The sequence below is a fragment of the Ictidomys tridecemlineatus genome, chromosome 8 (genome assembly GCF_052094955.1).
Source record: "Ictidomys tridecemlineatus isolate mIctTri1 chromosome 8, mIctTri1.hap1, whole genome shotgun sequence".
Classification (NCBI taxonomy): Eukaryota; Metazoa; Chordata; class Mammalia; order Rodentia; family Sciuridae; genus Ictidomys; species Ictidomys tridecemlineatus.
Genome location: NC_135484.1, coordinates 115,200,969 through 115,261,916, shown reverse-complemented (window position 1 = coordinate 115,261,916; position 60,948 = coordinate 115,200,969). Strand labels below are relative to the sequence as shown.

General features: G+C 53.3%; 5 protein-coding genes and 1 long non-coding RNA gene across 17 annotated transcripts; 4 read left to right on the top strand and 2 right to left on the bottom strand.

Annotated features, from left to right (window-relative positions):
• The first annotated feature begins 745 nt into the window (after nt 1-745).
• LOC110597512 (putative E3 ubiquitin-protein ligase makorin-1) lies at nt 746-4,944 on the top strand. 2 transcript variants are annotated; one of them, XM_021721995.3, is made up of 7 exons: nt 746-1,610; nt 1,761-1,990; nt 2,808-2,911; nt 3,055-3,227; nt 3,352-3,462; nt 4,177-4,321; nt 4,548-4,944. In XM_021721995.3, the coding sequence occupies exons 2-7, from the start codon at nt 1,894-1,896 to the stop codon at nt 4,845-4,847; spliced, it is 930 nt and encodes a 309-aa protein (XP_021577670.1). In that variant the 5' UTR covers nt 746-1,610; nt 1,761-1,893; the 3' UTR covers nt 4,848-4,944. The 2 variants fall into 2 exon arrangements, with proteins under 2 accessions (XP_021577670.1, XP_077876274.1); XM_078020148.1 differs by lacking the exon at nt 4,177-4,321 and having other exon boundaries at nt 4,548-4,688.
• Nucleotides 4,945-5,838: 894 nt separating this feature from the next.
• On the top strand, nt 5,839-17,955 carry Fance (FA complementation group E). 7 transcript variants are annotated; one of them, XR_005732739.2, is made up of 10 exons: nt 5,843-6,862; nt 10,244-10,862; nt 11,541-11,585; nt 11,841-11,909; nt 12,199-12,342; nt 12,725-12,848; nt 13,019-13,097; nt 14,380-14,462; nt 16,110-16,235; nt 17,397-17,955. XR_005732739.2 is itself a non-coding variant. In XM_005318898.5 (10 exons), exons 1-10 carry the CDS (start codon nt 6,630-6,632, stop codon nt 17,496-17,498), a joined length of 1,608 nt encoding a protein of 535 aa, XP_005318955.2. In that variant the 5' UTR covers nt 5,865-6,629; the 3' UTR covers nt 17,499-17,955. The 7 variants fall into 7 exon arrangements, 6 of the variants coding, with proteins under 6 accessions (XP_040138474.2, XP_077876265.1, XP_040138475.2 ...); XM_005318898.5 differs by having other exon boundaries at nt 5,865-6,862; nt 14,396-14,462; XM_021721992.3 differs by having other exon boundaries at nt 6,733-6,862; nt 10,128-10,862; nt 14,396-14,462.
• Nucleotides 17,956-19,525: 1,570 nt separating this feature from the next.
• Nucleotides 19,526-21,953, top strand: Rpl10a (ribosomal protein L10a). Of its 2 annotated transcripts, XM_078020142.1 has the most exons (6): nt 19,526-19,637; nt 19,863-19,937; nt 20,019-20,099; nt 20,443-20,591; nt 21,280-21,452; nt 21,746-21,953. In XM_078020142.1, the coding sequence occupies exons 1-6, from the start codon at nt 19,633-19,635 to the stop codon at nt 21,914-21,916; spliced, it is 654 nt and encodes a 217-aa protein (XP_077876268.1). In that variant the 5' UTR covers nt 19,526-19,632; the 3' UTR covers nt 21,917-21,953. The 2 variants fall into 2 exon arrangements, with proteins under 2 accessions (XP_077876268.1, XP_077876269.1); XM_078020143.1 differs by lacking the exons at nt 19,526-19,637; nt 19,863-19,937; nt 20,019-20,099 and adding an exon at nt 20,184-20,354.
• Nucleotides 21,954-23,465: 1,512 nt separating this feature from the next.
• Tead3 (TEA domain transcription factor 3) lies at nt 23,466-43,145 on the bottom strand. Of its 4 annotated transcripts, none has more exons than XM_078020140.1 (13): nt 43,027-43,145; nt 34,551-35,010; nt 32,783-32,847; nt 29,381-29,443; nt 28,436-28,447; nt 27,168-27,305; nt 27,030-27,079; nt 26,459-26,520; nt 25,765-25,898; nt 25,427-25,600; nt 25,081-25,221; nt 24,855-25,007; nt 23,466-24,686 (listed from the first exon to the last, which is right to left on the bottom strand). In XM_078020140.1, the coding sequence occupies exons 2-13, from the start codon at nt 34,957-34,959 to the stop codon at nt 24,573-24,575; spliced, it is 1,515 nt and encodes a 504-aa protein (XP_077876266.1). In that variant the 5' UTR covers nt 34,960-35,010; nt 43,027-43,145; the 3' UTR covers nt 23,466-24,572. The 4 variants fall into 4 exon arrangements, with proteins under 4 accessions (XP_077876266.1, XP_077876267.1, XP_021577664.2 ...); XM_078020141.1 differs by lacking the exon at nt 43,027-43,145 and having other exon boundaries at nt 34,551-34,802; nt 34,950-38,677; XM_021721989.3 differs by lacking the exons at nt 29,381-29,443; nt 43,027-43,145 and adding an exon at nt 29,159-29,221 and having other exon boundaries at nt 34,551-38,678.
• Nucleotides 24,227-28,265, top strand: LOC110597511 (uncharacterized). The gene is made up of 3 exons (XR_002483259.3): nt 24,227-24,339; nt 24,909-25,215; nt 28,026-28,265. It is a non-coding gene; the product is annotated as an uncharacterized LOC110597511 (long non-coding RNA).
• An 868-nt stretch (nt 43,146-44,013) lies between the features above and the next one.
• Tulp1 (TUB like protein 1) lies at nt 44,014-56,300 on the bottom strand. Its single transcript, XM_078020144.1, has 15 exons — nt 56,190-56,300; nt 56,042-56,093; nt 55,601-55,691; nt 55,303-55,440; nt 54,543-54,698; nt 53,366-53,458; nt 53,172-53,291; nt 52,746-52,861; nt 50,001-50,006; nt 49,737-49,907; nt 49,512-49,624; nt 48,499-48,613; nt 48,325-48,423; nt 46,076-46,247; nt 44,014-44,584 (listed from the first exon to the last, which is right to left on the bottom strand). Exons 1-15 carry the CDS (start codon nt 56,234-56,236, stop codon nt 44,451-44,453), a joined length of 1,623 nt encoding a protein of 540 aa, XP_077876270.1. The 5' UTR covers nt 56,237-56,300; the 3' UTR covers nt 44,014-44,450.
• Nucleotides 56,301-60,948: the final 4,648 nt, after the last annotated feature.

The window sequence follows — 60,948 nt, the reverse complement described above, 5'->3', positions numbered from 1 at the left end:
CACCATTGCTAGCACCTCCTTAATGGCCTCCCTGCCCCACCCCTTCCCACCAGCCACCCCCTGTCTTGCTAGTTTATTTCCTGGGAGCCCTTGCCCCCAAATGCATCCATCCGGGGTTTCTTGTCTTGTGGCTGGGCCTGGACTGGGCAGGGAAGGGGTGGGTCATGCCAAGTTGGAGCCGATCTTTATCCAAAAGTTTGATATTTTGTTCCTTGTGGATTCTTTTACAATATTGCCCTTAAGTGTTATTTCTTCTAGGGACTTAGTGTTTTTGGCATCCCCTGAAGTTTTGTGGCCCAGGCGAGTACCTCACTCCCCTGCCTCAAGTCCTGGCCCTGGGTTCTTGGTTCTCTCTCTCATCTCCCATGAGCCCCTCGGGCAGGGTCCAAGGCATACAGAAAGGGTCATCACCTTATTATAGATGGAGGCCCACAAGACTAACCATCCGACCCCTTGGTACTCATCTCTGCCTTTCCTGCCCTCTGCCAGCTTCTCTGCCAGCCCCTCGCCCTTGGGTGCACTCTGGTCAGAGGTGTGAGACGTTCCTGCCCAGCCAGCCTCTGTCCCCATGCCTGCTCCCCTGGCCACTTGATGGGTGCTCTTCCCCTCTGAGCAAGGCAGGGTGTGACAGGAGCAGAGGTCCCCTGTATCCCCAACCTGCCTCTGACCCATGCCTATGCCTGGATGCTTAGGAAGGTTCTAAGTTTGCCCTCCTCCTCCTCCTCCTCCTCCTCCTCCTCCTCCTCCTCCTCCTCCTCCTCCTCCTCCTCCTCTTCCCCTCCCAGCCTGAACCTCAAGAGCCCCTGGATAATGCTGATGCTGACGGTAGGAGTGATCCCAGAAAATATGTCCTGAGGGCTGGCTGTGTGCCAGCTGCTGTATAGATAGTCTCAATCAAACCTGACATTAGTTTCTGACATCAGTACTAGTATTGCCCTCATTTTACTAACAAGGAGACGGAGGCAGCTTGTCCAAACTTATCCAGCCAAAACATAGTGGTACCAGGCAGAACTTGCTATATCATTTGTGGGACCCAGTGCAAAATAAAAATGAGGGGGGTCCCTTATTTAAAAACAACTATTAATTTCAAGACAGCAACATCAGAGCATTAAATGTAGGGCCCCCTGTGACTATACGGGTTCACGCCCATGAAACCAGCCCTGGAACCCGAATTTGAACCCAGATTCTAACTCCAGACCCCACAGACTCTACACTTGAAGGAAATATAATCATAACCATAATCATGCTCTAGGCAGTGTGCAAAACCTTAAGCCCTTTCAGCCGCCCTGTGGGGGGTGGGTATTATTACCTCATTTTTGAAGAACCTAAGCTTTAGAGAAGTTAGGTTACTCTCCAAGCTCCCCCAGGTGTAGTTCTGAACATGGGACCAATTCCAGAGCCAAGGTTCTTCTCCCTGTGCCATGGCAGCCTCTCTAAGGATCACAAAGGCAGGAACTAAAATGGAGCTGGGCACAGCTCAGGCAATTTCTTAGAAACTTTGTCCTCAGGGCTGATCACTGGGGGTCCAGCTGCCGTGCTTATGACGGAAAGGTGCCCCAAGTCTGCAGGTACTTCCATCGGGGCTTCTGCTTCCACCAAGATCGATGCAGGTAAGTGTGAGGGGCTGGGGGCAGGGATGCTGGAAGAACTACCTTTTGTGGACTGTGTCCTCCCTGAGTCTCCTCTACTCAGCCTCCAGGCTGAGCTAGCTCTGAGCCCTAGAGGGCTATCCCTGTCTCCTCACTCTCTTCCCCATACAGCTATCAGCACCTGAGGACCCCCGTGCCCCCAGAATGGGGCTACCACCATCCAGAGTCACATGTCACTCTTCTGGAGCCCCAGCTGGGACTGACCCACAGGGGTTCGGAGCCCACCCACCTGCCCTCCATTGCTATGGCCATAGGCTGGGCCTGGCCTCATCCCCACTGGGACATGGAGCCTGATCTGCGGGAGGTTGGTGGCAGTTCCTGGAAACCTCTGTCTCCATCACGTGAGTCATTAGGGGATGCAACTTTTTAAAATTTCAAATTTTAAGCTAATATATCTTTTAATGTTTAACCCGTAGATTTGAGGTGTCCCTCAAAAGCTCATGTGTGAGAAAATGAGAGAATTTTCAGAAATGAGAAGATTATGAGAACTTTAACCTAATCAGTGGATTAATCCACTGATATGGATTAACTGAGCATTCACTCTAGACAGAGAGGGTGTGACTAGGGGAGGTAGGTCACTGGGGGGTACATGCCTTTGGGTTTATATTTTGTCCCTGGTGAACAGAGCTTTCTCTCTGCTTCCTGGCTCTAATGTTCTGAGATACTTTCCTCCCCACACCCTTCCACCATGATGTTCTGCCTCACCTTGAGCCCAGATCTATGGAGTTGGCTGATGAACCAAAAAAAGCTTTTCCTTCTCTGTATTGTTCTCATCAGGTCTTTTGGTAGCAACAATGAAAAAGCTAATTAAAACATTATCAAAGCATATATCCAGTGCTATCAATATTATTCATTATGCAATGAAATATTAAGCATTGTTAGTGCTGGGTGCGGTGGTGCACACCTGTATTTTCAACTACTGGTGAAGCTGAGCAGGAGGATCTGAAGTCCCAGGCCAGCCTAGGCAACTTAGCAAGACTCTGATCACAATAAAAAGAGCTGGGGATGTAGCTCCGTGGTAGAGTGCGCCTGGGTTTGATCCCCAGTATCTTAAAATAAGATTAGGACTGGACTCTGAACTACACGGGGCAGGGTTTGGGGCCAGCTCTGAACCCTGCGTGCTACATCAGTGGGTGAATGATGCGCTTTTCCCCACAGCTGCTGGTGGGCATCTCAGCCACTCCCAGGAGTCTTGGCCAGAGTCCCACCCTTTCCCGGAGCTGACAGCCCCACTTCGGAGCCTGGACCTTGATGAGTGGCAGGTAGCAGGGAAGGGGTGGCAGAGGCTGGCTGCTGCTTCACCTCTGGGGATGCCCCGACCTTCTGGGGGAGGGGACTGGAGAAGGCTCTGGGGCTGTTTGGGGGGTAGGAGTGGGCAAGTGTTTCACCCCCTCTGTGGTTGCAGGGAAAGCAGGACAGTCGGGATGTGGTGTGTGGCATCTGTATGGAGAAAGTGTGGGACAAGCCGGAAGCTGAGCGCGTGTTTGGCATCCTGCCCAACTGTACCCACGCTCACTGCCTGGGCTGCCTCCGTACCTGGCGGAAGAACCGTCGGAACCTTCCGCTGAATGTCATCAAGTCAGTGTCATGCAGGTGCCGGCAGGGAGGGAGGGAAGGAAATGCCCACAGAGACATGGACCAGGAGGCCAGTCTGTGGGCTTGCGCCCGCCACCCCCATTCAACCCCCACCTATCCCATGCAGGGCCTGTCCCCAGTGCCGAGTTCATTCCAGCTACATGATTCCCCACAAGTTCTGGGTGGGCGAAGGGCCCGAGAAGGAGCAGCTCATCAGGAATTTCAAGGCTTGGACCAGGTGAGGCAGGCTGGGTGGGGAGGAAGGAGGTGGCTCCCAGCCTGGGATCCTCAAACACTGGAAGATCAGAAGTGGCCCAAAAGGCTGTGACCAGTTTTTATAATTTTAGCAATTTTTTATAATTTTTATAATTTTGGCAGCAGGAGTGGGCAGGGTTAATTTTCTATCTCTTTCTATTTATCTATCCGTCTATTAATTAATTAATTTATTTATTTTGAAGTACTGGGGATTGAACCCAAGGGTATTCTACCACTAAGCTACATCCCCAGTCCTTTTTTTTGGTCAGCATCTTGCTAAGTTGCAGGCCTTGAACTTGTGATCCTCCTGTCTCTAGCTTCCTGAGTAGCTGGGATTACAGATGTGTGCCACGATGCCTAGCTATTTTCAATGTGTTTTTTTTTAAGACAGGAAAATACATTGATATGAATGCATGTTGTTTGCTTTGATCTTTGAAAATATGGGGTCCCTGACAAGGGTATTGAAGGGCAGCCCTTGAAAATGAAAATTAGGTACCCTTTAAGATACTTCACTGCCACCTGCTGGAAGAGAGTGGAAGAAGTGTAAAATCTACACTGGTACTTGGTACCGGCTTAGATGGGATGCTTTTGTGCTGGGTAAAACCTGCCCAACCTTGTGTCAGTCTAGAGAGCTCCTTGTTCCTGAAACAACAGAGCTTGGAGGTGATGGTCTTTATCTACCTCTACCTTGTCACAGCCAGATCCCCTGCCGGTTCTTCATGCGGGGGAGAGGCCGCTGCCCCTTCAAATCTGACTGCATCTACCTGCACCAGCTTCCAGCTAAGACCCGGGTCTCTGGTCCTCCTTGGCCTAACAGTGTTCAACTGGTCTCTGGGAGTAAGGTGATAACAGTAGGGACATGGGATCAGGGAGGCTCCTGGTCATGGTATATAATTAATATCCATGGCAACTGTAAATCTCTGTGTGATGTCTGTAGTGTGGATGGTGCCTGTGCTTACACCACTGTGCTGTGTCCAACCTGCCCAGCTCACACGTGAGCCTTGAGCTCCCTGTTTCCAGGACAATCTCGGTTGAAGCTGATGGGTTTTCAATAATTTTTCTCTCTAGTTCCAGGTACTAGGCCCAGCACTGTTCTTAAGGGGCCACCAAGCCAGAAGAGGATATGTTCTTCACAGACTGTGCCCTGGCTCTGACTCTCTGAGCTTCAGAACTCCTGCCAGGTCTCAACAGTTCTCTGTGGCCTGCTGCACCAGGATCGGCTGGAGGAGATGGGACGAGGGGAAGGGCTGGTGGTTCTTTCCCCTGTGGGGTTTAGTGGTAGGCAAAAGTAGCCAACCCTTTACCCCTGTGAACTACAGCAGTGACACAACTGGGGGACACAGGAATGGAGGATGGCTTCTGGGGTGAGAAAGGATTCTCACCTGCTTGCCAGTGTCTTGGCTTTTAAATTTGCTTTTTTGTAGGATTTTTAGAAGAAAACTAATAAAATGTACCTAAGCTGTCACTGTGCATCTGAAGAATGATCTGCTTATAGCCCAGCCCCACCCCCAAGGGGAATAGGGTTACTCTTTCATTCAATTTGTTATACTTTCACCTGTCACTTAGCTTCTGGAAGTCTCTGCTGTACACATATAAGAGGAAGCAAATGAGAAAGGGAAATAACATCATGAAACTGTTATGACCTTACAAAGCCTTTGAAAGGATCTCCAGATCTCCCAGAACCCTTGAACTGTTTTTAGAATTCCCCCCCCCCCCATTTTCCTTCCAGTTGGCTAGATGCAGATCTTGGTGCGGGAGCTGTAGAGTAGGGAGTGAGATTATAGTTGAGGCTGGCAGGCGTTCCTGGTTCTTCATGGCCCGACCCACATCTTGATTACCCTATTTAAAAGTACCTCACCCTGATTCCCTTCTGTGCTGTCCCTCACCCCTCTAGTACTGGGGATTGAACCTGTGGTGTTCTACCAGTGAGCTACATCTCCAGTTCTTTTATTTTTTTATTTTGAGATGGTCTTTCTAAATTATTGTGGCTGGCTTTGAACTTGCCCATCTCCTCCTGTCTCAGCCTCCCAGAGTCACCGGGATTATAGGTGCACACCACTGCATCTGGCTTCTTGAAAGTTCTATATCACAAACATTCTATTGCTTACTTATTTAGCTTTTTCTCTTCACTTGTATGTCAGTGATGAAGGCAATGACCTGTGTTTGGTCCCCTGTATTCCCAGTTCCTAGGTGCTCAGTAAACTTTTTTTTTTTTTTTTTTTTTTTTTTTTTTTAGTATTTTGTTTTAGTTGGGAAACAATGCCTATATTATGTGGTGCTGAGGATGGAACCCAGCGCCTGGCATGTTGAGCCACAACCCCAGCCCCTAGTAAACACTTACTGAATGAATGGATCTGTGTGGCACCAGAGTTGGGGGGACGGATAGTACAAGTTGGCTCCCAAAGTGGAGATTTATGGGCCACTGAGGGCTGGCTCTTCCTACTCCTAGAGTTCAGTGATCTCTTGTATCCTCTAAGTGGAAGGTGGCACCACTCCTGGCACCTATAGACAATCAGGGCAAGACTGCTACTTGGTCTTTGAAAGATTCACAAAATAATTGTAGATGACTGAAACATCAAACGGGGCAGCATTTGACTTGGTTGAAATTAAATGGCAGGGTAAATACCATAAATTTCCCCTTTTCTTTTTGCGGTACTGGGGAGTCCACCCCAGGTGCTAGCACAGCCAGGTAAGCATTCTACCCCTGAACTACAGCCCCAGCCCTCCGGGCCTTTATTCTGCCCCATCGCTTCTGCGGGTGACTGAGGAAGATGCTTAGAGTCAGTCCCGGAGGATCCGCCCCTCCACTAAGCCCCGCCCCATTAAGATCCCGCTCTGACGCGCTCCGCCCACAAGCCAACCGCCCGATCTGGCCCCGTCCCGCCCGCGGACACGCCCCGTCATTGGCGCCACACCTACTCTCCGGCCTGGCAATTTGTGGACCCGCCTCTTCCTGTCCGCACTCGCGCCCCGCCTCCCGCCCTGGTCCCGCCTCGTCTCCCCGCTGCTCAGCGCGGGAACAGCTCGGGTTTGAGACGCTGTCTGTGTAGCGTCCGGCGCTGGAGGAGGCGCTGTCACGTCTGGGCCGGCCTCGAAGCTGAGGCCTTAATTAGGGCGGGGGAGTAGAGTGGCGCAGCACCTGCGCCCGGGATGGCGACCCTTGGGACTGGGGATGAAGGATCCGCACCTTGGGCGTCCTTGGAAGCACCCGCCCGCCTCCTGCTGCAGGCACTGCAGGCTGGGCCGGAGGGGGCGCGGCGCGGCCTCGGGGTGCTGCGGACGCTGGGTCGCCGCGGTGGGGAGCCCTTCGACTGGGGCCGCTTCCTGGAGGCTCTGTGCCAAGAGGAGCCAGTCCTTTGGGGACCCGACGCCCGCCTGGAGCTGTAAGTCCTCGGCTTACTGCCCCGCTGCAGTCACCAGAGGTCCGACGGTCGCTTCCTCTCTGTTACTGAGGAGGGGACTGAGCTCAGAGGTTAAATCACTGCCCACCGTGAGGGGCGCGCTACCGCGCAGCCTGGGAGGAGTGGCACTCCTCACTGGGCACCTACTGTGTGCCGGGCAGTGCTGGACACTGTGGATACCAAGACACCTTCTGTTGGGCGTATATAAATGAGTATAAGTAGAGTTAAATAGATTTTGATTGTATACTTTCATTTCTAAGAAAAATAGAATGTACACCTTCACTATAGATAAACTTACGTATGAAGTGCACACGATTGTTAACCTATGTACCTTATACAATAAACCGAAATAGAGTTTTTTTAAAAAAATGTATTCTACTGGGGATTGAATTCACCAGCGTTTAGCCCCTGAGCTACATTCTCAGTTCTTCTTTCTTTTTTTATTTGTTTATGTTGTTTGAGACAGGGTCTCATTAAGTTGCCAGGGCAGGCCTCGAACTTGTGATCCTACTGCCTCAGCCTCCGAGTAGCTGGGATTACAGGCAGAAATAGTTATTTAAAACAGATGTGATAAGTGATGGAATAAACATCTGCTAATTTTGGTGGCTTTCTACTCTTTTTTTTCAAAGTGATATACACTTTCAGGCAAGAAAGAACATTTTCTTTGAGAATAGTAACTACAAATCTATATTTTGGTGTTCTTGATAATTTCCAGTTTTTTGAATGATTTTGGACTTTTTCATACCTTCTTTTCATGGCTGACAAGGAATTCCTACTAGGAGTTTCTAGTGTTGCATGGCCTTTTTCTTATTTGATTGTGCTTCCTTTACTGGCCTCATTCTTGGTCTTTAGTTTCTTTGCAGGCACCCTATCCTTTTAAGCCACCTGTCCATTGTGTGAAGATTCATGTTAAAAAAAAAAGATAATACAGATCTTAACTGCACTCAAGTAGCATAGTTAACTCAAACACATGGAAAATGCAGAGTGAGGTGCCAACCCATCTTCAGCTCCAGTGGTACAGGTCTTCCTCCCTTCTTGGGCCAGGTTCCCCAAAGTTGGCCTGGAAACTGGTATACGGAGAGCAAACTATATGTTAAATTTTTGTACTGTGTAATTTTTTGTGTTTTAGATAAGTAGATAGAAGTTCTATATAGCCTTCCCATACTTTTTGAACTTTTTTTTTCTTTTGTAATACTAGAGATTGGATCCAGTGGTGCTCTACCTCTGAGCTATATCCCTAACCCTTCTTGGTTTTTATTTTTTTAAATTTGAAACAAGGTCTCATTTAGTTGCTGAGTCTGGCCTAGGATTTGGAATCCTCCTGCCTCAGCCTCTGCGTTGGGATTACAGATGTGCTGAATTTCATGGAAGAGATGGGTTAGGATAACTTGTCTGAATCCCTAAATTGAAAAGTATAGTAATGTTTGTCCAGTTCTCTGCCTTTTTAATGGATACAGTAAGGGAGGGCAAGAGGCTTAACCTAGGGCCCATGGATAGAACTATATTTCAATACACTTAATTTCCTTTGTAACCCTAGGTATTTTGTTTAAAATATTTAACCCTCATTTAGAGAAGGGGCTCATGGCACTAAACAAGATGCCATGGATCCCTTGGCACCACAGACCCTTGGAGTAGGGTCTTCCATATCTCTCTACTCCCAAGAATAATCCTGGCATAAGTTAACCCCCCCCCTCTTTCTTTTTTCTGTAGTTCTCTCTTTCCCTTTTTTTGGCACCAGGGATTCAATCCAGGGGCTCTTCACCACTGACCCATATCTCCAGCCCTTTTTATTTTATTTTATTTTATTTATTTTTTTTTTTGAGAATTTTTAATATTTATTTTTAGTTATTGGCGGACACAACATCTTTGTATGTGGTGCTGAGGATCGAACCTGGGCCGCACGGATGCCAGGCAAGGGCGCTACCGCTTGAGCCACATCCCCAGCCCCCCCTTTTTATTTTTTGATGCAAGGTCTTGCTAGGTTGCTGAAGGTCTTGCTAAGTTGATGAAGGTGGCCTTGAACTTGTGATCTTCCTGCCTCAGCCTCTCAAGCTGCTGGGATTACAGGCATGTGCCCTTATGCCCTGCCACATTGAATCTTCCACAAAGAAGTGAAAGTACTTTTTTTCCCTCCTTCCTCTCATGCCAAGAACCTCTGTGTGATATGACATAAAGCCCTGCAAAGTCGCACAGAGGGAGCAGCTCAGGCATGATAGGGGGTAGGCTAGATGCAGCCATGACTTGTTTGCCACATCAAGCCTCAAGTCACACAGGGTCTGGATTTGTGCCTCTGCAAAATTACAGACCGCCGCATTGCATTATGGGCCTTTAGGGCATGGGAGGATAGTGTTTAAATCAGAGAATGCTGGGTGCTTGCAGGAAGGAGTTTTCCTTCTGCCCTTACACCAGGGTTCCAAAAGAAAAGGCTCCCACCCTGCTCTCCCCCATTGCCTCTGTGAATACTGTTTGGAAACTAAAGTTGTAATGAAGTTTATTATCTGATGGTTCCTTCTGTTTGAAGTCTCACCTCCTCTGTGAAGCCTTCTCTGTTCGAAGCAGCCCTTGCCTATCTCTGCACCCTTATTCTCAGAGAGTTAATTCATTCAATAAATGTTCACCTAAGCAATACTGGTACCCAGAGGAAGGAGACTGCCTTTGGTTTTCAGTAATTCACAGTTTTGTGGCAGGAACAAGGGAGATAGTGGGATGAGTAACCCTGACAGTTCCAGGGGATTGCCAGGTGGGGCTTCAGGACAGCTTACACAGCATCCTGGAGTGTTGTTTTGGAGTATTGTTTTGACCTAAAATATGGAAATAGACTTTTTTCTTTGTTATACAAAACAAACCTGGGGCTGGGTATGTGGCTCAGTGGTAGAGCACTTGCCTGGCATGCATGAGGCCCTGGGTTCCATCCCCAGCACCACAGAACAACAGCAGCAACAAGAAGAAGCATGAATCTTTTTTTTGTTATTGTTTTAGTTGTCAATGGACCTTTATTTTACTTATTTATATGCGGTGCTGAGAATCAAACACAGTACCTCACACATGCTAGGCAAGCACTCTTCTACTGAGCTACAACCCCAGCCCAGAAGCATAAATCTTACAGAATAAGTTCCAACATTAATTTCTTAGTTGAAATAGGGGATATCCAAGAGGTTAAGAGCAGGGCCTGGTGTATAGTAGATGCTCAGTGAATACTTGCCAATGACTCATGCTGTCCTCTCTCCATCCACACCAACTCTTGCAGGTGCTGCTATCTGTCTCCCATCTGTCCTCTGCTATTGTGCCCCCAGCCTGCCCTAATCTGCCCTGAGCTTCCTCCAGCAAGACACTCTGACTGCTTGCTCTCCCTCTGCTACCCAGGAAACCACTGTTGCTGCGATTGCCCACATTATGCCGGAGGAACCTGATGTCCCTGCTGATGGCTGTTCGGCCGTCACTGCCTGAAAGCAGGCTCCTCTCTCTGCTGCAGATTGCCCAACAGGACTCAGTCTGTGCTCCCGATGCCTGGCTCCGATCCCTGGGAACACTGCTACAAAGGGATCTGGGGATTAGAGTGTCTCATGAGGGAGCCTCTCCATTGTCCGAAGGGTGCCAGAGACGGCTCCAAGGCCTATGTAGGCAGCTGGGCCAGGGGGGCAGGAGGTTGAAATTGTCCCCGGCTGCAGACCCTGAAGGGGAACAGGAGGAGGAGGAGGACAGGAACTCACAGCATCGTGGGAAACGCAGAAAGGAGCCAGAGGAAGAGCCTGCCAGTCCTGAGGGGGAGAGGGCCCCCAAAAGATCCCGGGATTGGGAGGGGGAAGAAGATCACAAGGATGAGAGTCTTGAACACGAGTCATTGGAATCCCTGGGTGATGGAGGAGCCACATCAACTACTAAGAACCAGCTGGATGTGGGAGCTGAGACTAGTGAGGCTGGCCTGAGTCTGGAGGAAGCCAAGGGTCTTGCTACAAGCATGAAGTTGCCCAAAGCTGTCCAGGTACTGTGATGGGGAGGCAGGGTTTATCCATGCTGGTTGGGACGCTGTTTCACAACTTGGATCCATGGAGCAGGGGGATGGAGGCCTGCGAGGAAGGAGTCCCCCGTGCCCAGCCTTATGGAGAGGGTTAAGGAGGGAGTTATAGAGGTGGGAAACACTTCTAACCATCTGTAACATGGAGTTGTTAAAGGGTGCCAAGCAAGGCAAGAGACTCTGGGGCCACCCTGTTAACCGTCCTAGGGGTTAAGGGGAATCATATCTGCCCTACCAGCCAGGACCAGGTTTACTTCATTAGTGTTGGATGGAGAGAAAATAAGTCTGGACAATCTTGTTTGAATTCTTAGAACTTTGCAAGATAGAGGCTTCATGTTCTTAGCTCTCTTGACTCATCTTTGTCCACTAGCTCCCACTTAACAGGCTCCCCCCAACGCCAGTACCAGTGATTGACCCCAGGGCTGCTTTACCACTGAGTTACATTCCCAGTCCTTTTTTATTTTTTGTTTTGAGAACAGAGTCTTGCTAAGTTACTGATGGTCTCACTGAATTACTCAGGCTGATCTCAGACTTGCAATCCTGCCTCAGCCTCTTGAGTTGCTGGGATTATGGGCATACACTACAGTGCTCCGCTGACCAGGGGCAGGGAGCTGGGTTGGGTAGTGACTGAACTCTCCTCTGCAGGACCAGGTGCCCAGGCTGCAGCAGCTGCTGAAGACCTTCAGGGAGGTGACTGACCCTACCCTACTCTCCGTAGCCCTTCTTCCACCTGCCCAGACCTCAGCCATGCCCTGGGAAGCCCCAGCACATTGAGGATCAGGCTGGTGGGGGGTGGGGTTGGAGGGAAGGTCTGAGGACGGTCACTGGGTCACTGCTGAGGCTCGTCTTGGCCCGAGAATAGACAGGCCATCACCAATTGAAGGGGTGGCCTCAGTGAATTGTCATCAAGGGCTCTGCCAGCCCTGACGGGATTTACCTCCCCAGGGAATGGAGCGGTTGGAGGCTGCCCCACCAAGTGAGCTGCAACTTTTCCATGAGTGTAGTTCCAGCCAGGTGAGGCCAAAAAGACTGTTTGTCCCTGAGTTTATGGCCACTCCCCCCACCTTTTTCCTCTTTAACTTTTGTTTCCTTACCTCCTACCGGAATCTTGCCCTCTTCTGTCTCTTGGGTAGAGTCACCCTGAGTGCTTTTCTGAGCCCTCGATTCCTTCCCATAGGCCAGTTCGCCCACCCTTAATTTGTCCTGGAGCTTCCTTGCTCTGCCTCTTTGATTGCCCACTTGGCTTGTGACAGCCTAGCAGAGTTAGACTGAGCATTCCCGGGTGTCCCTTGTCCTTGGGCAGATGGAGCTGCTGTGTGTCCAGTTGCAGCTCCCCCAGCTCTCAGCAGCAGGCCTCCTGCAGCTCTGCACCTGGCTGCTGGCCCTGTCCCCAGACCTCAGCTTCAGCAGTGCCACTGTGCTGACCAGGAGCCTCTTTCTTGAACGGGTAGGTTCACTAGTAGCCCCCAGGACAATGGGGAGAATGTCTGAGCCCTTGGAAGAGGATTGCATGGGAGAGGGTGTTCCTGGCCATGCAGGCGCCTGGTCTTGCTGGGCAGCTTGGGGCCCTGCTCAACAGGCTGGGTGTGGGTCTCCTGGCATCTAACTTCCTTCTAGGGCCTCAGAATTCTTTCAGAAGCTGATTGAGGGGATTTGGGGGTTGGGGAGGGAAGCTATGTGTCTTTCCACTGAATAGGTCCCCTGAGCCCTAGATAAAAGATCTTGTAATTTTTCCCTGTACAACATGTATCACTATCTGAAATATATCTCAGATAAACATTTACTGAAGGAAGAGAAATGAATTACTGTTTCCTCCCTGTTGGCTGCAGATCCTCTCCCTGACTTCCTCTGCTTCCCAGCTGCTCAGGACGGCCCTGACTTCATTCTGTGCCAAGTACACCTACCCCGTCTGCAGCGCCCTCCTTGTTCCCCTTCTCCAGGCCCCAGGCATAGGTAATTCTAGAACCAGTCCCAGACCTGGTACCTCTGCCTTCTGTGCCCAGCACCCTTTGCTGGTAGGAGTTGAGTGTTCAGTGGGTCAAAACACCTGTTGCTTCCCTGGCGGTGACAGGCATCCTGTTCCCCCCAGGCCCACCTCCTCCCCTTTGCTCTCCCTGGCCCAGGTCCAGCTCAAACAGAGTTACTGTGTGGCCTAATGAAGGACGAGTCCCTGGAGCCGGACACACAGGGCCTAATGCTGGGGTAAGTGTGCAGGACTCCATGTTGCCTCCATTCCCATCTTTCCCCCAGGCCAGGCCTGTTCCAGGTGGCAGCCGGCTGGACACCAGACCCTGGTCCTCAAAGACAGGATGTGGTGTAGCTGGTGCCCCTGTCACTCCAGCTTGAACCTGCCTCATGCTTTCCAACAATGGGCCCGTGCACATTGCCATTCCATTCACTTTCCCATGCACTTCCCGAGCCCAGGGTTGCTGTTCTTCTCCCCACAGTAGCCTCTGTGGGGTGTGGGGCTAGCTCCATACTATGAAGCTACTATGAAGTCTCATAGACTTCATTCAGTCCTGTGAGGCAGGAGTGCTGCCACCTGAGAGCTGGAAAAAATGCTTAGAGAGGTTAAGGCATTTGGCTAAAAGGTCGCCCAGCCAACAAGTGGGATGAACCAAGCCTGCCCACTCAGGAAGCCACAAGTCTCCACTGTGACGTGCTGCATTTTGAAATGAGGGGAGGGCCGCACAGTGGAACAGGAAGCGCAGCTAAAGTGGCCATGGCGTGGGTGGAGCTTTGCAGGGAAGGCCACCTGCTCCAGGAGGCCTATTGTGTCATCCCACAGCGTCACCTTCCTCCTCTTTGAGTTTCCTTCACCTTTGGTTCTCAAAATGCACTCTTGACTCCTGGTTACTTTTTAGTAGGAAACTATATTATATTAATCAGATTTTTGTTGCTGTGGCCAAAATACTCAACAAGTCCAACTTGGAGGAGGAAAAAGTTTTTTTGGCTCATGGTTTCAGAGGTTTACTCAGTCGACTCCCTTGCTCAGTGCCCAAGGTGAAGCAGAGCATCATGATGGAGAAGAGCTGTTCAGCTTATGGCTACTGGGAAGCAGAGAGTAAGAGAGATGGAGGCACCACAGACGAATAACCCCAAAGGCACACCCCACCTGCCTAGAGTTACTACCCACTTCGTCCATTCAAATTAGGATGGATTGATTAGGTCACAACTCTGATAATCCAATCATTTACCTCCTGCATTAACCGGAGCTTTGGGGGACACCTCAGATGCAAACCATAACTCCTCTCACCATCACACTACAGTATCCTTCACTGTCAACTCCTGGGGGTCTTGAGTTGTGACCTTCCTCGTGCATGTACGGGCTCTGCAGCAGAGGCTGCTGGGGCTGTTGCCCATGTCACAGGGCTCTGACTACTCTGTTGGCAGGGATCTTGGCTGGCCCCAGAACCTTGCCCTGCCAAAATAACAAGAGCAGTAAAAACCCAGGTTTGATGGGCAGTTGGGCCTTTCTCACCAGGGCCACTTCTCCGCAGGCAGATCTTAGAGCTGTCCTGGAGGGAGGAGACTTTCCTGGTGCTGCAGTCACTCTTGGAGCGGCAGGTGAGCAGGCCGCCTTGGAGGCAAGTGGGCAGAGAAATGCTGCAGTGCTGTGGGGCACGGAGGGATCCTGGGTTTCTGGGTCTTTTCAGTGATGAGAGGCAAGCAGGACGATCACCCTACAGCATGGTGCCCCATGACGGGGAGAACCCTGCAGCTCGAAAGGTTGGGAGCAGAGCTGACCATGTGGTCCATCTAGCTCTACCTCTAGTAAGCTTGGGGCTCTAGGACAGGATTTTTTTAAATATTTTTTTTATGTATTTATTTATTTTTATGTGGTGCTGAGGATCGAACCCAGCACCTTGCACGTGCCAGGTGAGAACTCTACATCTGAGCCACAACCCCAGCCCCAGGATTTTTTGATATGTATGTGTAAACTTAAGTTTTGAATAGGTAATAGATTCTAATGTTCATAAATTTTCTTTCTTTCTTTCTTATTTCTGGTACTGGGGATTTAACTTAGGAGTACTTAACCACTGAGCCAAATCCCCAGCCTTTTTTATTTTTGAGGCAGGGTCTCATTAAGTTGCAAAGGGCCTCACTAAGTTGAGGTTAGCTTCACTAAGTTAGTTAACCTCACTAAGGTTAACTAAGGTTAGTTAACCTCACTAAGCTGAGGTTAGCTTCAAACTTGCAATCCTTCTGCCTCAACCTCCTAAGTCACTGGTTATTACAGGCATATGCCACTGTGCTTGGAAAGCTGACATTTCTTTATGCTTCAGTTTCCTCTTTTAAGAAAGGAGAGTTATTTATTTATTTATTTGGTGCTGAGGATCGAACCCAGGGCCTCAAATGCCCTAGGTGAGCCACAACCCCAGACCCAAAAAAGGAGAGTTATGAGACTGGAATAAAGTTTCAATGGGGTAATTGGTATAAAGTGCTCAGAACCGTTCTTGATGCATAGTATTGATTAAATTATTATGAATCGCTGCAGTGTCCCTTGGGATCTTTCACTCCTTTATATCTTCAGCCACAAGGCAGACTGTGTATCCTTGGTTTCACCTTGGTATTTTGCAACAATGGCTACCGTTTTCTGAGACCTGTCTCAGATCCTGTGTGCATTATTTCATTTATCTTTCTCACAATCTTCAGAGTTAGATATTTTGAGCCTCATGTTACAGATGTGGAAACTGAAGCTTAGTTCTCAGTTTCCACATCTGTGACAAAATGTCTGAGATAAGCGGCTTACAAGGAGGAAAGGTTTATTTTGGCTCATGGTTTCTGAAGCTTCAGTCCATAGTTGGCCCAGTTGCTTTTGAGTATATAGTGAGGCAATAGATCTTGGCTGCAGGAGCATGTGGCAGAGGAGGTTGCTCACCTGACGGTGACCAGGAAACAGAAAGAGACAGAGAGGAGGGGCAGGGGTCCCAGTGTTCCTTTCCATGGCCCACCACAAGTGTCCAAGCTTCCTTTTGCTAGGATTCACCTCCTAAAGGCTCTACCACCTTCCAGTAGTGCCACCCTGGGGACCAAGCCTTCAGCACGTGGGCCTTTAAGGGACATTCCAGACCCAAACTATAGCATTTGGTTAAGCTACTTGCCCAGGGTCACCTCGTGAGGAAATAGTGGAGTTAGGAATTGAGTCCAGGAGAGGCTGAGTGAAGAGCGCAGGCCTTTCTTGTGATTTGCTCCATCTCTCAATGTGTGCAGGTAGAGATGACCCCAGAGAAGTTCAGTGTCTTGATGGAGAAGCTCTGTAAAGAGGGGCTGACAGCCACCAGCTCCCTGGCCTATGCCAAGCTCGTGCTGACAGTGATGACCAAGTACCAGGCTCATGTGAGTGTTGATAGGGCCACAGGGGCTGGTCCTACTGGCCAGGCTGCTCTGGGTCTGCCATGAGGGTATACAGATTTCGAAGGAAGGAATAAAACACTTGCCAGGGAAACACAAGTTCAAGTCCAAAACTGAGAAATGGGACTGCTTAGGGATTTATTCATCCAGCTAACACCTCTTTGAGCCAGATACTACAGTTAACTATTTATCATGTCTTTCCTGTTCATTAGCCTGAGATTGGAGGACAGGGTCATCTCAAGGGGAGGGACTGCATTGTGGTTACTATAGTTTATCAACACAAGTGGCAAATCTAGCTACAGGCACATGCCATGGTGCCTGAGCTCCATTTTATAGATGAGGAAATGGAGATTCAGAAAGATTAAAGTCATTTACGCAAGGTCACATTGCCAGGACTGGCAGCATTTTATAGGGGGCGCAGTAAGTCAGGGACTGGGCTTTAGTTCTTGGCTGTTGGCATTTTACCTTTTTCTTGGAGATCACAGACCTATTTGTTAATTTCATGAAATTTGCTATAGATCCTCCCAGAAAAGTGAAAATATGAGCATGTCTCTGCTGCACAACTTCAGGGGGTTTCCAGACCCTCTGTAGCTCACGGAAGAGGAATGCCCCATGTGGGGCTTCAGGAGTCTTCTAAGGGAGAGTTATTTGGTCACACTTGCATTATAAAGAAGCCCCTGGTTTTCTTGAGGAGTGGGGATTGGAGAGGGAAGATGCAGGGCCTGGGAGCTGTCAGGACTTGCACCAGCAGGTCAGAAAAGAGAATGAATGCGCGGTCTCAAAGGAAGGTGGCGGGCACAGTGGAGTCTTGAACCTGTTTCCTCATCTGTAAAAGGGAGGGCTGTGAGGACTATGGAGGAATGTGTGCAGGTCTGTCGCATGTAAGCCCCCAACACTTGCCTAATGCTGTTAATTTAACTTATTAGTAAGTTGTGCAACTAGTATTTGAATCCAGACCTACCTGGATCCATGGCTGGCTAACCATGGTGAAATAATAAGGTGTGGTCGCTCAGGAGCCTCCTGCTCTTCCTCCTCTGGTCCTTTGTCCTGGCTTCCTCTCTCCTTCCTAAACAGGGCCCCTGGGGTAGAGAGGCAAGGGGAAGGACCAGTCGCTAGAGTCTTGACATGATTCTTCCTCCTCCCCAGATCACTGAGGCCCAGAAGCTGGACCTGGCCATGGTCCTAGAGTCCAACACCACCTTCCTGAGGAAGTCCCTACAGGCTTCCTTGAAACATCTGGGCCACTGACCATCCAGCAAGGGATCACCTCCTGGAGCTCCGACACCAGTTTCCTGAAGGAGATTTTGCCCTCAGCACCTCTCCCTGACTCCTTGCCTCAGACTGATCCCCGCTGATCCAGACTGACCAACTGCCTCCCTGTTCCAGGCTGCAGAGGCCACCCTGACCTCCCAGTCAGGAGGGAGAGCTCTGGAGTGAAGGGAGGGAGGGGGCTGAATGAACTGTTTGCCAGGGCTGCTGGCCCTGGGCTTGCTCCTCATCACCTCTGAGGCTGCAGAAATGGAAACTTTCTGACAGGCCTAAGTAGTCAATGGCGATGCTCAGTGGGGTCAATGATAGACACACAGTGCTGGAGGGGACCTGGGCCACCTCTGTGCTCAGCACAGCTCTCTTAGGCTCAGGTATGTAATGACCTTCTGTCTTTGTTTTCTAATTTGAATAAATTATCAATAGCATTTAATAAAAAGCAGGTGGTTTAATGATGTCTTATTAGAAGCAGCAGTGCTTGCCTACCTTCCCAAGTAACTCTGGGTACAATTGAGCCATCCCCCACTCCCTGCAACCTCCTGCTCAGTAACAGGAGGCATCCTCTTCCTTATGAGGGGAACAGCGTAGAGTGTTTTTTCTGAAATTCATTTACATTCCCTGTGGGTCCAGTAATATGTGACCACCACCACCACCCACAGCCCCACAGTAGGTGAGGCATGTAGCAACCACTGGGCAGGGGTGTGGTAGGAATGAGGACTTAAAAGGTGAGAGTATCTCAGGCTGGAGTTGGGAAAGGGTTTGGGTCCAATAACATCTCACAAGGGCCGGGCGGTCCTGGGGGTACTGCTGTGGGCAGAGAAGAGGACAGAACATACTTTAAAGGTAGGTAGTGCTGTGGGCCTGTTTTACATCTTTGTATTCCCAAGGCACCTAGCTAAGCCCTTTGTTTACAGAAAACACTTTGAACGTGTAAATGTTACTAAATCAGCTGTCAAGTGAACATTCACTACAGTATCTTCCTAGCTGCAGGCATTGAAGGACCAAGAACAGAACTTTCTGGTCACTTCCCTGACCACAGCTTCCTAGGAAGCCCCAAACCACTATTCAAGCAAGATGATGAGAGAGGAAGGTCAGGGCTAGGGATAAAGCCTGTTTTGTTTTGTTGTAGATGGATATAATACCTTTATATTTTTATGTGGTGCTGAGGATAAAACCCAGTGCCTCGTGTGCTAGGCAAGCACTCTATCACTGAGCCACAACCCCAACCCTAAAGCCCTGTTTTGAGAATAACAGTTGAGGCAGAGGGCAGGAGGAAGTGGGCAGGGGTTTAGAGGACAAACATGCCAGAATTGCATGCTGGCAGTGGCCTTCACCAGTACTATACCCAGTATGTGTGACTACTGAACCCCAGGCCCCGGACCTCTTTGGCTGCTCCCTGCATTGTAGTTACTAAGTTGAGAGGCAAGGTATGGAAGAAAGTAAGTTGACTGAAAATCCAGCTAATCAAGAAGATAGAACTCAAGGTCCACAGCCCTGAGAGCTCTCGCTTCTCTCTTGTGGGGAGGCTAGTTTAGGGACAGTTTATATAGGAAATGGGTGATCCCAGACTGGTGGGCACCTTCTCACAGGTGGAGGTTTGTGACCAAAGGATGCATGATCCTAATTTCACAGTCAGGAGATGCTTTTCAGTTTTGCAAATCTCAACAGCAGAGATAATTATTTCCTTGGGCTACTCTCATCACTGTAGTTGACATTACACATCAGGCCAGCGGGGCTAGCTACCTTGAGGCTTTCTCCCTGACCAACAGATTCAAAGGCTTAAATGAAAATATAGTTCACCTGATTGTCTTGGAAGACAAGGGTCAGGTAAGGTTTATCAGGGAGTCAGCAGAAGTGGTCTCTGAGCTGTTTCAGACTCAGCGCCTTCCCTAAGAGCCTGGCAGCAGCTGGCCAATGGGGACAGTTAAGGTGGGTCCGCTGCATGGCGCGGGCGCCCCCCTGCGGCGACACGCAGCAGCGCTCCTTTGGGTTGAGTCTATCGACTGCGCTCTGGACGTAGTCCGCGGGAACGACATTTCTCGCGAGAGCAGGGCCGCTATTTCTGCGCGTGCGTAAAGTGCCCTAACCTTTTTCTGGTACTGCGGCGCGAGGAACCATGAGGTGAGTACTATCAGAATGCCATCTGCGTTCATCCTCATTTCTTGGTGCCGGGCTGACTTCACCATGGGGCATCTTTACCTCGGGTCGGCTTGCGGGCCTGTTTTCCCGCCAGGTTCTGGGCTCCAGTCGCCCGATGCGGTGCCGGAGAATCCTGTCTTGGGCCGCACGCCCGGGACGCTAGTGGGTGGCGGGCCGGCCCTGAGCGCGCTCGCTTCTCTCCCGCAGCAGCAAAGTCTCTCGCGACACCCTGTACGAGGCGGTGCGGGAAGTCCTGCACGGGAACCAGCGCAAGCGCCGCAAGTAAGTGCAGGCCTCCCCGGAAGCCCAGGTTCCGGGTGGTGTGGGAAGCGGGCCGCTGGTGACGTTGTCCCTTCCTCTAAGGTTTCTGGAAACGGTGGAGCTGCAGATCAGCTTGAAGAACTATGATCCCCAGAAGGACAAGCGCTTCTCGGGCACCGTCAGGTTGGCACCGTCCTGACCCCACCCGGTCCTCAGTGCCCGGTGCTCGTCTGCTCCCTTTGAGGCTCTCGCCGAGCCCGGGCGGCCCCGTGCGTACTGACGTGCCAGGGGAGTTCAGGCGCCCTGCCCCGGGCAGGCGGCTGGGCGGACCCCCACCCTGGGTCGTAAAACATGAGGGGAGGCGTGGGGAGGCCTTGGCCGAGCCCGCCGGCTAGTCTGAGAAGCCAGGCTGGCTGTTGGTGAGTGTGGAGACTCTGGGTAAGCTCGCGTGTGCTCAGTCCCAGCCCCTCCACCTGCCCCTGGGACCCAGGGCTGGGCATGACCTGTTCTGTCCCCCCAAATGCAGGCTTAAGTCCACTCCCCGCCCTAAGTTCTCTGTGTGCGTCCTGGGGGACCAGCAACACTGTGACGAGGCCAAGGCTGTGGATATCCCCCACATGGACATCGAGGCATTGAAGAAGCTCAACAAGAATAAGAAGTTGGTCAAGAAGCTAGGTGAGCCAGCCGGCCTGGATTTATATTTTTTGTTCTAGGAGGGATTGATGGTGGTAGAGTGTTTTTTTGCCGTTTGGGTTTTTTAATGACCACAGTCAGGATCACAAAAGTAAGGACTGCTGTGCTTGGTTAGTTAGTTCTGGTGGACTTTCTTTTAATATTTGCAGGGTTAGGATTTTATAAAGGTGGCCATTTGGCTTTTAAGAGGTGAGATTTTACTGTAATGAAAACATACTCGGCCTGATTATGGAAGACGGTGTCATGTGAGGTTAAGTCAGCTAGCCCAGGTGCTGTGATTCGGGATTTGTTTAGGCAATGGTATTAGATCTGTTTTACAGCTAAGAAACTGATGTCCTCAGTTGTCATCTGTCAGCTAGAAAGAGAGGAGGAAGAATTTGAACCCAGGCAGTCTTGAGTAGAGAATGCTTTGCATGCACTATGCCATGGATTTGGGGTCATTCTGGTCTTCTGAAGCGAGGTTTCAGGACCAGTTCTGAGGATGGAGCTAGATACTGCATGGGCATGTGAAGGGGTTGAAAAGCCTTGGTCCCTGGGGCTGGGGGCAAGGGGCTGCTTGGATTGGAGTTCGTTTCTGTGGTTGATTCAGGTGTTTTTCTGACCCTAACACCCATGTTTAGCAGTCTCTTTGTCTAGGACCTAAGCAGCAAATAGTTTTCCTCTTTTCCAGCCAAGAAGTATGATGCCTTTTTGGCCTCAGAGTCCTTGATAAAGCAGATTCCACGAATCCTGGGTCCAGGCCTAAATAAGGCTGGCAAATTCCCTTCCCTGCTGACACACAATGAAAACATGGTGGCCAAAGTTGATGAGGTGAAATCCACAATCAAGTTTCAGATGAAGAAGGTAATGCAGTCTGGTGAGGGATATTGGCAGAATTTTAAATTTCAGGTTTTATCTAGCCTAAACAGAGCCCATCAGAACTCTGGTTCATATTTCTTTAAACACAGGATATTTGACAGCAGGGGAACTGAGTAGAATGAAGCTTTCTGAATAGCTTTGATTAGAGCTATTCAGAAAGCTTCATTCTACTCATTGGAGTCTAGAATCCAAGTATTGCTCTTTGGGTCACTGTGGGAGGAGGGATGAGCTGTCGGCCATCCCTTACAACCTTACTTGACCCTCTTCCCTCCATCCAGGTACTATGTCTGGCTGTTGCTGTTGGTCATGTGAAGATGACAGATGATGAGCTTGTGTATAACATCCACCTGGCTGTCAACTTCCTGGTGTCATTGCTCAAGAAGAATTGGCAGAATGTCCGGGCTTTATACATCAAGAGCACCATGGGCAAGCCCCAGCGCCTGTATTAAGGCACATCCTAATAAATCCTAGTGCTACCATCCCTTAGTCTGCCTGTGATTAGAAATGGACTGTTTTCTGTGCTGATAGTTGCATGTGTTAGAATTATTCGTAGCTAGTTGCTTATGGTTTGTCACCTTGGTGATGGGCAGTTGGGTACCATACTATGGATTACACTCTCCTTCCTGCCACCAAAGTCATGTAGTCTTGAGCCCTCATACCTAGAGTATGTGATAATAGGGTTGCTGACAAGATTGAAGCTTTTTTTTTTAAATATATATTTTAGTTGTAGGTGGACAAATAACCTTTATTTTGTTTATTTTTTTATGTGGTGCTGAGGATTGAATCCAGGACCCCCTTTATAGAATCCTTAGTATCTTGTGGATCCTGTATTTTGAGTTCTAAATTGAAAGGTAAATGTCTGGGAAAATACGAATAACAGAATTTTAGTTGCTGGATTCTATTGATAACTGTAGAATAAGCAGTGGGTGGAGTCAGAGTGTGGAAATTTCCAAGCTCTTTGTCCCAGGCAGCTCAACCACTTCCCTAGCCTAAAGACCTTCCCTGTTACAGTACTTGACTCCAGCATCCAATGCTGATGCAGAAATGCTTATGCTGGTTTAACCTTTGTCTTGGATCTGCTTCATTTAACTTTGGTAAACAGAAAAATCAGTGCATCCTTATGCAGGGTGTGTGTGGTTTTGAGGAGACAGTGTCTCCCTAGGTTGCCCACACTGGCTTTAAACTCGGGCTCCTCCTGGGTAGCTGGGAGTAAAGGCATGCACCAGTGCGCTTGACCTGAAAGGTTAATCCAAAGGATAATGCTATAGTTGAGACAAGCTTTGTCATTGAACTGAAAAATGTAAGTTTTCACCCAAGATTTTCTGCTTTTTTGGAGGGGATACCAGGTATTGAACTCATGGCACTTAACCACTGAGCCATATCCTAGTGCTAATTTTGTTATTTTGAGACTGGGTCTCACTGAATTGCTTAGTGCCTCACTTTTGCAGAGGCTGGCTTTGAACTCAACAGTCCAGCCTCAGCCTCCAGAGCTGCTGGGATTACAGGCCTTGCATTTTTTTAAAAAAAAAAAAAACTTTTTAATGTGGTGCCGGATTGAACACGGCGTGCAAGGTTGAGTACTCTACAGCTGAGCCATACCCTCAGCCTCTGGCCTTGCATTTTTTGAGTAAATTATAGTGTAAAGGGAATGAGCATGAAGCTTTGAGTTGCAAGGTATTGGGCAGAGCCTCCTTCCTCTTCTGGCTGTTAGCTAGTATTGTTGGAAGGTCACCCCCCATCAAGTTAAGGAATAGGAAAAGGTTAGGGCCCATTTCTTAAAGAGCTTTGATCTTGCATCCAGGGATGACTTTGACCCTTAAGCCAGGCATATGGGTCCTTCTAAATGAAGTTCCAGGGCCACTCCCATTCAAGTGACAGGCAGTCTTTCTAGTTCAGTGGACCTGACTCAGTTTGGAAACCATCTATAAATTTGAGGTTGGACCAGATGAGCTCAAAGGCTAGAATTCTAGAGTAGATTAGTAAGATTTGGAACACAACTGACCCACAAACAAATAACTTTAATTATTTTTTTTTCTTGAGCAGGAACTAGGCCTTGAGGGCCTTGCCCCAGCCCAGAACCACATTTATAATATAACCCATCACAGCTGGATTTAAAAAATACACAAAAATATATATATATATAATAAACATTATAAAACCTAGGTGGGATTTGGAGGTGGCCTGAGCAATATGCAAACTGTGAGGACCTTCAGGAAGCTCGGGCAAGGTGGGGTGGTGGTAAGGAAGGGGCACAGTACTTCATATGAAACTTATAAATACCCAGAGGTGAAGGTGGCTGGGGGACAGTCCACCAGCTCTCAGAGGCTTGGATACAGGGAAGGATTAACAGGACTAGGAAACTGCTGCCCAGGACAAGATCTGAGCAGGGGGCTTACCCTGTAGGGTATATGGAGGCTCTGGTGCCACTGGCTGGCTTGCAGACTGGAGTACCTAGGAGCCTTGTCCAAACAGGTACTTCCCCATAGTGGGGAATGCTGGGAGGAGGTACTATATCCGGACCCCCAACCCACCAGTCCTTGGCAGTTCCACTCCTCACTCTCATACAGACCCACCACTGACCAGCCCCCAGGAAGTAAACCTGGGCTCTAGCTCTACCCATCCCTCACTGGGAGCTACAGAGTCAGGATTGCACAGGCCACATAAGGAGCCTGGCTTCAGACCTGGCACACAGGAGATGCAAAAAAACATGGGCCCCTCTCAACCAGGCCCCCAACCTGATGCTCTTTCCCCCTCTGCAGGCTGCCTCCCTGGGTCTCCCATTCTACCTTGCCCATCGCATTCCCCTGGAGGCCAGGAGCTACACACTGGAGCCTGAGGGGGTCCTCCATCCCCACAGAACCAGCTGATGGTGGTCAGTGCCCTGGGCAAGCTGCCTCACTACTGAGCCCTCCTCTCTTCTCCCACAATTAAAGCGCAGAACAGTGGCAGGGAGTGTGTGTGCCAGGGATGGGCGGGGAGGCCTCTTGGGTCCAGGGCCTGAGGCCTGGCAGGTGGAAGAGTTCTCAACCTGGACTCCTGGGGGTGCCAGGCAGGTGTGTGGAAAAGATGCTCATCTTGCAACCTTGAGGAGGCACAGAGAACACCCTAGTCTTTGACAAGCTTGTAGACGTGGTGCTGGGCCCCATGCTCACTGGTGGAGACTTCGAAGACAAAAGCAATGACGAGCAGGGTCTCCTGGGAGTCTCGGCTTGTGACCACCTGGGGGGCAGGTAGGGCGGTTCACAGGGGGGCAGCCAGGGGCAGGGAGCTGGATGGGCCCTTCTGCATTGGTCTCAAGTCTCATCTGAGCCACCATTCTGCTACCCCACTTAACTCCCTGGCCTGCGGCCCTCCTGGGACGCCCAGTGAGCCCTGCTGCCCACACACCTGCAGGATGGTGAAGTTCTCCAGGACGCTGTTCATCATGTACTTCTCGGGCAGGTGCTTCAGCTTGTGGATGAAGTTGATCATGTACTCACACATGGGCGAACGGTGGATGCGGTACACAAAGCGGCCATTCTCCAGCCGGGCATACTCCGTCTGGGAGGGCCAGAAGACATCACCAAGCCTGCCCACACCGGCCCACCCACCCTGTCCCCATGGCCCCACTCACCTCCACCTTCTCCACCACCTGCTTGCCAAAGGAGCACACCTTAGTGGACACACTGATGGTCATGCTGTCGGCAGAGCTGTACTGGGAGCTGACCCCATAGAAGGCTCCTGGGCCCTCCTGGATAGTACTGTTGAGGTCAGCCTGGGGATAGGGCAGGGGTGGGGGTGGATGTCTCAGTTCCTGGCAGAGGCCAGTGGGAGGTGTCACACCCCAGGACCTGTCTCTGGCACTCAGCCCACAGGCCACAGGAGAAGAGCTGGATTAGGGTCAGTTTAGGAAGCTGGATGTGCTGCCCATCTGGGGTGGGGAAGGGCGCTGGGAGCAGGGAGGGACCAGGGTGGCTCACCCAGAACTTGACAAGGAAGAAGGCGTTAGGGGGCCCCTTCTCATAAAGCTCCTTCAGTCCACCCTTTTTCTCAGGGAACTTGTCATAGATCTGCCGCACGTCTACTGCCTCCAGGGGCGGGTCTGAGAAGGCAGGGTTCGTCTGGCCGATGTGCACAAACAGGTGTTTGCTGTACTGTGGGGAGGGCCCAGACAGGGTCAGGGGCACTGGGCACACAGGCCTGGACAGGGGGGCTGCACAGGGACAGAACTTCCCTATGGCAGATCAGACCCCCAAACTCATGATCCTGACACAGGGTCCTGAACCGCGCAGCATCACCCCCTCCCCACACACATTACCGTGTCGGGGTCTCGCTGCACCTCCATAAAGGCCGAATACTCAAGCAGCCGCAGCCGGGAGGAGGCGATGGTGCGGTCCTGCCACACGGGCACAGAGGCAGCAGCTGGGGGCAGCGGGGCCAGGGGCTCGTAACCTGTGAGGTGAGATGGAGCCTCCTCTGCACGGGCACAGGTGCGTTATCACACACAGAGCTGCCGTGGCCTGCACCAGGCTCTGCGCAAACAGGCGCCCGGTGCCATGGTGCCCTCAGAGTAGGAAATGGCTGGATTCTGACTTCCTGTGAGGTGTCCTGTACACTGTACACCCACAGAAGGTAGCCCTTACAGCACACGACACACACGCTTCTTTGTGTCACTATTAAAATGTGTCTAAACAGAAAATGCCAAAAAGTAAAAAGAGAAAATAACAACTACCCAGAACCCCAACGCCTAGAGAGACAATTTGGGAGGATGTTTACGGGAGCTTTCCAGACACAGCGACACATGTGAATGGGCTGTGCCTTGGCCACATATCGTTTTCTGCCAGAGTTCCAGAAGCAACAGCAAGATTGTAAGTCCCAATCTCCTGTAGGTGTGGTACACCAGGGTTCCACACACACACACACACACACATATGCACACTGTCACCTATGTGCATACTGCAGGGGCACTGCCAAGGGAGGGCTGTGGTGGGCAGCCTTGCTGGGGCACTTACTGCTGAGCGTGGGTGGCAGGGGTGGCTGGATGGGGTAGGCTGGCTGCGCGAAGGGCTTGATGCTGCGGGCAGGACGGTGTGGTTAGAGGCTTTCCTTGGCACCTCTCACCTGCCCCAGTCCCTCATCTGGGACCCCAATAGGAAGTCACCCAGCCTTTCTGCTGAAGTCCAGGAATGTCTGCTGACAAGTTAACTCGCAACCTTTCTGTTTCTTTCATATTTTAACTTTCAAGAAATCCTCTGCAGCTCACCATTGGTGGACACGTTGAAGGTTGCCTTTCAGCCCCACCCCCCCCAAAGCTGTTCATTAAACTGCGGGTGTGACTTACAATACGTGTTGTAAGAAGGCCAGTAGCTTGACCACCTGCCTGACTCAGGTGAACCCAGTGAAAAATAAACCAAGGGCCAACATAAGGGATGGCGGGGCTGCGGGTGACGAGCCCAGGAGCACAGAGCTGGGAGTCCTGCTGCAGCCTCCGGCCCTATAGTTTTGCATTCCAGCTCTGCACAGCTGGGCCGGGGCCCAGGTGGGGGGGCCCATGGCTGGCAGGAGGGGACCTGCAGTACTCACTCCTGAGAGGGTCCAGGCTGCTGTCCCAGGAGAGGGGGGCTGCTCCAGAACTGCAGATGGGACAAAGCCAGGGCCCTTCAGGATCCATGAATCCCAGAAGGCCCAGACCCCCCAGCCCCACCTCCCAGGACCCAGTACCCTTGAGGACGTGGAGAAGACGGCCTGCGGCAGAGGGGAGGGCGGGCTAAACTTGTTCTGCAGGACACTGGCGGAGACGATCTGGGCAGAGGACATGGATGCCATGCTCTGGAGGGCTTTGTCCTTGGAGACCTGGTCCTGGGAATGGGAGGGTGGAAGTGAGCCCTGTGCCAGGCCCCCCCGCCCAGAGGGCTTTGGGAGGCCAGGTGTGGACTCCACTTCCAGCTCTGCCAAGAGGTCTATTGAGTGTCTTCTCTGAGCCCAGTCGCCTAGGGGTATGTCAACTCCCTGACCACAACCCATAGTGAGGAACAGCACTGCTTTATGCCACAGCCCACTGTGGCCGTCCCTCAGGATCCACGGGGGACAGGATCCAAATGCTCAGGAGTCCCTTATGTAAACTGGCACTGCATTTTAAAGAACCTACACATTCTTCTGTGTCCTTTCAATCATCTCCAGATTATTTCTATATCTAGCGCAATACAAGTTATATGCAAATTGTCCTCCCCCAAGAGGCTGGGAGCATGGGTGCGGGTAACAGTTTACTTTCAGAGAGGTCTTGCCAAGATGCTGAGGCTGGCCTTGAACATCTTCCTGCCTCAGCCTCTGGAGTTACTGGGATTACATGTGCCATTGCACCCGGCATAAAAAATTTTTATACTAGAATTTTTAGGGAATAATGTCAAGGAAAAGAGGTCTGTATGTGTTCAGTACAGACAATCTTTTTCAAATATTTAAAAATCTGGGGCTGGTTGAATCCACAGGTTCAGAACCCATGGAAACAGAAGCCTAGCAGCATCTACCAAAATATTTCCCCTTGATGGACACCGCACACACTCGTAATTTCTATTTCTTCAGGGTGTCTTCAAGTATGATACGTGGACCAACAGCACCAGCATCACCAGGGAGCAGGTGAGAAAATCAACCTTTCAGGCCTCAGCATGGACCTAAGGAATCAGGAACCCCGAGGGAAGCCCCAGAGGTCTGTTTGAAGGAGCCCTTCGGGGGACCTGCCACCCACCGAAGCCTGTGAACAACTGCATTTCATTCTTACAAATGCTGCTTGCAAACGTGTTAAACTGATTTCATAATCCGTAATTTGTTTTTTTTGTTTGTTTGTTTGTCTGAGGTGCTGAGGACTGAATCCTGGGCCTGGCCCGTGCTAGGCAAGCCTCTACCACCAAGCCACACCCGAGTCCCCTGCACTCTAATTTGAAAACTCCACCTGTGGCGCTCTAGACCCTCCCCCGGGAGGCGGTACAACTTACCAGGTTCATGGCCTGTGAAGGAGAGGAGGACAGATTAGAAGAGACATGGTGACAGCTCCATGGGGCAAGGGGACATGTCTTCACCTACCCCCACCCAGTGCCCACCTGGCTATCAGCTCCCGGGGAGCCCAGGGAAGCTTAGAGGCAGCAGTGGGCACTGCCCACCCGCTGAAGGGAGTGCCTGCCAGCTGGGGGTGCCCTGGAAGGGGTAGGATGAAGGGGGGACAAGCTGGCACACCCTGCATCTGTCCCCTGGAATTGTGTATAGGATGGGGAGCTAGGGGCGGGGAAAAGAGCATCCGGGCAACCTGTGAGCCTGACGTGGTCCAGCTCAACCCCAGACCCAGGTCCTCAGGCACAGAGCAGCCAGGACCATGAGGAAATGGCGTGCCCACCTCCTCAGCCCTGCCAGCCAGCATCCACCAGGACCTGCCCACCCGGAGTCCCCATGCGTTTAGCAAGCAGCAATCAGAATGAAGGAGAAAAGGAATCAGAGGAGAAATGGCTCTTAGTGGCCCCAAGTTGGTCTCCCTCTCTCTCGCTGTAGGGCTGCCACCCCCCACTCCCGGGCTCCTGCTCAGTCTCCAGGGACTGTGGCCCTGAGAAGCCTGTCACAGCCTTCGGGCTCCCGGCTCACACCTGTGCTTCTGAGACCCCCGCTCAGCGCTCAGCCCTTAGCCTTCTCCTGGGCAGGGCCAGGCCGAGTGACAGGGAGCCCCATACCTTCAATTTGGACTGAATCTCCCGAGATTTCCGCCTGGCTAGAACCTGCAAGTGGCTAGAGACCTGTAGAGAGAGAGCAAGAAAGAAAGAAAAAAGAACGGAAAGAGAGCAAGAACACAGCTTAGCCAGAGAAGAGGCACGGCCCGGGCTGTGCAGAGTGGCAGAGGCACCGTGAGGAGGGGCCCAGGGAGGCCTGAGGCCCCAGTCAGGCGCCCAACATACCTTGATGCCAACCTGGTACTCCCGCACCTTCTTCCGAGCTAGAACCTGTATGTGGCTGGACACCTAGGGGCCGCCCCGCGTCCCGCCGAGAGGAAAACACAGACAGTGAGGAGGCACAGCCGCAGGGTGGCCATGGGCAGGGTGATCCCAGCCCTCATCTCTGGGGGACCAAATGTAAATGGGGGAACTGTGGGCAGTTGCCTCCTGGCACTGCCAATTCTGCTCTCATCTTGGTCTTGTATTGATTAAGAGCCCACCATGTCTTCCAGGACCACCACGTACAGTTACGTAGTTTGTTCACTACACAAAAATACCTGGCCAGGGGTACCAGTGAGAGTTGAAATCTAGCCCTGGTACAGGGCTGCACCTAGCTCAGAGGAAGGGTGTCTTTCCCCCTCTTTTTCTCACTGGTGTCCTTAGAGGAGACACCTTTTTCACACACAACAGAGGACAGCAATGGCCAGGATGCTCCAGCTAGTCATTAGGTCATACACTAAGGCCAAGATCTCCCCGTCTACTGCTGCCCACCTCCTGTCCACGGCAGCTTGCTAGCCCATAAACCCAGCTTCTTTCCTAACACACGTGCCTTCCCTCTCCTTGGACTAACATGCCGGCCTGGGGTAAGTACATAGTAAGTGCTCTTAATTGCACCTCGGGCTCTGCCAGCAACCTCCTTCCTGCAGCCTCTGTGGGCAACCCTGAGCCAATCCCACTCTCAGTGTGTACGTCCTGGGCTGGTGTGCCAGACGTCCTCAAGGAACACACGGAGTCCCAGAGACCCACGTGTCACTGTCAGCCACTGCACTGGCTCTTAGCTTTCTCTGCAAGTTGCTTTTGTTCCCACAGAGACACAGTTTCTTTTCCTTTTTAATCACAGCCTGAAAGTTACTATGTATGTGGTGCTCAGGGCTCTGCTACTGGGTTAGGACCTGGTGGGCCTCCCCCCAGGCAGCACTGCACACAGGAATCAGGCTCAGGGGCAGCGAGATTAAGGACCACTTTAGGCCACGAGATGCCATGTTCACTAAGCACACACGAATTCAGCACTTCACACACACAAATTCATTTGATCTTTGTAGCAGCACTAATCCAACTTCTGACAGATGATGAAATCTAAGCACAGAGGAGTTAAGCAATTATTCCTAGGACACCCAGCTGTGTGCAAGAGCTGGAACTTGAACCCAGGCTGCCGGATGCCCCAGCCCACTTGCTTCCCTACCAAGCTATTCTACCAGGACTCCTCAGACCCGTAGACACAGGGCACCACCTCCAAATGGCCAGCTCTGTGACAGCTGAAAGTCACATGAGACTCAATCCCAACTTAATATTCAGCTGTTTGGTCAATGTGGAGGCATGGCCCTTGCTATTAACTGCTACATGCAATTAATCTGAAAAAAAAACTAAAACTGCATTTCTTTGCCCCAAACCCCAGTCAACTAGTTGGTCATTGTCACACACACAGACAAGCCCCATCCACACAACCACAGGATGGTCCCCTTTTTGCAGGGGACGTTAGACGTAAAACCCAGAGTCCCAACCGAGAATAAAGCTGGAGAAGGATGAGGATGGCAGTTTGTAAATACCAGGCTCGCCACGAAGCAGGGCTCAGAGCGCCCCCTTCCTGGCCCAGGACAGCTCTGTTTATAGTAAGGACAGTGACTGCAACAGCGGTGACAGTGGCAAAGGCTTACAGGGCACGGTTTCCAGCCCTAACACATTGGCTCCCTTAACGGCTGAATAACTGAGGATGGGGGACTCCAGCCCCAGCCCCTGGCAGCAGAGCTGGGGTTTGGACCTGGGGTCTGAGCCCCGAGTCCCTGTTCTTAAAAAACAGGCTCGACTCCCTCATGGGCCCAGGGACCGGGTGGGCAGCTGCCTGCCGCCCCCTGGAGCCTACGCAGTGCGGCACCTCAGAGTGAGCTCAATGAATTCACGCAGCACCATGGAGGCGGGGCAGGGAGGTGCTTAGTCAATGTTAGGAACAGGAGGTGCCATTTCCACCCCACACTGGGTAGGGGGCGACTGAGCCTTCCTCTGGGCCTGGGCTTGGGCAGGCCAGGCTGGTCACCTATATACACAGGGATCCAAGGAGGGGGGTACATGGTCCAAATCTCCCCCAGACAGGGAGGGTGGGAGGCTGAAGGTGGGAACGGCCTCCCTTCCTCCAGGTTCCTGCCTCCAGCCCAGCCTCACTCCAAGACACCCCAAACACAACTCAGCAAAACCCACGGCCCTCCAGGTTTCCTGTCACCACCCGCTGCTTTCTCTGGACCAGAAGCCATCACTGTTTCTCTCTCTATTCCGACCACCACCGTCACCGCCACCCTTGTCCAGGGCCCTCTCCACCTCCCGGTCAGCCTCCCTGCCTCCACCGGGTCCTCCCTGATCCACTGCCCTGGCTGACCCAGGGCCTCCTTCCTCCACAGCTGCCACCTTCCACTCTCTCTAAACCGGCCTTGAATCCTGCCACCCTGGGGGACGTTGTCCCCCACACTTCTAGCTGAACCACAGCCTCTCCCACTCCACACTACACTGCCCCTGGGTGGCTCGCCCTGTCCAGTGAGCTGAATCCTGGATCCTCCCACTCCAGCCCAGTGACATGGAGGAGTTACTTAACCTCCCTGTGCCTCAGTTTCCTCATCTGAAAAATGGAGACAATCACTGTGCCCACCTCCTAAGGTTGCTGAGAGGATTAAATAAATTGGTATAAAGTGAGTTTTGCAGGGATTTAGGATTTTTATGATTATACTCAGGTGTCACTTAAGGATGGGAAGAGTTCTGAGAAGTGTGTCATTAAGTTGTTTTGGCACTGTGCAAACATCAGAGGGCACTTACACAAGCCTGGAGGTACAGCCTGCCACACACTTGGGCTGCATGGTACACACTGTGGTACACACACACACGGCTCCCCGGTGACTAACACATCATTACGTGGTGCGTGACTGCACTGCAATCTGCATAGCCAACTTGCTCAACCTGAAAGGGTCCTCCTTTTCTTCTCTGACTAACTTAAAAATGCAGCTCAGGTGCCACCTCCTCCAGGAAGCCCTCCCTCGCCCTCCTCCTGGCCTGGTCTGGTTTAGATGCTCATCTGCCTATCAGTGCCCTGCACACCCCTGTCTCAGCCAGGCCATCCTGCTCTGTACTTGTCTGTCTCCCTGACGGTGACTGGGCCACTCAGGTCGTGGCTTTTCTGTAGGCCCTGAAGTACAGGCCATGGGTGGGTGGCAGGTAGTCAGGGAAGACGGTGGGGCCACCTCCCCAGGAGCTACGAGTGGGCCTGTGAGGACACCCGGGACAGGGGAGCATCAATGCAGCAGTGCAGGGCAGGCCGCTCTGAAGAGGGGGCAGCTCGGAGCAGACCCGGGGGGTGCAGTCTAGGGGAGAGGCCTGTCTCGGTACCTGTTTCCTTGTCCGCGTCTTTCCTGTCCTCAATTTAATGTAGCGTGCGATCAGCTCATTCCGACCTAGATGAGGTAAGAGAGAAAATGAGGTGAGGGAAGAGGGCAGAGCTGGAGACCCCACAGGGCCCCTTCCTCACTGTCCCCAAGCTGCACAAGTGGGCCGGCGAAGGTGGCTGGGGAGCCCAGGTGCTGGGACCTGGGGGTTGCTCATCAGGAGAGATGGGATGGGGGCTTTAGATGTCGTGCAGATGCCTGGGGTAGGTGTGTTGTAGGACAGCCAGACAGGGGGCCCAGAGGGCCTGGCCTGGGTGGCACCCCTGTCACTCGCAGCCTGGAGCAGTGCTTCTCTCCTGGGTCACCAGCTTGGAAGCTGAGTGTTCATATCTGGGTATGGAGGGGCTCACCGACGTGTGAGCCAGCTGTGACCCAGGGGGTGGGCACCTCAGCACGTGCCCATTCACACCCTGAGAGATCTGGACTGACGTCCAGCCTCACTCTGTCCTGGTCACGGGGCACCCTAGACAAGTCTCTTCCCTTCCTCGTATGGAACATCTCTCCTACACAGACAACCTGTGACAAAGGTGTCACTTATGCGTGTCACGGTGTCCTTGTGCCTGCCGTCCCATATTTCAGGTTGCTGCATCTCCTACCCCTAAGAGTGCCAAGCTGCCTGTGAGCCTCGTAGGGGCCCTGCTCAGCCCCCAGGAACCCTGGGGAACTGGCCCTGTGAGGGGGCCCCTGGACACATGCTTGGGTGTGTGCCAGCATCCTCTACCCCAAAATCTAAGCCCACTGTCCCCCAACCCCTTGGCCTCCACAGAATGGCCACATTCTCCAAATTCCTCTCCCATGACAGATTCATCCCCACGGGCTCCGCCCATCACCCAGCCCCTCTCCACCCCATTCCCTCCACCCTGTCTAAAAATACCCTGTGGGGCTGCCCCGGCCATCTGGGAGGTGGCAGTGGGGGCAGGAAGCCCCCACCCTATAGAAGGCGCCCTGGAACTTCTGCCTACGCAGGAAAAGGGGGCTCGGGTGCTAAGGACAGGCGTGGCAGGGGGTGGAACGGAGGAGGCACAGGCCTGCCATTCCCCACTCTGCCAGAGTCCTGCCACTGGGAGAGGGGCTGGGGGCTTGAATCCACAGCCACAGGCTGTTGGGAGGGCTGCTGCAGCCGGCGGAGACCAGGGCGAAGCGTCAGAGGGCCGGGTATTCCGAGAAGGCAGCTCTGGGGGCTCCCTCGGGTGGTGCTGCGCAGGACCCCCGCTGCCTTCTGGAGCAGCCAGACGGCAGAAGGGGCCAGAAAACCCGGAGCGGGCAGGGAGAGGGGCGTCTGAAGAACTGAAAAGGCCCCGGTCCTCCGTCCTCCTCCCAGCACAGGCCCTGGTCACAGCGTGACCTTCCACCCGACCCTGGCAGGAGCTGAGCAGAGCTGTCTGGCGGGCCTCGCCCCCAGGCCTCCTTCCCACTCCCTCCCAGGCAGGGACCCTCGCCCAGGCCTGGACACTGGACTGACCCAGTTTCCTGGGCCCACTGAGTCACCCCGAAACCTCCAGGCCGGCAGCGGAGGAGAGGCGGAGCAGGCGGGGTGAGGTGTGGGCTGCGGGCCGCCCGGCTGGTTTGAGGAGGCCCCAGACACCAGGCTGCACGCCCAGACTCGCCGGCCGCCTGCCCAGGCCCCAGGACTTCCCCGACTGGTTGGGTGAGGGGCAGAGAGCAGGGGGCGGGGCCGGGCGCCCTCCGTGTCCCGTGCCTGCCGCACGCACCGTACATCTTGCCCTCGTCCGACAGGATGATCTTGCGCCGGCCGCAGGGCGGGTAGATGGCCAGGGCCTCCTGGAAGCTCTGCTCGATGTCCGGGCTCCACACGCCCTCGGCGTCGTTGTCCAGCCCCTTGTCCAGGCCCTCGGGCCCATCCTCCCGGGCCTCCCCGGGGCTGCTGCTGGCATTCCAGCTGTTGGACGCTATGGTGCTGGTTGCTCTGGGCTCTGGGCCTGAGCCCACGGGACGGCCTGAGCCTGGGGGGCAGAGGCAGAGGGTGAGGGCCAGGGTCCTTCTGCCCACAGCCATCTCCCATCCCCCAGTCACCTCTGGACCCTGCCCCCACCCCCAGTCCCACTCTAGGGCAGGGGGTCCTAGGTGTTCCCAGGTGGGATGGAGGTCACCAGAGGTCATGCTTCTTTAGAGCCGGGTGGACGAGCTACTTTACCTCTCTGAGCCTTCACCCTGTGAAATGAGGAAAGGGCCTCCTTAGAGGGGTTGTAGGGGTAAAAACTTAAACGAGATCATGACAAAGTACCATCCACAATGCTGTCAGAACACTCAAGATAGTGTGACCAATAACAGCAACAGCGACAATGCCGTACACCTGCTTCCCGGTACATACACATGCTCTTCCTGGGGGAAAAGCTCTTGCCTATGCATTCAGTCAGAGCCATAGCAGGGAAGGGATAACAGGAGCAATGCCCGGTACTGCGGTCAAGAAAACTGAGGCTCACAAGTCAAACAGCTGCCAAGGCACCAAGAGGAGCAGCTAGGAGAAGCAGGGACAGGGCAAGGGGTTTCTGCTGCTCTCTGAGGGACACTGTGGCTCTCGCCCAGCAGAGAAGATGCCCAACCAGGGACCCTACCCCTCATTCTTACCCCACCAATGCAGCCTTGCTGAGGAACACTGGTGGGGTAAAGAGGGTCCCAGACCTGGGAGAGGAATGGCTGCTCCTTCCCTAAATAGACAACTAAGGAGGACCTTGCCGAGGAACCCAGACGCAGGGCAGGAAATGCCCCAGGAATTGGAAGAAGACAGCGACGATGGCTGCTGGGTGGCACGGGAATGGCTGAGAAGGTGCCCCGCCAACGGTCAAGCCAGACCCCACCCGCTCCTCCATCCCACTTCCTGTTCCCTCACCTTCAGGGCCCCAGTGCAGCCCATAAACCACCCACACGCCTCCCCTGTCCTGACCCACAGAGCAGATGGGCCAGGGCTCTGTAAACTGAGTTCCGGGCAGTTGCCAAGCTGGGTTATTAATTCAGAGCACATCAGCCAGTCCCTGCAAAGCACAGCCTCTCCTCAAACCCTCAACCCAGAACCTGCATGATCGATGCATATCAGAGTCCAGGGGCCCCAGGGCCTGTGGGGCTGTGACCCTAGAGCTTTGCTCTGGGCAGCAGAAAACACAGTGAGCAGGGTATCCTCAGAGTGAGGACCCCATCAGGAACCAGGGAGGGGAATATGACAGGCCCTGCTGAATGGCAGCAGGGGTGGGTGTGGGTAGGGGTGTGGGGGGCTTTCTCCCTGTGGAGCCACCTGTTTGCTTTGAGAAGCCTGAGGGGGTCACTAGTGGAATGGGGTTATCTGAGTATCAGGCAGACATTGAATTTAGACTTGATTTTACTACTAATAACAGCACCTGCCATTGCCAGGCATGGCTCTGGAATTTTACACACGTTGACTCATTTAATCCTCATCATAATCCTACTGAATAGACATCATCATTCCTACTTTACAGATAAGAAAGCCAAGGACAGAGAGGTTCAACAACTGGCTCAAGGAAACACAGCAAGTAAGTGCTAGAGCTGGGTTCTGAGCCCAGGGTATTTGGCTGGAGTCTTTTAACCAAGCAGGCCCAGCTCTCACAGCAGCTGCCTTGAGTCTGCTCAGTGGGTCCAGGCCAGGGGATCCCCTCAGTCCAAGCAGCTGGAGCAACTTCAAGACACCCCCAGCTCCGCCGCCACACACTGCTGTGTATGCCTTCGTGTGAGGCCTGCAAGACCACTAGGAAATTGCTTGCACAGCCAGTGGGTAGCCAGAGTCAGAAGGGCCAGATTCCCCCATCCCCAGCCTGTCCCTCACGCCAGGAAGCAGTATGCAGACCCCCCAGCCTCAAGGCCAAAGCTTAGATAGGAATGAGGGGACAAAGGGGTGTTGTCTGGTGGGGGAGGGATGCTGAGGGGCCAGGGACTCCCATGTTGAAGCTGTTGGGAAGCTGGGCCTCTCCCCAGACTGGCTCTTAGAGGGAGGGAAAGAGGGGTTCCTTGGCTTCCACCCTCCTGGGGAAGTCCTCAACCCCTTCCCCAGGCCTCCCTCAGAGCAGCATGGGACCCAGTGCATGGGGGCCCTGGCAGCCCCAGACTTCTGCGGCAGCTTGCGGCCTCCCTTGTCCAGGAGGTGCCCCCCCCTCCCGGGTGATGTCAGCCCTGCCCCGCCCCCTCGGGAGCACTGTGGCCAAATATGGCGAACAGAGCAGCGCCCGCCTGCCTGGAGCTGGGACAGACTGGGGGCAGGGCAGTGGCCCCTGGTGGCAGGACTAGGGCAGCTGGGGAGGGGGAGGGGCACAGTGGGGGCCCAAAGGACGAGTCAAGGAGAGAATGGGGACCCTGGTCCCTCATGCTGGCTCTTAGGCACCCGCAGAACTGACCTTCCAGGAAAGCCCCTGGGGGCAGAGGTGCCCACACAGGGGCCTGCAGGTGGCACCCCCAAAACAGAGCTCTGCCCAGCAGCACCAGTGAGCAGATCTGCTGCTCTGTTCCTACCCCAGGAGGAGGTGCGCAAGTGGACGGTCACAGCGGGCAGCTGCTGGGGGCTGATGAGGTCTCCAGCGACTTCATCATGCAGGAGGGGTCAGCGTGAGGAGCCGCCTGGCTGCTGTCTCCCAGAATTACTACCCTGTTTGTGGCAAGGACAGCGACTCACAGGTGCCCACCCCCTGGTCCCTGCCCCACTGGGACTGGCCTGGTGACAGAAGTGGCTACAGGCTCCTGTGCGAAATCCAGAGGGGGCTGACTGGGGCAGGAGGGCAGGCAGGGGTTGGGAGGGACGCAGCCCCCGGGGCAAACCACTTTGCTGGGCTGTGCCAGCAAGAGGGGCAGGAGACCCAGTGAAGGCTGGGAGTGGAGCCTGAGAGCAGAGGGGACAGGGTAGGACAGACAGACAAGAGTCCCAGAGAGAGAGCCAGAGGAGACGAGGTGCCAGAGCCACAGACAGATGGAAAAAGCTGGGGTGGGGGGAAGAGAGTAGAAAGAGTGGTCACACCACACAGAGACCAAGACCCAGGGAGGGGGCATGCAGCAGAGGGAGTAAAGGGGACAGGAGGGGAAAGGCCAATAAATCCAGATAAGACAGGCATGGGTGGGGCGGGGGTGCAGAGAAAGACAGGGACAAGGACAGAGATACCCAGAGGTCAGGGCAGACCAAAAAAGAAGGAGTGACGGGAAGGCCACAGTGGAATCAGCCACATCCAGGCCATCCCACCCTGTCCTAGGGCTCAGCCTCCACCTCCAGCTCAGGCCGCAGCCCTCAGGTGGGCTACTCAGCCTCACCCTGCCTGACCAGCCCCACCTGCTTCGCCTTTCCCAGGCCCTCAGCCTTCTGGGGTCAGAAGGTGGCTCTGGGTGGTGGTGGCAAGCACAGGGGCTAGGAGGCTAGGTGAGCAGGCTTTGGGGCCCTGGAGCAGATAAGGGGCACCTTACTGCCCACTCCCCACCCTGAGGCCAGACCTGCTGGAAGAACTGGCTGGACAGCTCCAGGGATGCAGGCCAGAGCTGAGCTGCTGCAGAGGCCCCGGCCCAGCCCCGCCCCTGGCCCTGGCCCTAGCCCACCGGGCCCTATACAGCTCCTTCACCAGGGGAGGGCCGGCCAGGCCGAAGCACAAGCTCTCTCAGGACTGTACCCTGGTGGGAAAGGCAGAGTGGCAGGAGCACACCTACCCCGCCTCCCTGCCACCCTGCACCAGTCCACAGGGCAGCCTGTCTCCCCAGACCCTGGCCCTCCATTCAAGTATGGGAGGATCTGTGAAGTGCAGGGAGCCCCCTGTCCTCACCCTGGGCTTGGCTGAGCAGCAGGGTTGAGCATGGGAAGGCAACAGGGGGCCTGGAGAGCTTCCCGAGCCCTTGGCCTTTTCTCCTACCCCCACCCACCCGCCCCACAGTGGGCCAGCTGTTCTCCAGCTGCCAAGACTCCCACCCTAGCAGTGGCCACGCTCCGGTTAGGACCAGACTGTGCTGGGGGGAGGGGGTAAGTATGGTGTTTGCATCCCCCACCTCCAGCTCAAGGACCCTTGAGGGACCCTGCCAAGTGGCCACACCCTGCCAGGCTGCAGGGAGGACCCTCTTCCCTGGAGCAGGATCCGGGATTTTTACAGGAGGAAGCAATTTGCAGAGCCCACTAGGAGAAGATGGGGGCCTCCGCCCCTCTCCCCCAGATCATTAATGTGCTTCCAATTTGGGAATCAAGCCTCTACCCCTCCTCTTCCAGCCACTTGGGGTGGGGGTTTTCTTGGGACCAGCGTGGGGTGGATAGTCCCCCCAGGCTCCCTTCTCCAAAGCTCATCCATAGGTTGTCAGTGTAGGAGGCAGGCTGGAGAGTCTTCAAGTCTCCTGCAGAGAAGGGACCAGTTCTGGACCTTCTCCGGCTCTTTGAGACTATCCTTCCCTCATCTGGTCCCATACCCAAGGAGGGAGTCCCAGGTATCAGTGGGGACCCCTTGGTTCTCAATTAACAGTGGGTGCCCTGGGTCACCCACTGAGCTGTACCAGCCACTCAGGCTTCCTCTGTGCTCTTCCTCTCTCACACGTGCTCTGTTTACTGCCACTGTCCTGCTCATTCCCTGTCACCTGCGCCTCTTCCCTTCCTTTTTAAAATTTGTATTCTGACAAAATATACATAAAACATAAGTTTTATCATTGAAACTATTTTTATGTGCACAACTGAGTGGCACCAAGGACATTTCTTCTTATGGTTTTGAACAGTATCTTTTTCATGGTCTTCCACATAGATGCCACATGCATTGGGGTCTCAGGTCCCCACAAGCATCACCCACAGGATCCCACGCCCTGTCTGGCACAGCCCTGAGGACATCACCCACAGCAGCTCAGATACTGACCACCCACAGAGCCGGTCTCAGTCACACCCCACAGTTTCTTTCACACAGACATGCGCACTCAGAGTGGCAATCGCTGTTTCCCCTGTGCCCGGTGTTCACACTCAGATCCTCGCCACAGTACACCCTCAGATGTGACCACTGTGCCCTTGTCACATAGCATGGCCACAGTGGGTCCTATCCTTTTATTCATACCTAGTGTCCTATCCAGTCACACCTGAGGCCATCTCATGCTGTTTCACAACATACAACGTCAGAACTGGTCACGCTGCAGCATCCTCTGTCACCCAGGATGTCACCGGTTCTGCCTCTGACACATGCAGCCTCACATTTGTGCACACCCTCCTCAGGCACACACACAGACAGCCAAAGCAGTCTCCCTCACAGACTCCAGTGTGATGGCCACACATTACAGGGAACGTCACCCATACAGCTTCCCACATACGCATGCAGTGAAGATTCGCAGATTCTCCCAGGGACTTATATTGCCAGTCACACAGAGAAAATGTCACAGTGGCTCTCACAGGCATGAATTTCACAAAGTCACAGAAAGTTTCTCTCACATACATATCGAGCCTCCCAGGAACTGTATGGAGCACTGGCCTCTCCCACACACATTCACCTGACACACGGTCTCATCCACACAGTGTCACACTCCCGGCCTCTCTCGCACACCCAGCGTCACACACAGTTGCACTGTTTTCCCTGTATCACTTCCTGTCCAATCGGGCCTGGCAGGGAGTACAGGAAGCAATCAGCACTCTAGGAAACCCCAAGGACTGAGGTTTTGCAGGGAGATGGAATTCTTGGGCCCCAGTCTCCAGCCCCCTGTGGGTCCAAGGGAAGGAGCAGGGCCCTCTCCAATTGGGCAGCAGCCACTCCTGAAGCAGACCTCCAGGGAAAGGCCGTGGGGACAATGCTGAGTGTGACCTGCTGACCTCCCAGCTCTAACTAGAGAGGCTCTTGCCATGCCCTCAGGGCTGCCCAGAGGTCCTCGGAGACATGGATCCTGAAGGCCACCTTTTACACCCCACCGCTTCTGCTGCCCTGTGTGGGAAAAAGAAGCCGGGACCTCCTGGGCACCTCCACAGAGGACGGCAGCATTCAGACCCTCAAAGCTCTCCAGCTGGCACCACCAGCTTCCCTCTCACTATGAACCCCCCTTCTGCTCCCCTGTACCCTGAGCAAGGAGGTGGGTAGGACAGGCAGCTCCTGTTCCAGCCTCTTCCACAGTGAGACCTAGTGGGCCCCCAGAGGGCTCTGGGAATGGAACAGAGGGGCAGCCATCCAGGTGGTCTCTGAACACCCCATTTCATCTAGCCCAGCTATACCTTACTCCAGATGACAAGTTTCCCCAACTCTACTGGGCCTCCCTGTCCCTTGACACCTGCTGCAGGCAAAGTTTTCAGCCATGCCTACCTGGTGTAGCTACTCCTTACCGCCTCCTGCCCTCTAATGTGTCTGTCTTGCCTTCTTTGCTGCACCATTTGGGAGAACCCACCCAACTGTCTTGAATCCACCTGGTTCAAGCTCACTGATAGGAGGAGAAGGAAGGTAAAGGAGGGATACAGAGACTCTGGGAGGGCTCCAAGAAAAGACACCCAAGAAAGTCATTTATTCCAAGCAGGGAAACTGAGACCCAAGAGACTTCAACTTGACACAGTTAGTGAAAGGTTCACCTGGGACCAGATCCCTAATTTCTTGACCTCCTCTGTTGAGCTACCTCGTCTTGATTTAGTTTGTCTCCAACAGTGTATATTAGGGTCTGCAAACTGGTGAGGGCCAGCATGGGGCTTAGGGCATGCATGTTCAGGGGCACATGTGTCAACACACAGGCACACACACTCAAAGCTCTCTCCTGCCAACCATTGACCATTCTGCTCAGCCATGTCCCAGCACATATGTGCTAATTAGCATTAATTACTGTTACCTCCTGGGAGATGGGGGTGGGAGCAAGAGCCTGAGATGCTTATAGGTTCCTAGCCACTCCAGAAGGAGTCGGGATACAGGGACCCTGAAGTGACCCTCATCAGATAGATAACCAATCTGGGAAGATACACACATTGGTCTATCCCCTGCCCACAGGGTGAGCAGGAACCCAGAAGAGCAGAAAACCAAGTACTCTGAGGGGTACCTCTAGAGGAGAGGGTCTTGGGAAGGGGCTATAGGAGTCTGAAATCCCCCTAAGCTTCCAACCTTTTAGGAATTCTGCTTTCCCTCCTGGCCCCAGGTTGCATGCAGCATCCTGGTCAAGGAGATGTCCTGGCATCCAACTCTGGGATGGAACATGTATTCACAGAATTAGGCCTCAGGAGACCCTGATACACAGAACCACCACCAGCACTAGACCCTCTGAGCTGTATCCAGCCTCCATCCCCCTCCTCTGTGCTGGACTACAAGTCCAGGCCTGACCTGGTTCTGCCCATACCTGGAGAGAGGGAAGACAGAAAGAGGAAGCCCTCACCCAGGGCCTCATGCCCCCTTCCCTGAATCTCAGCTCTGAACCAGGACAGAGTGGGAAAGGTGACAGAGTGGAGTCTCAATGATACTGCCCCAGAGCCTGGATGGGCTGGAAAACAGACCCAGACCAGCACGCCAGTCCTCCCTTTCCCCAGGCAGGAATAGGGCATGACACAATGAGGGGACCCGGTGGGAAAGGGTGCACCAGCCGCCCTCCAATACTCTACTGTTTAAAGAAGGGCCCTGAAGAAGTGCCGCGAAGGCCCCAAATCCCACCCCTCCGAGCTCAGAGCTGGAACTCCGACTTCCATCCGGACGCGGGCAGCAGAACTGCAGCTAACTTGAGCTCCTGCCTTTTGAGGGGCACACAGGCGGGGCGCACAGCTTGGCTCCCTGACACCCTCCACAATCCAGTGCAGCCGCGGGCACCGCGCGCAAGAACCCGCCCGGGCGCCGGGAGGCCCGGCCCAAGGCCTGCCTGGAGCTGGGGCCCGGCGGGCTCCTGGAGAGCGCGAGCCGGGAGTCCAAAGGGCGGCGGGGCCCGGGACTGGGCGCCCCGGGTACAAGTCCCCGGTGGCAGGCCCTCCAAACCGTGCGGTCTCAGGTGCCGGTGCGGACACCCGAAGCGCGAACCGACCGACAGCGAAGGCACGGGGGACACAGTCTCCCGGCTTCCCTACTCCGCGGACCGACTCGTCCCGGTCGCGGGGGGGTAGGTGGGCGGGGCTTCCCGGAGAGATTTTCTCCCCCTTCCCTCTAAACTTCCCGGCACCCAGATCCGGGGCTCCAGCTCAGGGTGGACAATAGCTCCGGACCCTGCCCCTCTTGAGCGTTTCCCCCGATTCAGAACCAACCAACCAACCACCTCTCCCAAGCAAGGCCTCCTCCCGGCGTCCGCCGGGCTTACCTGGTCCGAGCTCGGGGGGGCGCTCCGGCCGGGCAGCTCCACCGGGCCCGCGGAGCCGCGAGGGGGGTCGGGGAAGAGGGGTCTGGGGAGGGGGCTAGCCGGAATGTACGGAATGAGTCGGGCCGGAGCGGGAGGCGCCGGGCGTGGAGGAGGGAGCGAGCGGGACGGAAAGTTTGTGTTGAGGAGCCGGGCGGGGGTGGGGGCTGCGGGAAGGAGGGGGCGGGGCGCGCAGGGGGCGGGCCCAGGCCGCGAGGGGCGGGCCCGCGTGGAGCCGCCGCCTGCGCTCGCGCTGTCCACTCGGCGCCCGCGGGACTCGGGGCCGCTCTGGCCTCCCGCGCCTGGGCGCCCTGCTCCTCGCCCGGCGGCGCGGCGCCCCCCACCTCCCACCAGCCTCACCCTTCCCCTGTACCCCGCCGGAATTTGGGGCTCCGGCCTGGGGCGGTGCCGAGGGCGGAGCTCCCGCCTCCGAGGCTGGGCTCCCGTCGGTGTCCGGGGCCTGGGGTGCCGCGTCACGAGGAGATCGGCGGAGCCGGAGCGCGCGGGCCTCGGGACTCCCCACCCCTCCACCCGAGTCCTGAGCCGCCGAGGCGGGCGCCCCCTCCCGCCCGAGAACACGCCCCCCACTCCCGGGGCCCCAGACCCGGCTCCGCCCTGGCGACTGCGCCCGCCCTGCCCGGACCCGGTTTGTCTGGTTCTCCCCGAGTGGCTTGTTTCTCGAATTTCTCCCTTTCTCCCTCATCCTGGACCGCCGGGGCCCTCCCTCTCGGCCCGCTCCTGGGGGCCCCCCGCGGGGGGCATCTCGACACTGCGCGCCCTCCGAGTTTCGGTAGGACCCGCGACGGCGGGGAGGAGGGGACGCGGGAGCGCCCGGGGCTGAGGCGGGAGCGGGGCGGGGAGGAGGCTTTCAGCCCGCCCTCCGGACCTCTCCCGCGCTGCGGACCCTCCCGCCCCCGACTCTCCGCGCGCGCTGAAGAACCACCGCTGCGCTTGGCCTGGCACGCGACTTTATTGGAGATGTGGGTACCTGGCCCTCGTTACCCGCCACTGCCCCCTCCTCCGAACCCGCCCCAGCTCCTCCGAGCCCTAGCTTGGTCCCAGAGGGGGTTAAAACAACACTGACTACTGCTCCCGGACAGGAAGTGACTGGGGCGCGGGGAGGAGGGGGTGAAGCAGCGCAGGCGAGCTCCGCGACCAGATGTGCGGCTCCAACTCCAGATGTTCTTCATCTCCATCCCAGCCGCCGTCTGAGCTCCGCCCGCTTCGGCCAGTGCCAGGCTGGGGAGCGGACCGAGGTCACCGAAAGGCAGTGAGGGGTCAATCCCGGATAGGGGAGGGGCCTTTCGTGGGGGTTGTGGTGGAGGGACCCTGCCACCTTCCACTGAATCCTTTCTCCCACGCAAGCGAGCCCTGAGGGGCTGCTGGGGTCATTCGCAGGCCAGCTTCCCATCGAAACTGGAGAGGGCGATGGCGAAGGCCTGTAGGGCGCACAGCGGGTACCGGTAGTCTAGGGTGAAGGCGTCCTCTGCCACGCGTCCGAATTGCAGCACGATATAGTCGGCTGTGGATACAAGACGGTGGGGGCGGTCCCAGACCTCCTTGGACCCCCCATCCTGGTAGACAATGCTCTTAACATAGGGAAAAGTCTCTTTCCCTTTGGAGCGCCAATCCTCAACCAACCTCCACCCACCTCTCCATATCTCATCCAACCAGCACCACTTATACTTTACCCTCTGTCACTGTAAGCCCCCAGGGACAGGGGCCCTGCCTTATCTGCTGCGGCCCAGAGCCATGCTGAAGGAGGCACTTTATCAAGAGCAGGACCCTGTCAACCTTAACCAAGCCCAGAACCCTTCCTTCCCAATTCCTCTGTTGTCTTTAGACCCTATTTCTTCTTCATATCCTTGGTCCCCAAGTCCCATGTTTGACCCCAGGCTCCCTTCCTTAACCAGTGGCCCCTCTCACCCACTCTCCCCTTGTGATCCCTGTTCCCAGCCCCAGTCTCAACACCTCCCCCAGCATCCATAGGGACAGGAAGTTGCTAAAAATACTCCCAAACCCTGGTCTGGTGGCAGACCAGGCTTCACCAGAAATGTGATCTGGAAAGCAGTCCCAAGGCCAGGGGACAGGTGACACTGGGCACATCCCCAGGAAGCAGTGGGGGATGGGGAGTTGCTTAGTGTTGGCCTAACCCTGTGAACCTGGAGTCCTTTGGGAGACACTGTCCTATCCCTAAACTTCCTCACCCGAGTGGGGACTTTTCCCCCAAGCTTGCAACAGGGCCGTTTTCACTTAATTTTTACCTTAAATCCTTAATTGTTATCTTTTGACCTCAATTAAGACATACAGTGGGCACTAAGAAATGCTGGTTTAATATTCCCTGCTCCAAAAAGGCAACCATCTTGAAGAGGGTTAAGGGCATGGGCACTGGAGACAGACTGAAGGCTCTAATCCCAGGTCTACCTCTTACTAGCTGTTTGAACTTGGGCAAGTTACTTAACTTCTCTGTGCCACAGTTTTCTCATCTGCCAAATATAGATAATAATAGTACCTTCCTTATGGGGTTGAAAGGATATAATGATGCAATATTTGCAAAATCCCAAGAACAGTGTCTGGCACATAGAAAGCACTGTGTCATTTTGGTGAAATAAATTTTAAGGGCCAGTTTAATTGCCTGAAGAACTGAGAGACTGGGAAAAGGGCTGCCCTCTCTAAGCCTCAGCCCTCTCTTTGACCACAAAGGGGTTGGGCTCTTGGTGGTTTTCAGACTCCAGCAGCTCAATGCTCCCTTCAACACAGTCTTACCCAGAATGTTCCAGAACCTACCCCAGAGTTCTGGTCAATGCTTGAACAAGAACCTGGAACAGTAAACCTCAAGACAACTGGGTGCAACATCTGAGGTTCCTGGGAGTGCAACGTGACTGCCCGTGGAGGAGAGAGACCGTGCTGGATAGGGTGAGAATCAGGCTAATATGTGGAGGGGGAGGCCTGGGTGGGGGTCCTGGTCCTAGGGATGCTGGGGAACAGCCTGACCTGGCCTGCAGATACTTACGGTCATCAGAATGGATGATCTGGAAGTTCTTGACCGAGGCCTGAGTGACCCGGCCTTGAAAGTTGAGTGTGTAAGAGCCACTGTCTTCATTCCAGACAGGTGGCTTGTTGTGCAGCTCGATGAGACTCTCCAGGGTCTTGTTCTGCCAGCGTATCAGCAGCCCATCGCTGGCCTGAGAGCCAGGGGTGAGGTAGGGGAGAGCAGACAAGGAGACAATGGTTAGAGCTGGCAGAGATAGCTTGGTGCTGACCCTGGCAGGCCACAGGTGTGCAGGCTGGCCATTGATGTCCAATCAGGGTGTTTTAGAGCATGCTTGGCACCTGCAGGGCCCTAGTGGCCAGGGTGCACATCTGTGAGAATGGGGTATGTCTAAGGGGGTGCCCAAGTAGAGGGCTAGAGACTGGAAAAGGGCCCCTGGCACCCAGGTGTTATATGCCGTTGGTGCCTGAGGGTCCTTGGAGATGGCCACAGGCTGCCATTCATTATGGGGATAAACCGAATGTTCTAGAACCTTCGAGGAAAGCACAGTTGAGCTTGGTAAGATGGACAGGTAGACAGTGGCCAAAAAGAATGTCCTTGGGGCTGGGGATGTGGCTCAAGCGGTACCGCGCTCGCCTGGCGTGCGTGCGGCCCGGGTTCGATCCTCAGCACCACATACCAACAAAGATGTTGTGTCCGCCGAAAACTAAAAAAAGTAAAATAAATATTTAAAAAAAAAAAAAAAAAGAATGTCCTTGGAGGAGAGTTTCTGAAAGGAAGGAGCAGCCTCTGTAGGACAGTGCTTGTGAGATGGTCCTTTCCCAGTGTCCTTGTCACCTATTCGGAGTTCAAGATCACCTCTTACAAGGAGACTTGGAATTTAGGCACCTGATCCCTGAGTCCCTGTGGCTTCTTGCTCTTATGCTCCCTCTACGGCACTGGAACAGACAGACCTGGACACCCTGTTGTTGGAACAGGGTGCCTCACTCTCTTTCCCAGTGGCGTCTTGTGAGGATTCAGTAGGTTAACAGCACTTGGAGTGTTAGAGCACAGAGTGTTGTTTTAAATAAATACATTATTTACTGAGCAGTCAAACCACTGTGTTGCATTTGGATCTCTGGTACCCGGCACAGAGCACGGGTTTAATAAATGATTGCAGGATGAGTAAACTGCACACTTGGTTTTTACCAAGGCCAAACTAGATGTGGGTGTTGACCCCAGGCACAGAGGGGCAGCTGCGGGACCTATGCGCCGAGAACCTCAAGATGGAGCCTCTCACGGCTCGTGCCCCACAGCTCAGCCTGGCCTGGCTACGGCCTGGCTCTGGAGCAGGAGAGGATGTGGAGGGATCAGCTGACAGGCGTATTACTTTTCATTGTAAATGAGTAAAGTGACATCAGTATCCTGTGAGTATGGTACAAGCCAATCACTCTGAAATCCTGGACTCACCAACTTGTAGAGCTCAGGAGGAGAGCCCAGAATTGGCAATCTCCAGGACAGCTCTCCCCCCAGCACCACACAAAACAACCTCTGCTTTTAAAAATATGCCATGTCATGCCTTTGCTCAAAACCCTTCCATGGCTTCCTACTTCTCTCAGCAAAAAACCAGTTAGGCACCTCTCTCCCTGTAGGCCCTCTCTGCCCTCATCCTCACCTCTGACCTCAGGTCACTCCAGCCAGCTGGCCACTCCTCAAAGCAGGCACCCTGTGCCTCAGGGCCTTTGCACTGGCTCTTTAGATGCCCTTCCCCCAGATATCTGCTGACTTGCTCCCTCACCTTCCAGAGTGCTTAGATCTCATCTTAATGAGGCCCTCTCCAACGATCATATTTGATATTGAAAACTTAACACCCACACTTGCTATCTCCCTTTTTTCCACTATCATGCTCATTTATCTCAGTTATTGTCTAGTGGCTGCTTCCTTCCACCACAATGCCAGCTTCCAGGGGCACTTCTTCGTTTTGTCCATGGATGCCTTCCAGGTACCGAGAATGCTCCATGCCACTGCTCCATGCTACTTGCTATCTGTTAACTCTGTGAATATGAGTGGACGATTTGCTAACACCTTGGAAAACTCTGTGTGGTCCTGTCAGTGAATTCAATCACAAAGAACCTGGATTCATTTCACAGTTGCAGAAGGAGTTTGTGCTGAGGTTGGTGTGTGTATCAGGGGATTGGGTGCTAGGTCCCCTCCTCCCTGTTTCCCCAGAGAGGGGGCCACATAGGGAACAAGACCTTCCAGGGCCAGGGGCCAGGGGATGCTGGGCTCACATTTCGGGGCCGGATGGGGACCCTCTCGTTTTCTGTATTCATGCCAGGAATGATGACCGTCATGCGCCGGGGACCTCGGAAGCCCAACACGTTGGTTTCCTGGGAGGGAGATGCCCATTAGGCCAGCCCCCTGCAAGAGGAGGAGCCTGGCGTGGGGACAGGAGGAGTTCTCACATAGATCACAGCTGCCAGCTCCTGCCGAAGGCTCCCCAGGTCAGTGCTGCTTCCTCCCCGCTGTGGGTTCTGCCCGTTGTCAAAGACGGTGAAGCGGTTCCCTAGGAGGTTGGACCTGCAAGCAAGGTGGACCTGGAGGCCAGGCTGGAGGCATTCCACATCCTGCCCCACAGCCTTCAAGTTTGGAGAGCAAGGGTGGCTTTTTTTTAGGACTGAGAAATTCATGACCCTACCCCAGGCCTCCCCCTCTGGGGGGTGGTCTTTTCAAAAGCTGAATCTATAGGAAGACTGAGCAGTATTCAAATCCCAGCTTCCTCTTTTACACTGGCTGTGTGACCTTAGGCAGACAACTTAACCTCTCCAAGCATCAACTTTTCCATCTAGAAAATGGACATAACGACCATCTTTCCCTGGCTGGGTGCAGAGGCCCACAGCTATGATCCCAGCCACTCAGGAGGCTGAGGTGGGATGAGAGCCTGTGCCAAAATTTTTAAAAGGGCTGAGAATGTGGCTCACTAGTAAAATGCCCCTTAGTTCAATCCCCAGTACCACAAAAAAGTAAATAAATGAATATTTCCCCTCCTTTTGTTGATAAAAGGATGAAATGACTTAATATCTGGAAGGTGCTTAGGTTATGCCTGCTGCGTTCCTAGGCCTTTTGTAAGTTTTTGTGAAATGCATAAACAAGCAACAAGGCCTCACTTCCCAGTGCCCCTCTCCACATTTGTGGCCAGGGTGGATGAGCAGCTTAAGGCCTTTGTGTGCTTTCCTTCACCCAGGGATGCTAGGTGAGTGGCTACTGCAGGCCAGGTGCTGGACATTCAACCACTAACAGGACAGAGTGGTCCCTGCCCTCCTGGAGAGGAGCAGGGGTGTGGACGTCACCTGGGGACTCACTAGGAGTGCCTGGGGCTCACCCCAAACGCCCTGAACCATGGGGCCACTGCTAGCCACAGTGACTGCCTACGGCCCCCTAGTGACCTGACGGCCCCAGTCCCAGGAAGCCAGCCCACCTCAGTTTCCCAATGAAGTTCTCCCCTCCTCTGGACAGGTTGGTAGGGTCGCTGGAGATGAGGTAATTGGCGGTCTTGCTCCGCTTGCGTTTCCTGCCAGCCAAGAGGAACACCTGGGAGGGGTGAGGGCCGAGGATGAAGGGAGGACAGGGCGGCTGGGGACAGCGAGAAGGCCCATCCGATCCCGGCCCGACCCTCCCTCGGCCCACTCTCCCTCCTGCCCACCTTCCTGTCGGCGTCCAGGTGCAGGAAGTAGGAAGGGTACATGCCCTTGTCCATGCCCCTCTTGTCCCGGGTCAGCCGGCAGCGCACCGTCCGGCCCTGGGGCGCGGGCCGCAGCACGAAGGTCTGGGGGTCGTCCACCTGCAGCGGCGGGGACGGCGCCCGCTCCTCCTTCTGGGTGGGCAGAGGGTGGCTCAGCCCCGGGCCGGCGCCCCCTTAGCAGGTCCCGGGCGCTGGGACGCGGGCAGGGCGGGCGGGGCCACTCACCGCTTTCTGTGCGGGAGAAGAGTCCAGTTGGAGCAGCGGGACCGGAGCCAGGACCCACCGCCCTGACCCTGAGCCCCGCGCACCGCGGCGCCGGGGCTTCGGGGCTTCGTGCTTCCTTGTTATCTGACTTAGCTTGTGGCTCTGAGCCCAGCCCCTGGAGCTGGACGGCGTAGGTTCGAATCCTGGGTCACCCCCAACCAACCGCCTGTCCTGTTGAAAGTCTCCTTTCCTTTTTTCACATTAACTGTGTAACAGGGAACTAGGACCAAGGTTTCAGGGACCTCACACGGTGGGGTGAAATTCCAGTCATCGCCCTCATGAACCACAAAGGATCTGGGATATATATTTATTATTACTATTATTATTATCATTTTGGTACTGGGGATTGATTGGACCCATGGGTGCCTAACCACTGAGCCACATCCCCAACCCCCTTTTTAAAACTTTTCTTTTTTTCTTTTTTTTTTTTTAGAGATAATTTTTTAATATTTATTTTTTAGTTTTCGGTGGACACAACATCTTTGTTTGTATGTGGTGCCGAGGATCGAACCCAGGCCAAACGCATGCCAGGCGAGCGAGCTCCGGCTTGAGCCACATCCCCAGCCCTTAAAACTTTTATTTTGAGACAGGGGCTCATTAAGTTGCTTAGGGCCTCACGAAATTGCTGAGGCTGGGTTTGAACTTGCAATCCTCCTGCCCTCGGCCTCCCGAAGAGCTGGGATGACAGGTGTGCACCATCAAGCCTGGTTATCAGAGACTTTAGACAGATCTTCCCTCGTCAGGACAATGCATCAGAGGGGTGAACCGAGGCTGAATGGAAGCACAGCCGTGTCCTCCCCATGCCATGTCCATGGGTTAGCTGCTGCCATTATTGGTAGCATAGAGCAAATACTCAGTGGATCTAGTAGCCCACCTCCCAGATGGCCCCGGTAATTCCTGCCTCCTAGTATTTATATTCTTCTCTAGTCTGCTCCCACAGTGTGTCAGGGTTGGTCTTTGTGACTAATAAAATAGGGCAGAAGTGAAGGTGGGTCACCTGCAAGCTGGGTCACATAAGATATGCTGGCCCCTGCCTGCCTTTTTTTGTTGGGCTCTGGGAGAAGTCGACTGCCATATCATGAATAGCAGCTCCGGGGAGAGCTCAAGTGGAGAGGAACAGAGGCCTCCACCCAACACCACGACAGTGAGCCATTGTGGAAGTACACTGTCCACTTCCAGGCCAGCTCTAGAGGACCACAGCTCCTGCTGACACCTTGACTGCAACCTTATGCCAGACCCTGTGCCAGAACTGCCCTGCCAACCCCCTCCCATATTTCTAACTCCCAGAGATTGCATAAGAAAATAAATATTTCTTGTTTGAAGACACAAAGTTTTGGGGCAATTTGTTACATGGCAATACCTAGCTAATACATGATGCGTGAATATGCTCACTTTGCTCTTGGGAAAACTCCAAATAACATTCGGTTACATAAGGCCCTAAGGTGGGCTGGTAGCCCCACGATGGTCACTTCTGTTCTCACAGACCTGGTGCCCTTTGTCTTCATGTTCTATTGGAGGGGAGCCAAGATTCTAAGCCTAACTTGATGGAACATCTAGGGGGAAAACAGACTACCAGCATGGTGTGCGCACTTGAGGATTAAATGCTGTGTGTAACCCACTCAGAAGCCCGGGTGTGCCATGGCTGGCCATTTCTACTGAGGGCAGATTTGCCCTGTGTGAGGTGAGTGTGGTGGAGCAGTGGGCCCTTAGCCAGAGGGCAAACAACCTTCGACTCTCCACTCCATCCTGCTTCAGAAGAAACTTGGGAAACACAAGACTATGTTTGGTATGTGATGTGGAGAAAGCCAGAACTTATTCAAATACTTCCACAGCTGTGAATTTCAAGGGCCTACTGCATTGAAGGCTATTCTGCAATTATACTGCCCCTGGGAGATAATAAATTGGCCTTTCAGTTTATACATCAGCATCTGGCCATCTTGGTTAATGTGAATCAGTCCCACAAGACCTGACCACTCCCGAACAAACTAATAAACCCACAAAGCTAAGACCAGGGCCGTGCTCTCTCCGCTTGTGTAAACCTGTTCCTCAAAGACTTTCATCTTTCATCACTTTTTTTTTTTTTTTTGCTGTTGTTAAACCTCTCTCTCCTCTTTACTCCAGCTGAAATGTATTGGTACCTGAGTTCTGTTTGTGGGCAGAGGCAATATCCAAAGTATTTAACAACCTGTTCTGCCTGGGGAGAATGCCCAGTCCCTGGTAACCAGGCATTAACTCTTTAGTTGCTGGATTGTTTAGGTGGTGGGAGGTCCTGGAGAGGGAACTCAGAGCCACGGGGTGGAAATAACTGGGACAGCCAGTTCACTGTCAGCTGCTCCATGTGCCCGAAGGTGTGTACCAATGTGACCCTCTGCCTGTGTGCTCACCTTCTTTGTACTGAAAACTGTGTGTCTCTTCACAAGGCCTATGGAGACATCTCTGTCGGTGTGTTGGCAAAGGGGAGGCCTCAGACACCAGATGACAAAAGGCCTTTGGGTGGTCAGTCCTAGCCTGGTGACCCCACAAATGCCTCCCCTGGTCTTAGAAGCCTGATGTCCTTTGTCCTTGTATCCTGTCCCAAGGTCGGGGACAGGATTCTAACTCCGAGTGAACCCAAGACCCCAACCCACAAGGCCCCACGCTCTGGGGCCCCCAGGACCTGCCACTCCTCCCTGAAGGGTCCTTGGCCCTCCCTCGCTGGGCTCTAACCTTCTTGCCTCTTCCTTTGGCCTTGCCCTTCTGATTGCTGTTCTTGGGTACTGCGGTTGCCACCTCTTCCTCCTCTTCTTCCTCCTTGCCCTCCTCTGCTGGGCCTTTGGGCAGGCCTGGGCATGAGGGGAAATGGCTGTGAACTCCTTACCCTGGTTCCCTGAGGCCTTCCAACACCTGGGCTCACTTGGACCCTCCCCACAATGAGAAGGTCTACCCCATGTTGTTATCAGAGCCTCAGAAAGCCTGAGACACTGCCTGGGACCACACAGCTCTCAAAGTGGGTGATCAAGAAGCGCCCTAAATTTTCTGACTCTCAGACCCACACGCGTCACCTGTGCTGTACCACATGACATAAACGTTCCCAGCTGCCCACCTCTGGGACCGCCTCAAGATGTCATGGCACCAGAGGCCACTGCTACCCACCTTTCTTCTTCAAAGCTTTCTCCACTGGGCCATCTCCCCCAACTAGAAACATGGCGGCTGGGTTCTTCTTCCTCACTCTGGCTGGACTCTCTGAGGGGTCCTTGTCAGCCTCTTCAGACCCTGCACAGTGAGCAGGCTAAAGGGTCACAACCCCACCACATCACAAGCCCCTGCACCTCCTTGGGTGGGCTCACCTTTCTTCTTTGTCCTTCTGGTCCTGGTCCCCTCCCCCGCTTCCTTCTTAAGGCGAAGAGGTTTCCGAGGGGCGTCAGGGCTTCCAGGGTCCCCTGGAAACGGAAGATGGGGGCTAGGAAAAGAAGGTGCCTCATGGGGCTGAAGAATTTTCCTCTTCCTTCCTCCAGTCCCTGAGGCCTGACGGGGGCCTGCAGCCTCTGCTAGTCCATGTCCCCCACCCCTGTTCAAAGAAGCAAAAACTAGGAGCCTAACTAGAAGTTACCACATGAATAGATGAAAGCATGTACACACACACACACACACACACACACCAGGCCCTTTACCTGAGCTCCTGAATCCTGCTGTCCCACCTTCTCCTCCAGGAAACCAGCTCAGGCCGGAATCCCTAGTCCTCTGATTCTCCCCAGAGGCCCAGGGTTCTTACTGTTCTAACTGCCCGATCCCTTGTGGGTCAGACTCCAGGCACCTTCAGGCTGAGGCACCCAGGCCAGGAAGCCATGGCAGCATTTATTGATTGATTTTTTTTTTGGTGGGGGGAGCATCGGGGGATTGAACTCAGGGGCACTTAATCACTAAGCCACATCCCCAGTCCTATTTTGTATTTTATTTAGAGACAGGGTCTCGCTGAGTTGCTTAGGGCCTTGCTAAGTTGCTGAGGCTGGCTTTGAACTCTCGATCCTCCTGCCTCAACCTCGGAGCCACTAGATTCACATGCATGTGCTGAGGTGCCTGGGTCATTGATTTCTTTTTACTGCTATCACTTTGATACTTTTATAAAACATTACAACCCTCATTCACATTGAGTTAAGAAAAAAAAAAAAAACAGGGCTGGGGCTGTGCCTCAGAGGTAGAGAGCTCACTTAACATGTGTTAGGCACTGGGTTGGAGCCTCAGCACCACACAAAAATAAGCAAATAAAATAAAGGCATTGTGTCAATCTACAACTACAATTTTTTTTTTTTTAAACAAGTATCCTGGGCAGAGGACAGGGTAGGGGTGTGTGTGTGGGAGCACATAATGATCTACATCCTTAAGGACTGTGGGGGAAGAAACTCTGAGGAAGAACCCTCCTGTGAAGCTTCTAGTCACATTTGAGGTTCAGCCTGCATGTGGGGGAGCCCCAGCCTCAGGCTAGCCCACCTTTGCTTGCTTCTGCGCACAGCACTCAGTACCCACCCTTTGGGCCCTGGGCCTTGGACTTCCTTTCCTTCCTGTCTGCAGAAGCCTTCTTTGGGGGTTTCTTAGCAGACAGAGGAGTCCTCTCTTTCTTTCCTTCTTCCTCCTCTTCCTCCTCCTCCTCCTGGTCTTCCTCTTCATCCTCCTCTTCCTCATCTGTAGACAGAATTTCCTCATAATAGGGGCTGGGCTGCAGTGGGCCCCCTTTATCTGGGAAGCCTACATTGCTGGGAAGGGGTGAATGGGCACCTTGAGGTCTGGGACAGGAGGTGCGCTGGCATCCTCCTGGAAGAATGAGGGGGGCCTCCAAATCCCCAGGTCTACAGGTCGGGAGGGTGGGCTTTGGCTGCAGGATGCTCTTCTGGGAAACCCGCTCTCTGCAAGCCCTTCCTGACTCCCTTCCACTCCTCTCTCTTCCCATTTCCCTTTCTCCGCTCCCTTCTCACTGGGTCCTCCTCTTCTGTTTGTCCTTGTCCCCACTCTTCCTGAACCCCCAGTCAGTGCCATTTGGGCTACTTCTGGCTCTTAGCTGTTAATTAAGGCAAAACTCTTAACCTCTGCGGGTCTCAGTTTCCCCGCCTGTAAAATGGGGAAAATAATAAGAGAATCAACCTCAGGAGGTCGGTGCTTAGCACCTCCCGGGCTCAAAGTCAAAGCCAGAGCACAGAAGGCTGTTTTCACTTGTTTTCTGGGGTGCTCCCGCCCAGCCCCTCCCCTCACCAACCCTCCCCTCACCAACCCTCCCCTCCAGTCCTCTCACCGTCCTCGGACTTTGGGGCCCGGGCTACCAGGAAGGTTTCCCGGGGGTCGCGCTTCTTGGCCTCGGGGTCCCTGAGGAACTTGGCGTAGACCGTGGGCTCCGGGGCGGCCTCCTCCCGCGGCCTCCGCCTCCGCCCGGCTGGGCCGAAACACCGGGCTCAGAGCCGAGGCGCTGGGTGCCCAGCGCGGGCTCCGGGTGCCATTCCCACCTGCGGCAGCTTCCCGCTGCCACTGGTCTCCGGGTCCCCTGTCCCCCGCGGGTCTCCCTGGCCTCCCCAGCGCGTCTCGGCCCCGCCCACCTGCCAGCCTCCGCGGCTTGGAGCCCGGGGCGCCGGGGGACTCGGGGGTCTCGGGCTTCTTCTTCCTTAACTTGGGTCCGGGGGCCGATCGCTGTGCAACGGGGGTCAAGAGGCGGCGAGGAGGGAAAGGGGGGCTCCGGGGCTGCCCATCACCCTCTAATCCCTTGAGCCGCCAGAAATAACCGCGGATTATCCCGAGGGGACTGCAGCCCCTTCCTGGGGTGCCGAGGGGCTGCCGTCCAGGCCCCAAGGCCACTTCCAGGGCCACGGCCCCGCGCCTCCCCGACGCCGCCTTCTGCGCAGCACTCTCCGCTCTCCCCCCTGAGAACTCCAGATTGGGACCCCCTCATCCTGCGGAGGGCGCCCCCCACCGCCCCGCCCAGCCTGCTCGGGTTACCTCGACGGGGCTTCCCTCGGTCCCCTTCCTAGGGGGCGACATACCTGCTTGGCGCGCCGCTGCACCTGGGGGCTTGGGGCGTCCTCCTCATGCCCGCTGAGGGTGGCAAAGGGATCGGACCGTCCCTGTCCCTTTCCTCCCACCCCCGCCCCTCCACTGGCCCCGGGGTCAGCGCGGGCTGTGGGCTCCCACCTGTCCGAGGCCCACACCTCTCGGAGGGTGTCGTCCTGCAGCGGCATGGCGCTCTGCCTCCGCACCCTGCTCTGGGCGCCCGGCCGCGGCACCTCCCCTGCCACCCGCTAATCCCGGCTCAGCTTCACCCCACCTCACGCTGCAGCCCTGTGGGAGGGGCTCCGGCCACCAGGCCCCCTCCCCCGGGTCCCGGCCACCGAGCCCACAGGCCCGACAGGCCGAGCTCCCTCGTTTTCTGAGACCCCCCCCCCCAGCAGCCTAAAAACCTAGGTACCCCCCACTCAGGCGCTTTGGGTTCAAGGGGCCGATTTGTAATTTGTCAGTGATCAATTCGGTCAACCAGGACAATATTGGACCAGATCCTGTATTTATCTTTATTTCTGTTAAAAAAAAAAAAAAAGAAAAAAGAACAAGGGCTGGGGCTGGGGCTCAGTGGGAGGGCGCTCACCTTCCACGTGTGAGGCCCTGGGTTTGAGCCTCAGCACCCCAGAAAAATAAATAAATAAAATAAAGGTACTGTGTCCAAATACAACTAAAAAAATAAAAATAAGAACAAGGATTTGCAAGTATTTAATATATGATTTCCAGAAGCACGTGTATGCTTGTGCCTATATTGGGGTGTAAACCTAATTTTTTTTTTTTTTTCTGATAGGGGACATGTCTTAGAGAGTTGGAGTCCAGGGATAGTATTGGTGATATTAATGTCGTGGGAGAGGTTTGGTTAAGTGCTGAGAAAGCTGAGGAGGGGCCCAATCAAAGGTCCCAGAAATTTTCTGAAGACTAATTAAAAAGGTGGGGGGCGGGGAGGGCTGGGGTTGTGGCTCAGTGGCGCAGCACTTGCCTGGAGTGCGAGGCCCTGGGTTCGATCCTCAGCACCACATAAAAACAAATAAACAAAATAAAGGGATTTTTTTAAGTATATATTTTTTAAAAATTGACCAGGAAAGGGTACAGCAAGACACAGACTGCGTCTATATGACTGAGGAATAACTGTGTGTGCTTAAAGGTGTAGGTAGCCATAGGGGGAGGCAGCCATCTCAGGCATGGGTAAGTGCTGAGCCCAAGCCCTGAGTCCTGCCCCTGAAAAGCTGAGCATCCTTGGGTGACAATACTTGGCCTCTCTGAGTCTCTGATTCCTCCTTTGTAAATGGATTTTATAGTACCAGCCTGGTAGTGAAATTGTGTAGATAAGGTGAAATAACAGGTGGAAAGCTGCATACAGTAAGCATTCAATAATTGGTGTGTGCAGAGCACTTCTATTTCATCTCTATCTCATAGCATACATATATCACACAACTTGACCAGGGCTCAATATTTTAATAAGTGTCCTCTTTTGTTCATGTGATTCTCACGGGAGTCCTGTGAGGTGGGTAGGGTAGAAATGATCCTGGTGGAGACCCTGAGGCTCAGGGAGGTGAACTGTGCTCAGTGTCAGCTAGAGAGTTAGGTTGCTGGATTTGAATGGATCCTAATCTAGATCTGTGTCCTGTGGGAGCTTTTGCTTCTAACCCGTGCATATAATCACAGGGATCAGAGATGGATTTTGAATGAAAAGCTGATGCTTTTTCACTTCTTAGTTCACTTGATTTGGCTCATCTTTCTAAGATACTACTTCTTCCTTTGATTCCTTTTCTTTATAATTATTATTATTTTTAAGGTGGACACAATACCTTCATTTTATTTTTATGTGGTGCTGAGGATCAAACCCGCTACCACTTGAGCCACATCCCCAGCCCCATTGATTCCTTTTCTTAAAATCATTCATTGGCTTCCTACTTCCCAAGGACCAAATTTAAATGTGTTTAAGTGACATTCAGGACTCTTCCAGAGCTCAGGCCACTGCCTTTTTAAATTTCTATTTTGGGACAAAGTCTTGCTAATTGACTGAGGCTGGCCTTGAACTTGTGATCTTCCTGCCTCAGCTCCCAAGTCGCTGGGATCATAAGGTTGCACCACTGTGCCCAGCTCTCATTCTGCCTTTCTGACTCCCTGGATATTCCCCTACCCTACTCTTGAACCAGAATCACAGGTTTCTTACTGTCTTGGCGTTTACTCTCCTCCATGGCTTTGTGCCGCTGTCCCCTCCTGGAATGCCCACATGTGACATGAACCCAATCTGACACTAAACAACCTCCAATCCCCTCCTCCAGGAGTCCTGTCTTCATCTACCTCTGGATATATAATAATAATAGCATTAATTGACCACCTATTATGTCTCAGGACCCTTGCTCCCCACCTCTCTTCAACTTCACAGTAATATTTATGAGGAGAACATTAATAATCCGATGTTAAAGGTAAGGAAACTTGTATCTGAAAGTCAGTCAACATGTATTTCCTGAGCACTTACTTTGTTCTCTATGACAAGCAGTGGGTCATATAATGATGAACTAAAGAATTCAGTCCCTGGGCTGGGGATGTGGCTCAAGCGGTAGTGCGCTCGCCTGGCATGCGTGCGGCCGGGTTTGATCCTTAGCACCACACACCAACAAAGATGTTGTGTCCGACGAGAACTAATATATAAATATTAAAAAAAAATTCTCTCTCTCCTCTCTCACTCTCTCTTTAAAAAAAAAAAAAATTCAGTCCCTGTCCTCATGGAGCTTATAATCATGTGAGAAAAACAGAAAGTAAAGGCATAAACATACAAATAGATTATAATGATCTCATCATTATTTATTTGTTTTGTTTATTTTTGCAGTTTTGAGGGATTGAACCTAGGAGTTATCTACCTCTGAGCTATATTCTTTTTAAAATTTTTTATTTTGAAGCCTGAGGTGATGGCACAGGCCTGTAATCTCAGTGGCTCAGGAGGCTGAGACAGAAGGACTGTAAGATCAAAGCCAGCCTCAGCAATTTAAGGAAGCTCTAAGCAACTTAGCGAGACCCTGACTCAAAAAAAAAAAAAAAAAAAAAAAAACCCGGCTGGGAATGTGGCTTAGTGGTTAAGTGCCCCTGGGTTCACTATCCAGTACCAAAAAAAAAAAAAAAAAATCGAGACAAATTCTGGCTAAGTTGTCCGGGTTGGCCTTGAACTTATTGTCTTCCTCAGGTTTCCTAGTGGCTGGGTTACAGGTGTGTGCCACTATACCCAACTCATCATGCCAACAAGTGGAAAGAATTACATTCCAGGAGGTAGAATCCTGTCTGGATTTAGACAGGGCTCTCTGAAGAAGGCATTTTTAAAATGGGCCCTGGGGGATTTCTTTTTTTTTTTTAATGTACTTCTTTATTTTTTAAAGAGAGAGAGAGAATTTTAATATTTATTCATTTATTTTTTAGTTCTGGGCGGACACAACATCTTTGTTGGTATGTGGTGGTGAGGATCGAACCCGGGCCACACGCATGCCAGGCGAGCGCGCTACCGCTTGAGCCACATCCCCAGCCACCCTGAAGGATTTCAAAGACTAGCAAAGAGAATGCTCAAGGCACAAGGCACAGCAAGTGTGAACTGTTTGCAGGTAGCAAGAAACTTGGTGCCTTGGAGCAATACCTTCCTGAACACAGCGAGAGCAGCCCTGCCTGAGACCCACCCTTCAGAGAGCTCCTGAGGAAATCAAATTCCAAGCAAGTTATTTGTAGGAGCTCTCCTTTATCTGTCATTTCCCTTTCTGCGGTTGCAGTCAACCAACATCAACTGCAGTCCAAAATATTAGGTGGAAAATTCCAGAAACAATTCATAAGTTTAAAAATCGCACACGGTTCTGAGATTTCCGATAAAATCTCAGGCCATCCCACCTGGGATGAGAACTAGCCCTTTGTCGGGTGTGTCCACACTGTGTATGCTACTTGGCATTTAGTCTCTTACTGTCTCAGTTATCACATCACCTGTTACAGAATCACAAAGCTTGTGTTCAACTATGGTCACATGGTAGCCTCCTGCTGTGTCACAGGGCTTACATCCTTTACCTCATCCCTCTTATCCCCTAGGCATTACATCATCTCACACCATCAACAAAAGGCTGAGCAAGTACAAGATATGTCAAGAGCCAGGTCCCAACCATATAACTTCTATGACAGACTATTGTTATAATTGTTTTCTTATGAGTTATTGTTCATGTCTTACTGTGTCTAATTTATAAATTACACTTTATCATAGGTATGTCCATACAGGAAAACAGTGTATGTAGGATATGGTTCTATCGGAAGCTTCAAGCCTCCACTGGGGGTCTTGGAATGTATCCCCTGTAAAGAAGAGGAGCTACTCTTCTAAGAACCACAGGGCATGTGTCTCACTAGGGGCTGGGGCTCAGCACTGTCTGCAGGACTGTGAACCCCAATATCCATGTTCTGACACGGCTCCGACCTCAGGGACCCTCCTTCTCCCCATCTCTAGCCTCCTGTTCTCAAAACCAATAGGGCCTGCACCCAAATCTGGGACGGGTGTTGGGCTGAGCTGTGCCCCAATGTCAGAGATGAAAACTACTTGGGAATGCAGGGAGAGTGAGCAGCAGATCTTAGATGAAAGGAAAGATAATTGCTCAGATCTTTCCTCTCGGTATCAGGGCTGTGGTAGGGATGTGGCTCAAGCTTGCGGGCGGCCAGGGTTCGATCCTCAGCACCACATACAAACAAAGATGCTGTGTCCGCCAAAAACTAAAAAATAAATATTAATAATAATAATAATAATAATAATAATAATAATAAATGTCGGGGGGTTGCACGTGGCAGCCAAGGAACATCCCACTTTACCGTTGAAATTGTATATATGTAGGTCTATTTATTTATTTCTGGTACTAGGGATTTAATGCAGGGGTGTTTT

What these genes read in the sequence shown, in the direction of transcription:
- Tead3 (XM_078020140.1), bottom strand. Translation starts at nt 34,959, where the DNA reads ATGACCTCTGGTGACCTCCATCCCACCTGGGAACACCTAGGACCCCCT. An exon ending in GGACGAGGGCAAGATGTACG is followed by an intron (nt 32,848 to 34,550) that starts GTGCGTGCGGCA and finishes TACCTCATCTAG; the next exon opens with GTCGGAATGAGCTGATCGCA. An exon ending in AGAACTTCACCATCCTGCAG is followed by an intron (nt 24,687 to 24,854) that starts GTGTGTGGGCAG and finishes CCTGCCCCCCAG; the next exon opens with GTGGTCACAAGCCGAGACTC.
- LOC110597512 (XM_021721995.3), top strand. Translation starts at nt 1,894, where the DNA reads ATGGCCATAGGCTGGGCCTGGCCTCATCCCCACTGGGACATGGAGCCT. An exon ending in CTTCCGCTGAATGTCATCAA is followed by an intron (nt 3,228 to 3,351) that starts GTCAGTGTCATG and finishes TATCCCATGCAG; the next exon opens with GGCCTGTCCCCAGTGCCGAG. An exon ending in AACTGGTCTCTGGGAGTAAG is followed by an intron (nt 4,322 to 4,547) that starts GTGATAACAGTA and finishes TTTTCTCTCTAG; the next exon opens with TTCCAGGTACTAGGCCCAGC.
- Tulp1 (XM_078020144.1), bottom strand. Translation starts at nt 56,236, where the DNA reads ATGCCGCTGCAGGACGACACCCTCCGAGAGGTGTGGGCCTCGGACAG. An exon ending in TGCAGCGGCGCGCCAAGCAG is followed by an intron (nt 55,692 to 56,041) that starts GTATGTCGCCCC and finishes CCCGTTGCACAG; the next exon opens with CGATCGGCCCCCGGACCCAA. An exon ending in AACTTCATTGGGAAACTGAG is followed by an intron (nt 48,614 to 49,511) that starts GTGGGCTGGCTT and finishes CCTTGCTTGCAG; the next exon opens with GTCCAACCTCCTAGGGAACC.
- Fance (XM_005318898.5), top strand. Translation starts at nt 6,630, where the DNA reads ATGGCGACCCTTGGGACTGGGGATGAAGGATCCGCACCTTGGGCGTCC. An exon ending in AGTTGCCCAAAGCTGTCCAG is followed by an intron (nt 10,863 to 11,540) that starts GTACTGTGATGG and finishes TCTCCTCTGCAG; the next exon opens with GACCAGGTGCCCAGGCTGCA. An exon ending in AGTCACTCTTGGAGCGGCAG is followed by an intron (nt 14,463 to 16,109) that starts GTGAGCAGGCCG and finishes CAATGTGTGCAG; the next exon opens with GTAGAGATGACCCCAGAGAA.
- Rpl10a (XM_078020142.1), top strand. An exon ending in AACCAGCGCAAGCGCCGCAA is followed by an intron (nt 19,938 to 20,018) that starts GTAAGTGCAGGC and finishes CCTTCCTCTAAG; the next exon opens with GTTTCTGGAAACGGTGGAGC. An exon ending in GAAGTTGGTCAAGAAGCTAG is followed by an intron (nt 20,592 to 21,279) that starts GTGAGCCAGCCG and finishes CCTCTTTTCCAG; the next exon opens with CCAAGAAGTATGATGCCTTT.